At 41.2% G+C, this 72,089-nt stretch overlaps 2 protein-coding genes across 2 annotated transcripts in view; one reads left to right on the top strand and one right to left on the bottom strand.

Moving 5' to 3' along the window:
* The first annotated feature begins 3,470 nt into the window (after positions 1-3,470).
* Positions 3,471-35,426, top strand: pdzrn4 (PDZ domain containing ring finger 4). The gene is made up of 9 exons (XM_070853964.1): positions 3,471-3,539; positions 22,187-22,458; positions 23,187-23,289; positions 28,386-28,484; positions 30,094-30,156; positions 32,681-32,782; positions 32,981-33,097; positions 33,683-34,750; positions 34,854-35,426. The coding sequence occupies exons 1-9, from the start codon at positions 3,471-3,473 to the stop codon at positions 35,424-35,426; spliced, it is 2,466 nt and encodes an 821-aa protein (XP_070710065.1).
* Positions 35,427-64,721: 29,295 nt separating this feature from the next.
* LOC139221996 (glucoside xylosyltransferase 1-like) overlaps positions 64,722-72,089 on the bottom strand; it is a 7,705-nt gene continuing 337 nt past the window's right edge. Inside the window, exons 2-7 of the mRNA XM_070853963.1 lie at positions 70,764-70,980; positions 70,507-70,638; positions 69,914-70,165; positions 69,562-69,685; positions 69,240-69,412; positions 64,722-65,749 (exon numbers count right to left, since the gene is read on the bottom strand). Of these exons, the coding sequence (XP_070710064.1) occupies positions 65,588-65,749; positions 69,240-69,412; positions 69,562-69,685; positions 69,914-70,165; positions 70,507-70,638; positions 70,764-70,980 (1,060 nt within the window). The 3' untranslated portion in view covers positions 64,722-65,587. The remainder of the gene's footprint in view (positions 65,750-69,239; positions 69,413-69,561; positions 69,686-69,913; positions 70,166-70,506; positions 70,639-70,763; positions 70,981-72,089) is intronic.

A 72,089-nucleotide genomic window follows, 5' to 3' on the forward strand; every position in this document is an offset into this window, starting at 1 on the left:
CTTCCTCACTCTAAAGTTAACTATTTTTGCGAGAATCTATTGAACATGCAACCTTACAGGTATGACACCATGCTGCTGCGGCATTGCCAGTCCAGTTGGCAGACATCAAAGACGACGAAGCAGGCATTTTGTTTGTGCAATATTCCTCATGCAATTTCTGATCTGCAAATCCCACGTCTCTTAAAGTTATATGAGGCTCTTCAATTTTATATGAGAACATGAGCCAGACATCTGTCCAGCATGTACACAGACTCAATAGAACAGGATGATGAAATGGAGGAGAGAAAATGATGGAGTCTGGTTGATATGAACAATAAAAAGGATGGTGATAGGCCATAAGTGACCACAGCGTTAATGTCATCTTCAGTAGAAATTGCATGCACATCAGATTTATTTTTCTTTCCAATGGCATGTGGGGGAATAAGATGGAAAATTTCACTTTTTTTATTGTGGATACCGTATGTGAGTGTTGCTGTGTGTGTTTGTGTGTGTTCTGGACAAACGTTTAGCTCTCTGTATGTGTGTCCGTCAGCAACCCAGAGCTTATGGATGATCACAGTGGCACTTTAACCACAGTCTGGTAATGCTGCTAATCCCAGACTCAGACTGCAAACATCAGCACTGGAAAAGAGTGGGAGAAACAGACAAAGAGTGTCAGAAAAAGAACAAAAGAAAACAACGAAAGAGACAGAAGAACCCTAAAGTTCATCAGGTGGTGATGTCACCCCGGAGAAGTCATCTGCAGAGGTCAGCGGAGAAAGCGGTGACCTCATCAGAAGGGGACAAGAGTGGTCGGAGAGAAAGGGTTAAGTGTTATCTGGGGGGCTGTATCTGGATCTGCTCTGACGCCCTTGACTGCACCACTATGGTCCTTGTACCTGCATGACTGGTGATAAGAAGGATGACGCATTTGTGCTCTCTGCTCATAGTCTTAGCTGTGACAGCTATTCGTCATGCAGACAGAGTTTATCTGCCTCTTGGCTGGAAGTTCACAGTTTGCCTTAACAGATTTTACACTGTTAGTCATACATTGTCAAATAAATGATACAACAGAATGAACTGTGCTGACTTCATAAAAAAAAAAAAAGAATGACCTCAAGAAAGAATGAGCCAATATTATCTTGGAACAAAAACTCTTGAGTTTAGAAAACATACAGTACAATAAATTGTTAAACAGTGAGTGAGTTCTGTGTTTCCCTTTGTGATGTTGAAGGTTGTCCTTGCAAACTGTGGACTGAACTTGCCTCTGAACGATACATGATGTGTTTTGGTTCCTACTGCCAGTTTCACTTTAATATACACATTTAATTCTATTTGACTGGAGACAGAACAGAAACAAGATATTTCTTGGCACGTCCAGAGGGACCAAAGCAAAGGCCTCTATATACTTCATAAATATATTAATATTCAACCCTGCCTCCTGCAACTTACACGCGTACTAATTTGTTTTGGCAATTACATCTTCAGGGGGAATTGCTGCCTTGATTAAAATCAGACGTGTTTTGAAGAGAAGGCAGAGAAACTTTTGTGGACCGTAGGCAAGTTGGATGGTGGTGGATGACCAGGGTTCACAGCCTGTGTGGTTGGTTGTGTGAGGTTACCAAAGCACTTTGTTTAGAGTTTAGATCTGGGTTAAATTTGAAATTAAATTTAAAAAAATTTCTTAGAAACATGCATATTCTTGCTGTTTAGTTTGAATTGTGCACATGACTCAGCAGGTATTGAAATAACGTGAACCAAAATTATCATTTAGTTGGAGGTAGTGCTAACGTTGGCAAGTTAGGTCCACTTTACGAGCGAAATACAAACTTAACTGCCCGCTGAGCCGTCCTTAATGTTTTGTCTTAAATCACTCTCAGTGCTATGTGGGCTTGTTCAGAAAGGGATTCTACAGGGCAATGGAAATCAATGCAATTTTTTCAAATTTCAGTCAAACACTGCAATGGAACGGCTGATGTTTGTATGTTCAAAAACGGTTGTATCTTAAAAATTGCATTACACTCAGTAGCTGCCGTGTTATTTTAGATTTCTTTACACAAAAAGAAGATTCAAATGTCACTTTGACTTTAAATGTAAGTAGAGTAAGCTTGTTTTCAGATCTTCTTTCCCTAATCTCCTAACGAAGTGCTATGAGTGTGGAAAAATAACCATAAAAATGTTCATTGACAACTTGTCTCCATTAAGTTGATAAAGTAGAATCTGGGCAGCATTTAGTTTCTGTCAAAACATATTTACCATGGCAAATTAGCATAATTTCCAGTGTGACAGGTTTGTAATACCATCACCACTCTTTTAATGTATCTTAACAGCATCCCTGAGTCTTCCATCGTTCCCTCTCCTCTTTCCTTCACTCCCCCCTTTGTCCCCTCACCCCCATGGAGAGGGGCCAGTTGGGCTGGAAGCTAATTTGAAGCCAATCAATACTAGTCTGTGTTTCTTCCTGTGAGTGTCAGCCCAGTCCGATGCCCTTGTCTAACTGCCGGCAGCGAGAGAGAGAGGGAGCATATGTTTGGTGACTATGACTGTAAATCTATAGCAGCCACTACACACCACTCCTCCAACCACTGTACGGAGTGCAAAAGGCTATCTTACTGAATCTAAATGAGATTGATTTCTATGCCAAATCCAGTTGTCGAATGTGTGCACAGACAAATAGCCCTCTCTGTAACTTGATTAACTGTAGAGATGGCATTTTAACTCCTGTTTGAGCTTTTTGTATTGATTTTTTTTTTTTTTGCATTGAAATGTAGGGATTTGGGATTTTACCCAGATAACAGTGGAGCATACAAATACAGATGTAACCACTGCTACAATCACACACGCACCAACAAACATGTAGCCTGTCCTTCACTTCGCCTGCAAGCAACAACACTGATGTTCAGATACTGAATTTGCCCAAGATAAGACCAGTCCCCTCCCTCTTCTCCCAGCCCCCTTTTCTTACACAGCCAATGAGGATGCTGTCTATTCATGAGCCGGGGTAGGAGCAGGCATGTGTAGGCAGCCTGCCACAGGAGGAGGTGTGTCTCCATGAGCCAAAAGTGTGTGTGCATACGAGTGTGTGCTCACACTGAGAGGAGGAGGTGGTGGAGATGAGAGTGTAGAGAGTGTATGTAGGCATGCAAGTGAGAATCAGTGGAAGGAGTGACAGGCAAGAGGGAAAGAGAAGCCAGGTGCTTTTACTCATCTTACCACTCATACACTCCCCACAACCACACACACACACACTGAAGGAACTACATCCACTACCTCTACTACAGCAGTGAGCTGAGGCACACGTGTGTGTGTGTGTGTGTTTTCTACGCTTGGAGCGACAGAGGGGATCTCTGAGGATACACGGATGAGAAAGAGGTGTGGGGGAGCCAAGGAAGAGGAGCCCGAGTGTGTTTCGCCCCAGGGGGAGCTCACACACACCGCAGACAGCACACAAACTCCAGTGGGCACTCGGCACTGTTTCCCTGACAACTAGAATGGGCTGCAATTTGTGCACCTTGCAGAAACGGGAGGAACACTACAAACTGCTGTATGAGATTGCACAGGTAAGTGAGACTTTAATGGAAGGGAGGATAAACTTAATGACAGCAAAGGCAGTGATGGTAATGATGGTAGGATTAATGTGGTGTCTGGAAAGACGAGAAGGAACTGGGCAAAGTAGATTTTGAGAAGGAGGAGAAAGACAGCAGACAGGTTGAGTGTGGAGAAAATGGGAGAGGGACATGAGAGAAATGTACCAAAAAAAAGGAGTTACTTCCAAGCAGCCAGGCAGGGAGCCAGTGTGTGTATGCATGTGTGTGTGCCTTGGTATGTGTGTGTATTCCTCTCTCCATCAAAGTGAGTGGAGCTAGTTATTTCTCCTCAGCAGCAGGAGATGTGAGAACAAGTTCAGCTCTTTTTCCCGCGCTGGCTCCAGGGGAATTCATCACATCTCTTCTGCCTGTGACTGTCTGGAAGCAACACAGTTCAAAGAACAACCAGCAAATGTGTTCTGCTGTTCTCCTCTGTTGTTTGTCAGAACCTGACTTGGTTTTTTTCCTTCTTCTTCTAACCTGACATGACAGCTTTTACATGTCACAGGTCATGTAAAAATCCTGTTCAGGTTCTGCAATTTTGATACCTTTTTCATCCATATCTTTTCATTATGAGCTGAATTAGTTCACTGACCTTTGAGCCCTGTATACATAAATGCGACATAATAAATAAAATAGTGATTTTAGATCCTTCGACTTACAAAGCCATACACTCTTGTTATGTTATGTTATGCTATGACAAAAACAATCATATTGTCATTATGAGCAGTAAAACACTGTGAATGTATAACTTGCACTGGGCTTGGCTGGAATGTGTAGATTAGATAGGAAGTGTGTCCCAAGTGTTAAACACATAGGATTCAAAATACCACTCTTTAGGACATAGAAGAAAATCATGTTTGTTCTCTCGGGTTGCATCTGAAAACACTTGCAGTGGTATTTTAATGGGTTTCATCTGTTAATGTGAACTTTAAATTCACATACAGAGGAAGATAAACATGAGAAGTGTAGTTTTTTTTTTTACAGCAGTGATATGGTAACATGTGGGGAGCTGATTGTGGGCAAACACGTGCTTGGGGTTTTCTGAGTTGTTGAGTACGGGTGAATACCAGGCCAGCAGCAGCAAGCGTTCATTCATCATTTAGTGTCTTACACAGTTACAGACAGCAGGGAAACTGGATACAGCATAACGAGAATGAGCGGTTCTGCTGAATACATTGTTAGTTATGTACACTGTTATCAAATACTGCCATCCAAAGTGTGCAGTCTTGTCTGAAATGAGTTCATGTATGGCACTGATGAGAAATACACCCTTATTGTGTTCAATAATAATAACAGTAAGGCTGTTTTTGATGTTGATAATGACAATGGCTGCCTGTTTTCTTGTTTTGGGCTTTTTTAGAACGTAAGAAGCACATTTTCCCTGCCCAATCTCCCATCGCTGCTAGACGCTGTTTTCATGAACAGTACTCACAGTGCTGCAGTCTCAAGCTCATTACGCACTCTGACTAAATGCCCCCGCGCTTTAATGAGATGGTGGATGTCTGCGCTGTCTGCCTGGGTGGAGCACAAGAAAATTAGCCATGTCAGTTAAAGGAAACCCTAGGAGGTCACGGCTCCGTCTCTATTGTTGAGGTGAACTGAATATGCTGGCCATAACAAAGGGATAAGTACAGTATATTAACCTACTGAGCAATTTGCCATTGATTTGCTATTTAAAGCTGGGGCTCATTGAGTTCTACGAATAAATATTTATGGTTCAGGGTATAATCTGACATTTGGGCAAATACCTTTTCTTTCTTGGAGAGAGTTGGATCCACTACCGCTATGCACAGTAAAAACGTTGCTTGAGTCAGCTGCCAGTTAGCTTAGCTTAGCACAAAGACTGGAAATAGAGGGAAAGAGCTGGCATGGCTCTGTCCAGACGTTACATAAATGTTTGCTCATTTTCATCACTGTTCTGATAACTTGGGAGTACAGCCTATGACTTTTGTTTAGAATCCTTACATATTTACCATACAGACACGAGTGTGGTATCAATCTTCTCATCCAGCTCTCCGCAGTTAAGCAAACTATCGCGCAAGGCTATATAACAACTACAGCTCATGCAGTTTCCATTTGGCATTACATAACAGCAGATGTATGAATGCATAAACTAACATAAAAAGGAAGAATAAAGAGGAAACCCTTATGGTTTCCTCTTATTTTCGCATCACACTGTAGGTGTCCTGGCGCTGTGGCAGACGTCCAGTAATATTGTGTGTGTGGGAGTGGGTGTGTGAGCGAGCACACCCGCCTTCTGTTAAACGCTCTATGGTGTTTATGTGACAGTCAGTGAACACCTACGGTTAAAAGAGAGAAAGAGAGAAAGAAAGAAAGAAAGAAAAAGAGCTCACCAGGCAGTAAGTGTGTCAGTGTGACTTTGTCCCGAAACACGAGGCTGAGGGGATTCTGCAAATCCAGAGAGACTCCTCAACAGTCCCTCTGTCTCTTTTCTCTTTTTTCACTCCAGACTCATTTCTTCTCCTTCCTTTTTCATACTTTCTCCTTCTCTATAACCTTCATTAGTCTCTCCCCCTCTGTCTTTCTCCCCCTCAGCAATCTGTTTCTCATGTCTCTCATTTTACTTTGGCACACACACACTCTACAGATTCTGAAAGTGTTTTTTGTTCTGTTACACTTCCAACGGCGCTGCACAATAGGATATCACCTGCTCATTATACCAGTGCAAAACCAAAGGATGCTGATACTGTAGCTGAAGCTGGGATAGAACAGGTGCACAACGGCTTTGGAGTGGAGCTTTGGACCAACTGTCACTCTCTCATTTGTCCATAAATACTTAGTGTGTGTGTCTCACTCTCTTGTGTCTTAGTCAGTGAGCCCTCACCAATTAGATTTCTTCTTAGAGCACTGAGACAGTTTGATACTGTTGGGATTCTTTTCACACTGATGTGTAAATTACTTTCAGCAGCTAGTTTGCCAGCTTGGGAGGTTCACTGGCTAGCCCTGCCAGTATACACATCACCAAGCTCTAGAACCACAGACACAGGAATTGTTTTTGCTGTAACACAGTTTAGTTTGCATTTAAGGCTATTTTTCATTTGAAAATTGTTAAATGTCTTTTGTGGATGGACCCCAAAATGGATTATTCCAACCCCAAAATGGATATATTGTGTTTGGAACAGACCAGTTCAGCACCTTCCATTTTGAAAATGTAACAGAGCATTTCAGAGGCCATTTCCAGTATTCAGCCCCCAGGCCTGCCTCAGAGTCCTCCACACCATAGTGGCTATCTCAGCTCACACAGCTGCACTATTCTGACAGGTCCTCTGGCTGCCCGACCCCAGCTGCCCTGCAGCCAGTGACAGATTTACGACTCTTGTCAGACCATTTACATTCAACATTTCATTTGTGATTTTGTGAATGTGTGTTTGTGTGTGTGTGTGTGTGTGTGTGTGCATGCTCACACCGCAGGGCACCATTCTGGCTGTAACAATTGCCATTCCATGTATTTTGCTTGTGGCTCTGTTAAATTGTCCCACAGCCTCTGGCCCCCAGAGCCACACAGGACACGTGTTTTGTCCTTCTAGTCAGATTCAGTTTAAATTTAATTTAATTCTGCGTTATTGTATCACACAGCAATTTTATGCAGCCTGTATCAGTATACAACAGCCACTAGCTACCCTGTGTGTAATCCTCCCCGGCGTTCCTGCTACGTAGTAGAGCAGTGTTTGAAGAAGAATTCAGCATTAATTGAAATCAACAAAAGCTTGTCTCCCAGTTTAGTTGTGGTTCATTTCATAATGTGGCTTGTTAGTAAGTTCAGCTATTGGATGTTGGTTCAAATCCTTAGAGTATACATGATACAAAATCCCTTACTCGTAACTGTTTATGTCAGCATTTTTTCAGCAATATCAGTCAGTGCATTTGTGTTATTTAGTTGCCTGTGTAGTAGTTTTCATTGTTACTGTTTGAGTCCTTACCAGCAAATTTTGAACGGATGCATGAGGGATTCATAGTAAATGATGCATGCACATACTGGTCTTGTTGAGGAAGACAAAAGCCAATGCATGAAAGCATTTCACTTGTCAAGCAGGACTGACATCTTAAGGGTTTTTAGCTTAAAACAATAAATGTACTGACTGAACATATAAGCTGTTTTATCACCGAGAGGCTGGGAAGTATCAGCACATTATACCCACATATCATATACATATACATTTCATCCCCTTTGTGCATTTCTAGGTCTGTATGGTTGTGACCCAGGCCAATCCTTGGTGTGGGCCTGTCCTCCAGAGACAGATGCTGTGCCACATGTCCAGCCTGTTAGACAGCATGGAGGAGGCTTGACAGACACCCCCTCATCCCGCCACCACCTATGGTGTCCAGAGAGTGCCACACAGAGCAGGGGAAGCTGTGGTCAGACCCACACAGCCGTCACCTCCATATGGCCAACTCAGATCTGGACCGTGACTTTATCCAGATAGGGATGTGAAATATGTTGGTGCTATCAGTTCCACGGGCCTAAGAATTTGGGGTTTTTCTCACCCAGTGGAGAGACGTGCAAAGCAGAAAATTAAGTGGAAATCACCTAACTAAAGTTATCATGCAAGTACAGCAGAGTATACCTGCGACCCAAGAGTGAGCATGCATGACAGAGAGATCTGGGATTCAGGGAATAGCGATGATTTTAATCTTCTGTTCCCAGATATCACCTCTGAATGATGTGTTTGGACCATAAAATGTGCTACAGATGACCAATAGGGGATGAGGGGAAGTGGTATCACCTGATTAATCCGCTGTCCACATGAGAGGCACAGAACTGGTCCTGACCTCACTGTTTTCTTCTCTCTCTGTCTCTGTCTGTCTGTTGCGATTTTGAGCTTTTTCAGAAAGTATTGAATGAAGTGACCTTTTCTTTTTTTTCAGGCATTTTTGTTTTTATAGCCGAAGCAGTTCCCTTCCTGTCTGTGCAGGTCAGTGAGTTTGACCTTTTCACCTGTGAGAGTAATTCCACATGACAAGTCTCTCTCATACACAAACACGCACTTGTTGTGAAGGTACAGTTAAAAATGAGACATGGCTGTATAAGAAACATTAACGATCACTTTTCAAAGTTTAGAAGTGCTAAATAATAAACTTATGTCTTTTTTTTCCCCACTAAAATGTTAATTTGGCATTATGGAAATGAACTCTGATGTTGAACACAGATCATCTGGTGTCTTCCATCATGGTTATAGTTGCTCGTTGGAGCGCAGCATGGTGATAATACCACATGATTTAGAGGTGCATATGGCCTCGTCACCGACGCCATGGGTAGCACATCTTCTGGTTGCCAGCCAAAAAAAGGAAACAGGAAAAGGGCTCATTATTCAGTGTCAGGTTAATGCCAGGTTAATCCAGGAAACAGCACCCTGGCGTTATTGTTGTGTGTTTGCTCGACATTAGAATATGGAAACAATTGGAATAGATTTTTTTGGGTTCTACTAAATTAGTGTGTTTCCGTGCTGCATGTATTAAAGGGAAAGAGCGACAGGGAAAACTTGTCATTCTGTACACTGATGTCCATGCATAGCAGCGTCTCACTGTGTGTATTTTGCTGTATGCAATCATACATTGGAGGGGAGGGGGCACAAAGTAAGGGAAAGGCTGGTCCGACATGGCGGGGGTAACAGCAACCGTCGCTGTTTCACTTCACCGGCCAGCAATCTCCCCCTGCGTTGGCTCTGATAAGCGCAGGATAAAAGCCCTTTCTGTGGGCAGAGTAACACTCCTCACCCCACCTCCTTTGTCCCCTCTAGACAAGCCAAAGTGTGCACACATGATGCACGCACACACAAACACACGGCAATGTTAAAAGGCAGATAGGCCTCTTTGCTCATACTGTGTACATTCATGTAACACACAGACAGAAAATAACGCAAGGTCCATCCATTCATCAGCTTTACGGTGTGTTTTCCTTTTTTACGACTGTGTAAAAATGTCATTCAAGCTTTTAGCACCCGACAAGAGGACTTATCAGTTGTTATCAGCCCCTGGCTGATTACCATACTCACCAATTGGCCAAGTGGCCTGGCCAAGATGATAGGAGGGAGGGAGAGGGGGGAAATAGAAGGGTAGGGGTGAGGGAGGACTGCAAAGGTAAAGGAAGGTAGAGAAAGGAAGATAGTGCAGATGTAAAGCATGAGTGGAGAGAACCAGGGCGAGAAAAGACTTGACGTGTGCCATCAATAAGTCCTTTAAATCCCCCCATTCTTCTGATTTGATTCCCTTCTTAGCCTCGCCTTTTCCCAAACAGAAAGTCTCACCGTCCTCCTCCTCCTCCTCCTCCTCCTCCTCCTCCCATCACTTATCAGTCGCCAGACACTGTTTCAAGTCCGTTCCATTCCACTGCCCCTGTCTGTCTTTCCGCCTGTTTGTCACTGTCTGTCTATCCAACTCATTAATACAGTTTGGCATGACCCTGCCCTTTGAGGTGCCATGGATTTTCTCTGTGTGTTGCAACAACCCTGGAAAGAAAAATAAAGTGACAGAAGACAGGGAAACAGTCTGTCATTCATGTGTGAGGGAGAGAGACATTCATTTTGTCTCCTCTCAGTATGTGTGCCGTCAGTCAGTGACTGTTATATGGTTTGAAGGCAACCTTGTGCCAGAATAACCCAATAATACACCTTATGGCCACACACTGCAGGCTATGTTCTGTCAGGTTAGACAGATGTTACGACGAACCATCTGGAGCTATTATGGATATGTTGCAGGCATTTGCTGCTACATGCCACAACAAGAATGCATACATACACACAGTAAATCACCCTAGATATTTGGCCATTGCAGGGTGAAATGCTAAAACACAACTTCATAGGAAAAAAACCTCTAACATCCTTCTTATTAGCATAAAATGTCTCTCAGTCGGTTCTCTGGATGAGCTTTTTGGCAGTGAAGGTGCAATTCTCTTCTGAGACCAAATGTCAGTTATACTATAAAAAGAAACCTCCACTGTTTTTTCCTGTTCTTTTTTCTCTGTGCCAAGAATTCCTCCAACATATAATCATGTGAGGGAGGCGTGGGTATGTCTTACAAATACTTTCAGTGCTTCTGAGTTGTGAACATTTACAGCTTTTAATGCCAGCGAGGATGTTTTTATCTGACAGCCACTGTGACATCTGCTCTACAGCATGTTGTCAAAGCTAAACAATCCTGAATACAGCGTGCGCCTTGATAATGCTATTGGCTAAATGCTTAAAAATGCAAATGCACTGTTGTGCTGTCACTGCCAAGTGTGTTTTGACCCACAGGGTGGATCCTGGGTCCAGGTGGTCTAAGGGGAGATTGGGTTACAGCAGGGCGCTCGTGTCGAATTCCCACTTAACCAACTTGGGTTTAGGAGTCATTAAGCCCACTCAGAGTCTGGCATCGAGTCCAGTTACAGATAGAATAACACTAAACCATCTGCATAGTAGGGGGGGTGATTACATTTAGTGTGCGAGCTGTAACCATAAGCCTTGTGTTGATGTGGGAAATGCCCTCAGGATGCAGAGTGGCCGAAGCACTGTGGGTTGCTCTTTGTTGGTTAGTTGTAGGAAATATATTACATTGTCTCTTCTGTGGTGCAGTTTCATTAAATCATGCTATGTTTGTAAATGCCGAGATCATAGCAGGTGCAGGCAATGCAAACTCATGACACAGTCTTTCTCCAAACAAGAGCAAAAATGGCAAATTAGTGTCTAGAGAAGATGATTAATGTGAGTTATGTGATTTCATTATTTTTTTTTTTTTCAAGAGCTGAGAGGCGTGTAAGACAAATGAAAGAATTACATGCTTCTCTGTTGGCTGAGAACATTTCACAAACGCTGGTCACAGTATTTTCATCCTCATCCTCTTGTATTCCAGCTCCAGTCTGAGGGTGGCTGGGGTGTTTTCCATGAAGTGCAAAGCAACATGGTTGTTTACTGTGTAGAACTGTTCAAGCAGAAATCCCTCCAGAGATACGTATTTTGGTAAAAAGAAATTTTGCCCAACTGATGTGAAAAGAGAAATACATGCTACATTTGTAAAGCTACTTAAAACCAAAATTTTAGGTAAAAAGTTCTTAAAAAATACTAAAGCTTGTAAGATTTAGACACATATTACTTGGTTAAGTTTAGGGAAAAAAATTGTTTGTTATTGTTGTATTTATTGTCATGCTGTAGATGTTTTTTCATTTACACTGAGCACATTTACTTTTCATCCATGTTGGCTTAAAAGATAGGCTTGCAGTTCAATCTTGACATGGCTTTCTGGAACAAGAGTGTAAGTGGACCTTGAATAGGCTTGAGCTGCTGTTTCCAAAGTCAGGATGAGCTGTCGTACTTGACTTAAATTGAGGAAAGATTGTAAGTTTGTTTAAAAAAAAAAAAAACACTGGCTGTATGTAGGAAACATTAATCTCTCGTGTCGAAGTCACACACTTTGCTGACACAACTATCCACCCCTATTTCACCCCTAAGAGGCTTTGCTGTGCTAAAACATTAGTAAACATAGATCTTCTCTATCCCATTATGTGTGTGTGTGTCTATTTATTAACTATAGCCATAACCTTAACCTTTCCCAAACTCTAACCAGCCATTCACAGACAGTTTAGAAGCAAGAATCCAGGAACTGTCCAGTATTGACATTCTTGTCCGGCTCCAGAGTCTAATAGATCAGATGTGGGGCACAAGAAGTTAAAAATCATTCCAATCTTCCTGAATGCACCTTCTTTACTCATCATCATCATCATTACAACATGCTTCACAACCTTGTTATCTGGAAGCTCACATAAATTAGGCCCGTAACCCATTTTGAGAAACGATGGTTTGATTTAAAGAGTCAATCAATGATACAGTCTAAAACCACCCAAACACAGTCACTAATCATCATCCCACTGATACACATTGGTGGCGGATGTGATTAGTCATTCACTCAGTCATTTCGAGAATCACACTCAGCTTCCTGAAACTGTGAATACAGTGGAAGTCTTGATTGAGGCGAGTCGAATGAGGGGTAAATTGCCCCACCGTGTGTCTCTCACTTAACTAACCAACCATGCTTTTGGATGAAGGCATTTTTCATCGCAGGAAGAGCTCTTCTGGCCCGCTCACACGAAGTGGAGTGTAAAGTCGTTTTTCTTCTCCACCAAAGGGCGGACTGAGGAAGCCTCATGTTATGAATAATGCTAATGGGTTAGGTGCTTCCAGTGAGCATAAACATGCATCACTTTAAAATGAAAAAGGCAAAGGTTTGGTGGGAGGAGGGAAAACTGGTAAGTTCACACTCCAGGCTTCTTAAAAACTTAATTTTATGCAAAAAGCAGCACATAAATCTTTTATTTTCCTGCTTCTCAGTAAAATGATTTCATTTTCCAAGCTTTAGCACGTTTTGCTAATTATGCCCTTGCATCCGGAGCTGGCTCTTTTTGCCTTCAACCATGCTCATGTGAATAACAACAATTCATAGCAAGACGGCATTCAATGAGGATGGCCCCTTTTCTGAATTTTCACCGCTCTAAATTTCATCCCACCGATGATGGCGAAACTACTGTAGATTGATTCATTCCTGTGTCTTTACCCAAAGATTTAAAAAAAAATTATGAACTTCGTTTTTCTGATAAATAGTTTTGAGTGTAAAGCTTGAAGCAATGAGAAGCTAGGCTAATTTCCTACTCTCACATTCAGTCTGCAATCATTCACTCTCAGTCAACCTTCCCTCTCTGCCTGTCTTTTCACTGGTGTTTTGTTTATGTGTCACTTTCATGACACTGTTAAACCCCCGCTAGTGGGGCGGTATGGTTTACCCTCAACGTTATGGTTGCTTAGACCCAGAACAATGAAAACAAGGGCAGCAGAAACTGAATGGGATCATAAAAGAGAATTTAACGTCATGCCTGTTGGTTTCTGCTGAATTAAATCTTTAAAAATGGGTCACAGATATAAAGTTTCACTTCTCTAAATAGTCCTAATAATTTTGTAATACAGCTAGACACTGTAGTTTTTGCCTATTTGTTGCTATTTGTTTGGGAACTCTTTCAGCGGCAGATTAATACACATTTGGTGCACTGGTGAGCATTAATGGCAGCAGCATGTTGTTTGTGGGATTCACTCCAAATAAACTACAGCGCCCAGATTCATGGTATTGGAAGAATGTGTCATCAAATTGCTGTGTTTTCAACACTTCTTTTTGGCCAACAACGGAGGTCTATAGCACAGAGGAATAAGCTATATCAGGCCTACTACTCTTGTTAGGAGGATTAATGCATTGTTGGGGTTTCTTTAATGGGATTTGTTGACAATAAGAATCATTCATACATAAATACAGCACAAAAATAGATGGAGAATGTATGATGTTCAGCTTTCCCATATAGAGGAGAAACACATAACCTCTTTGTGAACTCAGCCGTCTGGATGAATTATGTGGGTCTAATCGGTGACCCCCGAGAGCCTAATTCAAACTCATTGCCAGTATGTGTTGAGGGGCTGGAGGAAGGGAAACTGTATTGTTCTGCCGAGCTCACTGGCTGTTGTTTTAATGGCAGATGAGAGATTAATGGTGATCTAATGACTGTGGGGAGGACACAGTGCAACAATAGAGTCCTGGTACAGCGCAGCCCTAGTACATTAGTCAGTCAAGACAACTATGTGAGTGGATGCACACATACACACAAACACATACAGAAGCATGCAAGCAAAATGTACACACAAAAACATCCAGTTAATCCCCAGATACACAAATACATTCTTGTGCACAGATGCATACGCAGTGAAAATGACCTCTATTGATTTGTCACTAAAGAAGTTCTGCAGTCATCTGCCATCAGTGCACTCTGCCTCATCACGAGCAAAACAAATGGAGTTAATTCTCACCCCGTCAACCCCCCATTGTGACAAAAGAAGGCTAATTTATGCATTGGCGACATGGTGTGCAAGGAATAAGAGCGTGGCAGCGGGGCTGGATGCTCACTCGTGGATTGCGGTAATTGTGATTTGGTTGCTAGGATGTTGAGGGTAATGAATGTCTTGTTGATGCAGTTTGTCATAACCCATGCCATCCGTGGCTGCTTGAGAACACAGAGCCTATTAGTTAAACACAGACACATTGGTCCCGCCATGATGTATGAGCCCACCAGGCAGAAGGTATTCGTCATGTTATGAGCGAGAATGAAGAAAACTACCAGGCTACAGCCGATGTTGAAGATTGTGGATTAAACTGGACAGTGTGATGCAAACCTCTTGACTTTTGCCATTGAATAAATCAAATGAAGATTTTTTTAATTGGAGTTCCTGTCCTTTTGATTGCCTCTGGGATTATAAAATAAGAGGTTGTTTTTCCCTTGAAAGTATCACTAGCACATGTGCTGTGGTTGTTCTATGAATAAAAGAAAATATTGATATTATTCCAAAAAGTAGAATACAAGACAAATCATGTTTCACTCCAAGGTTTTAGTGGGAAGTATCTGTATTCATGAATCCTAATTGAAAGGAAGCCCGTCTTGCATATGAAGTGCTACAAAGAGCAGGAAATGAGATGGTTCTTAATGCGTTCACTGACAGATGATAACCTTTGATTTCCCCCCACTTACATCAGAAATGGCTGCTTGGAATGACAGTCACAAGTCAACAGTCTCTGATGTCTGCGTTCGTGCCTCTACTGCTGGTGCCGTTACGCTGGGGTGGGGAAAGATGAAGAGCGAGAGAGGAGAAAACCCTTGAGATGCACACCAAAAAACACATAGGTAGAAACAGAAAGCCTTTTCTGTTTTTAGAGTTCTTTGGCAATGTAGAGCCTTTTTACCCACTGAATCTAAATGACATGGGCTGACTTACAGTGGCAATGACAGACAAAAAGGGAAAGAAACACCAAGACGGCAAGACAAAGAAAAAAAACACTCCACAGAAATGGAGAGAGGAAGAGAAATAAAAGTACTGATATGATAAGATAAAAACATACATGAGTCGTTTTAAAGAATATGCACATACACATGCTGCCATAAAAAAATAAATACATTACTATGCTATTGTTATTTAGATTGTCTGAAGTGATTTGGGGAAATGTAGGAAATAATCTTGTTTTAGCCATCCGTGGAGAGGTAAGATAAGATAAGATAAGAGATAAGAGGGACTTTATTTATCCCACACTGGGGAAATTCAGTTGTTTCAGCAGCAGAGAGTCAAGAGACAGACACAATGTGTCAGTAACCGTAACAATGTATGATCAGCTGTAGAGCTACTAAGTTGATCTTGTTGAAGGACACTTCAGCAGTGCAGATGTGCACTGGCTCTGCTGCTGCTGCTGCAAGACTATGAAAAAGCATTTGAAGAACTCCACTCTTTTGCTTAAAGTTCATACATTTTTAACTTTTAACACTCCCTCTGAAGCCAAGATCTAATGAAGAGCAGTTCACAGTTTAATCTACCGCACACAGATACTGTGCGATGTAGGGGGGGATTAACCTGAGCAGGGTACTTAACATCTGTCCCAACAGCAGCTATTTAATCCACGTTTCATGTTTTCATGCGGTCTTCCTCATGCAGAACTAATTGGTTGTTTTTGACTGTTGTGCAGGAGCCCATGTCTGTGAAAAACTGTGAAGGACACTCATAACAACTTGTACTCGCGCTCACAGGGGTGGACATAGATGCAATCACGAGCACATAAACACGGGCAGGAAGAGCTGAACTCTGTTCGGTAAATAAGGGTCCTAACAAGAGCACTGAGCGAAATCTCCTTGAACTCGTTGTCATAGCTTATCAACACACATGTTAACACACACATACGCACACCCCAAGCTGCTACCACTACTACCAAACACACATCTCTCGCCCCCTCTTCTGCACTCTCTCTCCATCTGATTTGCATTTTGGTTAACACTCTAATTGCCTCTCATTAAATACCTTGTCACTTTGATTAATTGGTGTGATACAGAAATGTAAAACAGCAGAGCATTACAATGCGTAGTGAGCAGTCGCTGATTGGGAAACACTAACAGGCCTGGCTAAAAATGCAAAACACAGGTGAAATCTCACTAACTCCTCGTGCACTTTTAAAGTTGAGTCAGGGTTTTTCTATTATATTCTCTCTATAAAGTGAATCTTTTGAAAATGGCACAGTTAGGAGGGTTACTTGAGGTACTGATGAGCTCTCCTTGCACCTCACACAGAGATTCAGCCATAAAGGCAAGGTAGTTGGCATCAAATTGATGTGACGACAGGGATTTATTCCCTTTCTCTCATGTTTATCTTTTTGAAGTGCAGCAACTATAGCCAGTGCCTGTATTACTGAAACATTTCCTGTTTTAATCCTTGAGTGAAACAATGCATGCTTCCCAGGTGTCCACAAGCAAGAAAAGGTGCCCTTGAGCTCATCCCCAGCTGCTGGTCAGTGGCCAACACTGAGACGGTGGAAAGGATAGATAGGACTCACATGCTCAGCAAATCTCCCCTGGCTGAATGTGGGCTACAAAGAATCAGATCACAGCATAACAGCAGTCATTTACTGCACAGAGTTATCATACTCAGCTTGAAATTGGCTGTAATTGTAGTAAATTATATATTTTAGCCACTTAAGCACATTTTACTTTAAGCTATGGGATTAAAATGACAGGTGCTGTAACTGTACAGCAAAGTGAGAGGGAGAGTCTCTTTTTAACCTTTGACTTCAAAGCGCCAGGAAACACAAAAAGTAAGCGCACAAATTAGCATCCCTGGATTAACGACTGACTGTAGCTAGCTGTATGGGGAACTACTTATGCTAACGCTTACAATACCTGCAAACCAAATTTACTGCTTCCATTAATTTCCCTCTAAATCCTTAATTGAGCTGTTATATAGTGTTAAACTCATACTTGTAGTACAGTAGAATGATTTGGAAAGACTGTTTAAAAAAAAAAGGCATATTTCAATCCCTTCCATTCTTTTTTGTTATCTTCCTGCATGCATTGATAGTATGATGGTATTCTCATCCCACGCCTGGCAGGGGTCAATGTGATTCAGTTGACCGAGCATGGCCCACCAGTTGCACAGCCTGCCACTCAAATTTATAAAACCATCATCTTCTTTGCCACCGCTGCACTAGATGTTATTGCGTGTCAGAGACTTTTATTATTGAAATGAGACATTCATGACAGTGAGGCTCGCCACATGAGAGCATCCTCCTGATTCATTTCAATACAGCTAAAGGAGGAGGAGAAATGAGATCTGGCAGATTATTGAAAGCACGCCACCTGCGCTTCCTCACTCATAACAATATGCCAATTTCAATGAAGGTAAAAACAATCTTACTTGTATTAAGCTCGGGTTCACCAAAATCATGATCTGGGGGATTTACAGAGGAAAGCTAGCCGGTGGTATGGAGTGCTGTTTCCTCAGGGGCAGACAAGGTCGGTGGTGAATAGGCAAAGGGTCTCTCCTCGGCAGCTTATTGTTTCGTGGTCCATTGTCACCCTATTCAGTCTGAGATACAGGCATTATTCAGTCAAACATGGTTAATGCAAACAACCGGATTGTAGAGCTGTTTTAAGTCTGCAGGGAGCTGATGTAATGTTTAAACTGTCTTTGTGTGTGTGTGTGTGTGTGTGTGTGTGTGTGGCATGTGTGTGTGTGCTTCCATTCGCTCACGATGACATGGTATCTGTCAGATTTAGCTGTGAGGTTGAGTGGTTTCCATCACATTCTTATCTCTGTGCAGCAAACACACCCATTCACATCTACACACACACACACACACACACACACACACACACACACACACACACACAAACAAACTCTTATCTCTTGGCTTTCCTTATCGCTCCTGTTGATATTCAAAACAACATTTAGCCATCTTAGTGGACAAGTGATTGCACTCTATTTGACACATTTTCGCCCTCTCGAGCATGTTGGAAGCCATCAGGCCTTGCAATGATTGGCTTTCATTGTGCCAATTTCAACCCTGTCTCAACACATGTAAGCCATTTCCACACCATGATCCTCTAGTAGCCCCTCATAGTCAACGATGTGTGTAATTGGTGCACCATAGGCAGCAAAATGTTACATTAATAGTTGGTAGCTGAGGCTTATTCAAATAATCCACCAGACCTTTCATGAAAGACTTGTCATACCATGGACAGCAACGGTGTAAATGTTAAGAGTAACAATGGCTCCATTCCATTAAGTATCCTTTGTAATTCATGCAAATGTGTGATCTTGCACCACCGGAGCCCTGGAAATGCCTAACCTAAACAGAAAGAAGCCATTATTAATGTTATCAGTTCTACCCGTGCTTTTCCTGCTTTGACAGGTCAAAATCTCTGCAGTAAAAACAGCATTAGAGAGAGGAGACAGTGCTGTGAGTTATATCATTCTTTCCCTCAATGTCAAAATGCCCCTATTTGGTCAAAACTGGGGCCAGAATCTGATACGATAACATTATGATGAGAACATAGCACGTAGTAAAGCAAAACAAAGCTAAACAACAAGCAAAATGCACTCAAAAGAAGCAGTTACAGCATGAAGCTGCCATTGAAGTTAAACCTAGCCTAATTTGTGCCACAGATACATTTACTTCTTCCTGTTTCCTCTAAGTCATTTTTGATGCTTTGTAGCTCTGCTTGATGGTCCGTGGTTTGGCCTGATAACAACGGTGCACTGTTGGACGCATCAACCTCAATCTGTTATTTTTATCAACTTCATTGCTGAAACACATTTTACCATTTTTTGTCAGAAATACACTCATAGAATTCAAATATTGCTGACTATCGCTGCCATAACACAGGGAATAAACAAAACACCTCTGTGTTAATTAATTTGAATGTTTTTTAACACACATTTTTCAAATTAATTACAAAATTGATTTTGACAGCACTAATTTAAATGTTTGTTATTCAACTAGTTCAGTTGTACTAGCTTCCTATTCCTGTTTTCCCATCTTTAGTGCCTTGCTAGTATAGAAAGAAAAGACAAAAAGCATACAATAAATTGGCCTATTTCAAGGAGTGATAGCAACCATCCAAAGTGGCCAATAACAAGCAAATGACATTTTCAGTAAAGGCTGTAGATCGATGATTTGCTCCCTGAACACACAAAGTAGAAACACACACACACATACGCTACAGTGTATTCTGTACTTCACTTTGAACCTTGACCTTTAGGACGAGCGTTTGGATGGACAAGAAGCTTTGGTTTCGGGCTACAGGGAACCATTTTTTATTGGCATTGGTAACCTTTAACTTGAAAGGTATATGAAGGCTGCGCTAGATTGTTCGTTCATTACAGCCGCCCCTACGGACGACCATGAACTCAGGCTAGTTTTAGTGTTCTGGTGGAGCTTCCATGGGTGATCTCAGATGATGTAATGAGTTGATATTGTCTCTCTGTCAGTTTGGTCACAGGAGCGCAGCTGAGTAATGAGAAAGGGAACTTCAAATCAAAATGGAATTACTGTTTGATATTGATGGAATCCGCACACCCACACATCTTAGTACATCGCATCTCCACATATAGTAAGGCTCCCATGCATTTCTTACCCACTCAAACAAACACAGATGGGAAAAGGAAAATCCCACGCTATATCTGAATTAAACTACAATCCCTATGGGGAAGCAGTCTTTGCAAGAGTAAACAATGGGACAAAACCGCAAAGAAAAAAGACTATACACAAGAAATAATGAAATACATGGAAATGTTTGATTCTGGATTGTTACGTCACTGAAAGTTTATTGCAGATTGCAATAAAAAAATAGTGACTAATACAACTAGCAAATGTGCTGTCATTTATATAATCATTTAAAGCAATTGTGGAAATAAAGTAAAGAAATATATGACTGAGCTGAAGCGTCTCCAACCTGTCTGCTCCTCTTTATCACCCCCTTTGTGGTTTAATTATCCTTAATGCTTTATAAATTCATTGTATACGATGTATAAGATGTGTGATGCACACAAACAGGAACACATAAAACCTACGCGTTCTGAGCCATTATCCCCGGTCTTTGTCACATCTGCTACCTATTAATCAGCCCCCAGTTAGCTCATCAACAGGCAGATTGAATAGAGGAACAACAGCAGGTAAACTCACTGGCAGGTGTAGCCGCACAATCACTTCCTGCCTTCCAGACCATTCCCTCTGATTGTAGATTAATGTGTCCATCTGGATCTCATTACAACTTAAAGATATTGTGGAGCTTTATGTGTTGTTTCTCTGAGATGCTCATAGGTTCAAACAGGATGATAAAATTAAGTTCATGTGTATGAAGCAGAACTTTTGTGTGGCAAAAACATGTCGTTACAAGAGGGGTCACAGGGTCGATGCAGCCATAAAGATGCTATAATAGCCGCTGATAGCAGTAGAGTTTGGACTGATGGGCAGCTGCAGCACTTTTCTAATTTATTGCATTTAAAAAACTTCAAGAAAGTTGTCATGTGTGCTCCCACCATAGTGGTGCATTTGTTACCCTATGCGAGGTCTGGAAGGCTTATCACAAAAAGAAACCATACTGCCACCAACATGATGTCCAATTTGCTGCTATAAGCCATTCCACCAGGCTAAAAGGTGTAAGAGATATTTCAGCATGTAGCTCTTTATTTTACTAATGAATATGTCCTCTCAATAATGATCATGACATTAGGCATATGCTTCGACATTTTAAGCTGTTGACAAACTCTCGGACATCCGAAATCAATGCAAACAATCAATTTCAGGATGTGAAAGGCTGAGAATTAACTTACAGAGGTACATACAGAGGTTAAACTGATCGGGTAAACTTAGTGTCAATGCAAACTGCGGGTGTGTGTTTTCACATTGGGAGCTGTCAGTGTGACATCTGTCCACCGATTCCCTTGTGGCACTACCTTTTCTGATCTTGCAAATTAAATAGGTGCTGCTTGCTAAAACTGACATTCCCAATGGAGCAAAGTCTGCAGCCACTGCTCGTCCCCACTTTGCTGCTCATTTGCTTAAATCAGTATTATTATCATTCTACATCTAATGGATTTAACGGTAGGAATGCAATGCAAATAATGCATTTGAGTTAGATTGATTTGAAGTAGAATATTGGTGCAAAAGAGAATGAAATCAAATTACCTCATTAAAAAGTTTTCCTTCAGTAAATGCTGCATTCTAGCAAATTATACAATCTCTGTAAATATTGCAGAAGCCTTAATGTAAGAAAATTAGATATCTGTTAATAGCTGGTCAGCAGTTAAAATGTCAGAACCTGCTGGGAAAAAAAAAAAAGAGAGACTATGTAATGTGCTCTCTCCATGAAGAATTACTGCCAAAGTGCCCTCTATAAAAACGCTTAACCTGGAAGATATTCTGCGCCTAACTGTGAAAACATGTAAAGGCTCAGTGAGGCTCCCGGCTGTGAATGTGAAACAGGTTGTTGAAAAGAGCACGCATGTCCACCAGACTGTCCTTGGCTAAATGAGGGTTAAAGAGAAGACACTGCAATGCCTACGTGTGCAAGGTCTCCTTCGCTTTTCTACTGACTACACTCCTCTTTTCAGAGACAGTATATAAGTACTGTACAGTATAGGGCAGTATAAAATATTGTTATTGTATACATATTGTAAATACTGTTATTGTCAAAGACTTGGGAATTCAGATGCTGGAACAGAATATGGTTTCCATCTTTTCACATCAACATAAAGTGATTTGCTCTCCTCATCCTTCAGGTGAACGCACGCGACTTCTCCAAGGTCGACCATGACGAGGCAGTGGTGGAGGCCATCAGGCGAGACCCCATCGTTGTCCAGGTTCTCCGGAGAACCCCCACCAGAGCCACGCCTGCTGTTGCACAAAACCACAATGGCACTCCACAGGATGTCTGTGTGGTGGATGTTTGCACGCAAACGGACATCACCTTCGAGCACATCATGGCACTGGCAAAGCTACGGCCTGCTACCCCTCCCGTCCCTGACATCTGTCCCTTCCTTTTGTCTGACAGGTGAGAGCAAACACTTACTGTACAGTTGTAGCCAGTGCGAGAAGTTTGGCCTTTCATCTCCTGGAAGGTGGCTGAATGTTAATAGTACACACGGAGACGAAAATTACTATCCTGTGTTTAGTTGTCTGGAATCAGGAAATATTTTTTTCAATTCCAAATGAACTTGAAGCTTCCCTGAGGCTTCTCTGTTGTTCGCTTTCATTTCATGGTAGTTATTAAGCCGTTGTATCAAAGTCTGGAAGCCCCCGGTCTAGCTAAGTACTTTGCCCCTGTGATATCATTATGCGGAGCCAAACTCATCCCTCTACATCCTTCTTCTATAATGAGAACTTTTACTGGGTGGTTAAAAGCTACTGGGCTGATGTAGCAGGCATTTTGGTGCTAAGTCCAGTCTGTGGTTATATGGGCTGTGGCTTTGCTGGGCAGCAGGTGAAATCACTTTGTCCAATAAAACTACACATCTGCCAGTCTTAGTTATGATTATGGAGTGGAAGTTATCATGGGGACAAGTTACAGAGGTCATTACTTTTATGGGGCAAAGGATTGATGTGATAACTATTAATAAATTGTTACTAAGAAACTTCTAACACATAACATGTGGTGTGCTGTATTGGATGACAAAGATAAAACAAAAGTGTGTTTATGTGTTTTTACTGTGGAGACACATGCATATGGGACCATGCATAACCACCTTTTAAAGAATTGTTTCTTCTTTTTTTTCTCTCCAGTTGTCATTCTATCCACACCATGGAACATGAGTTTTATGAATGTCCAGAGTACCTGTCCAATACCCCAGCAGAGGTGGAGAGGACTGAGGAGTATGAGTATGAGGTACGGTTTTACATTCTCCTCCTGTATGAGCATACTGTAAAGTACTCATACTGTATGTGGTACAGTGCAACATCTTCTTGCAACAACTTTTGTCCAGAGCAAGATACAGCAGGGTTGGTATGAATCCAGGGGCGGCACAGTGGTGTGGTGTCTGTCAGTGTCAGTGTGTCAGTCCAGTGATTCATTGGAAACCAGTCTTGGATGTACCTTTGATGAATTTTGGTCCTAATCTCTCTTTTCCTTTCATCTCATTACTGTTGGCTATCTAAGAGACAAGAAATGCCCAAAAGATAATTGAGAAAAAATTAGAATGATAAGCTCATTTCAACTGGATCTATTAATCACATTTATGCTCCCCAGAGGATGAACCCTTTCCATTTTGAACAATACGTTCGTTTTTAGCCTTCCTCTGGTGATTTTACCATCTTCTAAGTTCTAATGGGTGCTGGAAAAGATGTCTTCAACAAACTTGTAGCTTGATTGTGATATGCAAAGTATCCTGTTCTAATGCTGTATGAAACTATATGAAACTCCAGGGTTTGCACAGCGCTACACTTTGGCTACACAGGCCCATCTGTGAAGCTACTTATTGCTTCAGATTGAATAGGTTTATTTCTTTTCCATTGATACAGTTGGACATAAAGCCGCTGTTGTGTCAGTAATACACAGTCCCAAGAGATAATCCAAGGTTAGCCCTGATGCATGATGCTCACAAGTCCCAAACAATAACAGACAAAATGTCTTCTACAATAAAGAAAAAATTGGCTGCCCCTTGAGAAAGCAGCATCCACTCCTCAGATTGTTCTGTGTAGTATAGCAAAGTCCCTGGGTTTAGGACAGACGGCCTTTCTTCATATAATCATACCAAAAGAATTACCAGAGTGTTTTGTTCAAAGGCCATTTGCTCCCTTTCTTTATGCACTGTCCTTCAGGTATATTTCTGTCCCTTTTCACACAGCCACTTCAAGCTGAACAGAAATTACATGCATGCCATGTGATAAAGCACAAGCACTTACTGGTATCAGAATGGATTTCAGTCCACAGCCAACAAAATTGCCGCTAAAAAGTACGAGACCGTGTCAAAATGTACTTTCTAGGTTTCGGTGAGGAAACTCACAGAATGTTACAACCTTGCACTTAATATTCATTTAGGTTATATTTAGTACTAACGAGAGGCTTTTTGCTGTCCTCTGTGACAGAATTTACAACTGAATGTTACGTAGTCCACTCAAACAAGGAGAAAACATGCATTTATGCATTATATAATGCATAATGGTGCTTAATGTGTTTATAATGCAATGCATACAATAATCTTATTTAACATTTCTTACTACATTTCTTGTAAACAATAAAGTCCCAGTGTTGTTTCTGAAGGTATACTTCTAAAATCCGTGATGAGAAGGGGGGATTCTGTGCGGTGTGAGTTAATGGTCCGTACCCACAAGTGTCCCCTCACAGATGCATCATGCCACTCAGACAGTGGACCTCGAGGTCACACTAGGTGACAGTGATGAGTGACATTTGCTCCTGTCAGTGGTCCCCCTATGGTTTAATAGGCACTTCCTGGTTCAGTGAACTGCATTGTGGGTAATTAGGATTCCTCTGCTGCCAGCTGTGGCCTTACCTTATAGTGCTATGTGGATGAAAGAGTCTCCAGTATGTGTCAGGGGTGGAGGACTTGTGTGTGGTAATAGCAGTAGTATTAGAACAAGGTCAGCTTTACAACACACACACACACACACGTCTGCCAGACGTGTACACACAAAATCAGCCATCCTCACTTACCTCTGTCCATCCATGTGTATCTAACTGAAACATGAATGGCTTTCCTCTTGGATGAAACAGAAGAGGTCTGCCATTCCCAGGAACATTACTTCTGACAGGTTTAGCTTCACTTCCACCTGATTGTTCACATGGGTACTCCTGCTGTCATAATACCTCTGCTACACCTGCCAAACCTACCAAACTACAATATTGCCAAGTAGTAGACAGTATATGTAGAAAATGAGTTTCAGAGCTAACAGTTTTATATATATGCTTTAATCATTAGTGTAAAAAATGAAGTTCACAGTAGAATAGCGAGCTATTACAATTTCAATTACAGCTCCTAAAGTTGCTAAAATACTGCTGTGAAAATCTCAGTTAATCATGTTCTCAACAGTTGCAGCCCCTGTTGGATATTTATATCTACATCCAAAGGCAAAGTAATGTTGAATAATGGTGGGTTTTAATGAATGGTCTGTTTGGTCACCTGGTTACACTGTGAAGTTAATGAAGTGGCAGCAGTCTGCCAGAAAGCAGCCAGTTAGCTGTTTGCCATTTCAGTCAAAATAAACAATTATGAATCGTCAGCGGGTTCCAAGCTTCAAAGGCTGGATTTTTGTAATCCTTAAGAACAAAATGGTATCCAAGGGGTGGTACCAGAATAAAGATTAAAAAGTAAAGTAAGCTTTGTCGGTGCAAGTAGAAAATACGATCAAATAAAACAGTGTGACCATTTTTTATATATATTGCAGTGACAAACTCAAAAGTAAGAGACCTTCCCTCCCTAATAAGTGTCTATATCTTTGTAAATTTGCAGCCTCACTTCATAACACAGTTTTCCTGTTAAAAATCTAAAGTCTTTCATCCAAAAATAACCCTGATGATTTCCCAATCTTTAAAAGGTAACCACCTCCGCCAGCACCATCGTGGTGAGATTGGTCGTGCTCCCAAAAAGCACTACCAGACTGGAATAAACTAAAATCTGAAATAACTGAAAAAGCAGCACAGTATCAATGGGAAACATGAAATCTAATAAAAATTCATTTGTATGCTTTTCCTGACTGACTGAGTGATCATCATTACGATTTAAAGACTGTCGCTGTAAGATGGTGACAGCTGAAAGGATGTCATCATCTGCAATGTGGAAACAATGAGCCAGTGAAGATTAGGCATGGCAGTAATTTCTTTTGAATGAAACATGGAACAACTGTTATGTGCCTATCGGACTGAAATGTAACTAACAGATGTTTAATGTGGTTCTAAAAGACAGGGCACCACCTATTGTCATATGTCCTCTCATATATGTTAGTAGCGTTTGGCAAATTGGATCTCTCCCATTCAAAATTGGAAACCACATAATGTAAATTAAGAAGATATATTCCATCTGTTGTCTCAAAGTATTTTAAGCCATGTGAAATTAGTTTTGACGTCACAGCTGTGCCATAATTTAAACCTCACAGTCGTACAGATTAGGATCCAATCAGCTTTAATCAAGGCTCTCTACATTGTCGGCACCCACGGCTCCACACGTCTGGAGGCCATTCACTTGCGGGGTTCATACCATTATAACTGACTACAGGAAAACCCAGCATAGCAGCCAGTGCACATGGGCCTAAAGACGTCTGATCTCAATGTATGTACTGTATGTTTTCACTGCCAGGGTTTGTACAAATCAGGCAAAACACTAAACCCGTAAGAAGTGCGGGTAGCCGAGACCAGCATGGGGTGTTACTGTATTATAAACTCTTAACACACCTCAACCTTTGAAGGTCAGGGCTGTCTGCACAGGGGGTTAAATGCCACAGAAATTAATTACCTCCCCTGTCAATCTCTGCTATCGTGGTTTCCCATGACAAAAAAAAAAAAGGGGGGGGGGGGGTTAATTCTCGCCCCCTCACCCTCCCCCACCCTTACTTCCCCTTTTTACCCCGACTCCCCTCCTTTCACAGCTTCACCCTACTGAAATGAATTTGGCAGCATGGGGTTAATAAAGATTACCCCCGGAGTTATCTTTATGTGATTACCTTTATACACAGCAGAGATCAAAAGGGAGCCAGTAGCGAGTGGGGCTAAATTTAGAGACATTTCCTGTGGGAGGAGACCAGCCAATGAAATACCCTCCCTATGGCCATCAAAGACGTGCCCTGTATGTTGCCACATGCTGGAATAAGTTTGATACTAACAGGCTTTTATTTCCTTGATGTGCAGAACACATGCTGTGGCCATGTTAATATGTGCATTTCTACACTTTATTACATTGCATCATTGTACTTTCTTTTGATATTGTGCTTACAAATTGTGCTAATATAGTGTTGTGCTCTATTGTGTGTGTGTGTGTGCATCGTGCTGGGTTGGGGTTGGGTAATCTGGATGAAGTCGGAGCCTGTGAGTCTTTGTAGGCGAGCAAGTAGACCAAGAATCCCACGGACTAATCCAGTTTTATAACTGAAAAATGATCAAATGTTCAAATGTTATGCTGAATACCAACAGGCAAGCTCAATTCCTCACAAGTACCATACACACATGGTAACTTTGTCCTGCTCCTGCTTTGTCCAGTTATGGAAGATTACCTAAGATAGCTGCTTTGAAATTCAAAGCTCTGACCACAGTGGAGATTTCCCTCCAGAGTTGGTGGAGAGCAAAGAAAAGCTAAAAGGAGACCACTGAACTCTTGTACTGACTCCAAATGAATGCTGTGTCTGCTGTTTGTTCGCCATTTCAACGTATGAAATGCTAGTATGTCAGTATTGTGTTGCCCCCATGTGCCCCAAAAACCTATTGATGAAACTAAGAAGAGTTGTGTCAAATAAATGAAAGAGAAAATGAGACAATAAGGAACATGTCATTTTAAATCCATAATCAACTAATTTGTGATAGCAAATATGTTTTGCGAGCAACATATTGCAGCTCTAATTGTGCTAATCAACGTAAAGAGGGGACATCTAATTCGAATGTATCTGCAAAAGATTCACTTCAAAGTACATAATTACTTTTTTTCCTCTGTTATCCAGCTAGCAAATATGTTTTTATCAATGTTCTTATTGGTTATGTTGGCGGTTATGCGTGTAGTTGTTGCTGCAGTCATGGTAGAGTCAGTCAGCATCAGTAGAAAATTAACACAGATCCTTTTTGCCTCTTTGCCCTTCAAGTTAGACCTCATCTCCCATGGGCGAGATCATTTCAGCTGCTCAGATGAATAAACTCTGTTTGAAATTACATGGTTTTGGAATCCATCAAATGCAGCATAACAGGTGCACCGTGGGAAAACGTGTGTGGTTTAAAACATCAATTGTTTGATTGTTTGTGTGTGTGTGTGTGTGTGTGTGTAACAGGAAGTGGAGCTGTGCAGGCAGAACAGCCAGGAGAAGCTTGGCTTAACGCTGTGCTACAGGACAGACGATGAGGAGGACACCGCAATTTATGTCAGCCAGGTAGGGACACATATTCCCATTAATTAGTTCTCCCACATTGACGCTCTTAGGTGAAAAATGGTGCTCCACCTTGTTAGAAAACTTGACTGTTTTCTTTTTAGGATTTCATGGTAATTGCTTCTTCCTGTCACACAATTAGCTACTACATAACAGATATTTACTCATGATCAGGGTCCCGTGAACAGTTTCCTATGAAGCAGGAAGTTATTAAAGATGGCATGAAATCCCATTTGAATTTGGGAGGAAGGAGAGAAGAATGTTTGCAAGTCAAATATCAGCTCTGAATGAGCCACGCATGGCATAAGAGGAAGTCAGGTTTGAAATGTGATTCCTGTCCAGCCATTCTCATTCCTCCTCCTTTAACGTGTTTTAATTGAAGGTTTTAATTAGCTCTAAGCGACACCCCCCCCCCACACACACACACACACACACGCACACACACATACACACACACACACACATTATGTTCAATGACACAGTCACCCATTTGCTGTATCCCCTCTGAATACCAAACACATGCAACAAAGAGGGAACGTATTACACAGATTCTTTTTAAAATTCAAATGATTCACAGCTCAGAAAATAGTTCCTTGTGCAAAATTGATAAGACCAAATGAAAACAAATTATTGCATTATGTGGAATTATGAGAGCTCAAGCACTACAGATTTAATAAGAAAAATGTTTAGCTTGGCTGCAGGTGCACTTTCAATCGCATTATGAACAAAACAGGCAAAGGTGTGCTAACTAAGAGCTGCTATGACGAATAGGAGGCTGCCATCAGGGTATGAATGGCAAAAGGAAAGTCTTTATGAAATTACTTGTATAAAAACCATGAACCCTAGCATCTATTTCTTTGTGGTTTTTGCTCTCATATTCTTTGTCTGTTTCAAATGAACAGATGAAAAAACAAACTACACCGGCACCTGCTGAACGCCAGATTGTGAAAACAATGTTTCACTACATCTACTGTATTTTTGTATGTCTGATAAAAGGATGAAAATGCTAATTTCTCTCATTAAAATGTATGTATGGATCGTATCAATGTGATTTTTTTTTTTCCTTCACTTTTCCACAAAGGTTGTTTTTTTCCCCCCACATGTAGCTGTCTCTCTCTTGATTTTCAACTCAAGAACAACAAAGTTTATGAAATGGTTATTGAGATCTTGTAGTGTAGTTGCATATCCACTGGGATGCATTTTAAAAATATTTCAGTTAAAATAGAATCATGTCTGTGCCACAAACACTTGTGACATTTATTGTTTTTTTTCACTACAGTCTTCTATGCTTTTACACTCAGACTTCATTTATAACATCCTGGGCTTTTGTATCATGTCAAGGGCTTACATGTTACCTCAGTCAGTGTCAGTCACCACCTTCGAAGCTGAATGTGATACCTGTCAGCACCACGAACCTGTGAGAACCCCCCGTATCATGTGAAAAATACAAGGGTGTCAGTGAGAAAATAAGCATCTTCGCTTTATGAAAGACTTTTTCCCTGACAGTAGAGATGTGAAAGCAATGGTTAGTGAGTGGTGTGGGTTTTTTTTTCTTCAATACAGAGATACACAATGACCGGTCAGTTTTTCTTTTTCACTTTCTTTTGTGCAGGTAGAGCCAAACAGTATAGCAGCAAGAGATGGACGCATCAAGGAAGGCGATCGTATTTTACAGGTGTGTATTTTCGTCTCAGTGACCAAAGTACATTCACACAACCTTATACTATGAACTCACAAACCCTTACTATTCTACACACCACTAGCAGGATTTTATCTCTGTTATCAGCCTCCCATAGACAAAAGAAATTCCACATTTCCTGTTTTTTCTATGTTGAACAAACCCTTCAAAGGTGGATACTCCAAGCTGCTTGCAAGGAAGGTTTTTGAAAGAATATCCAAGCTGCTGGTGTGTCCAGTCGAGGCAAACATATGTATATTTAATCACCTCGTTTTACCAGGGAAATTAAAGTCCTTAGTTGCAGTCACACCAGGGAATACATCATCTCTAGCACTCCTCTCTGTCTCAGTCTTACTCTCAGTCTCATTATGCGAAAACACCCATGTGGTCAGAGATTGTGGATGGTTCTCTCCAAGCACATATAACTAAAACGTTGCAACCTTATATACACTCTCTGACTGCAGATACGATCCAAAGCAGAAAAACATCCTTGTATATTTCAGTCCAGTACACATACAAAATCATTGGCCATTGTTTTCCCCACTGGAATGCAGGATTGACAAAGGTTAAAGTTTTGACACCATGCTCATTAATGTGTGGACCAGGTGTGTGTAGCCGTGGTGAACAGTCCCTCATCAACACTTAACGAGAAGTTGTCTGTGTCTTGTTTTTTGAAACTTCTGCTCAGAGTGTGAATGTGAATGCAACTCTGACCCTTATGATCCTCTCTGTTTTTTCCTCATATAATATGTAGTTTGTCCTTATTTGGTTCTGTCTTAATAATTATAAATTTTTATGTTATTTCCTAAAATTTGAGCCATTTCCATGACATATTTGAGCCCACATGTTTTTTGTATATTTGTGAATATTCATGTTTGTATATGCACAAGTGCATACGATACATACTTATACATGGGTACAGTCTGTGTATGTGGAAGGACTGTTTACATTTATTTAGGGCTCCTGTAGAGCTGAGTCACCCAGCTAGTTAATGATTTAATTGAAGACACCTTCTCTCTGACTGACATCCAGCTGATTGGTTGTTGCTTTTATCCTGAAAGCCTATTTAAGCCTCTAGAGCCACACACTTTGTAAGTTGTGCAGATGGCTTGCAGACATGTTCTCACTGAAGAGTCTCTCTGTTCTTTCTTAGTATGCAGGCATGATATGGTCATTGTAATACAGAGCTGTGTGGTCTTGTTTTTAGGGAGGGGAGCTTTGATGTAGAAATACCTTCTGAAAATGAGCCTGTATGTTGCTTTAAGGCACTCAATTTCAACAAACATGACAGAAATCTATTATTTAATATGAATTGTGGGTATGATGTAGCATCCTCAATATATCTGCAGAGAAATCAAGGTACTTCACATGGCCTACACACTTCTAACAGATTTACCATTTTTGACCATTTGTCAAGTTACAAGACAACACACAATGCCAGGTTTTAATGCAAAATTATTTTTTGCCATTTCATTTAAAATTATTAATTATGCATTCATCCCAAATGTGTGTTGTCCCTAAAAAAATAAATAATAATGTAAAAAAATAAGTAACACTGACTGTGTGTAAAACAATACTGATGTAAACAGCACAAACCAAGACAAAGTGAATTGAATGAAATTGTCAAGTTATGCAGTAAAGTATGCAGTTAGTAATACTAATAATAATCAGCTTTCCAGAAGTGCCTGATACTTATTGTCCAGCATTAACAATATGGGTCTTGTACCACCAAGTACAGCAATGTAGTGTAGCTTTGAGTGATGACATTCAAAAAGGAATCATTTCTAAATCAGATTTCCTGAGATACTGATTGATTATTGAAATGTAGGCATGATGGCTAAAAAAACGTAATGCTATAATACAGCTTGATGTACGCTCATTGTAAGTCCTCCAGTTCTGAACAGTGTACTAACATGACTTCTCCTTCTTATTTATTGTATATACTGCAGCACTCTGCGAGTCTCTGTGTCCCGGTGTTGTGAATGATTGTGGAGAGCAGGGCCTGCTGTACTCCTGGCCCTATTATCTTCTTCTGACAGCCCCATTACTCTAGTGAGGAAAAGATGAACGCCACCTGTCAAAGAACAGTTAATTGTGTGTCTGGATGTGTGGCCGGACTACACACTCGCAATTGACTCCCTTTACTGAGCGTGCAGCCTGCCTATACCTTTCCTAGGGATTGCAAGTAGTTGCAGGTTGTGATGGAGGAAAGACAGATGGTAAAGGAGACAGGTGAAGAGATCTAAGACAGAAAAGTGGGAAAATTAGGCTAATGGAAGGAAAGAAACAGGCAGAAAGAGTGTGAGAGAGAGAATAGGGTGCTGGCGTTTGATTAGTCAAGGTGTGTCTTGCAAAAATGGGAACAATGGTTAGTTGTATAACGCTCATCTTTTCATTCATGTCAGTTAAATGGATGATGATGATACAGGTACAGACTGTCCTTTCTTGGGTATGTGGTTCGCCCTTTCTACAAGTTCTTGTCTTCTTAGCATGACCATCTGTACTTGTCTTTGATGTACAGATAAATGGCTGTGAAGTGCAAGACAGAGAAAAGGCCGTTGCCTTGCTGTCAAGTGAAGAAGCAAGGAGCATCATACTACTGGTGACAAGACCAGACATTCAGGTAAACACTCACACACCTACACAGGGTCCCTGCCCTATCTTGACAACCTATGCCATGTCAAATAACAACTGCCTGTGCCTTTTCATTTCCTTCAAACTGTCGCTGTGATTGTCTGGGGTATCTACACACGCGCTTGCACACAAACACATACATAGCCTCAGAGAAAGACCGATTTCTGACAAGATGTTGTGATTTCAGCTGGAGGATGAAGTATGGCTGGATGATGAGCAACAGGAGCTTGTGGAGGAACTTAAGATGGAGATCCTGGAGGAGCGGAGGAAGCAGAGGGAACATAACTTTGACAGGCAAGATGAGGTGAGAGCGACAAAAAAGCAAAAATGCCCAAATAAAGAGGCAGAAAGGTGTCAGGGAATGCCTCAGTTAAGGTGACATGATAGGAAGGAAGGAGTTTGAGTATAGAATTTGATTTATGTAACCTTATCATCATTGCAACCTTTTTGCCAGACAAAAATGTTCATATTGTACAATTCTCCATACCCCTGGATAACATTTGATGACAACATTTTCAAAATTCTTGCTCACTACAATATCTGCGCAACTTTGGTATGATTATGGTTAGGGCAAGAACATGGCAATGGCAAATAAATTATGGTTATGTTATGGTAAATAAAAAGGCAACATTAACCACAAGTCTATGACTGGACATAACCTATACATAGGCTACAGGCCCATCAACCCTGACCTAAACACTTTGCCTTTACATATAGGGCATACTATTTCCTGAATTGGTGTAAAACATTGCCACCCAGTATGGATGCGATTCCAAGCAAATGGCTTGGCTGATCATTTTTCCTTCAAAATGCAGTGTTCAACAAAATCATGAACTCGAACATACATGAAAAGCTCTAGCAAGTGACTGAAATCTTTTTCTTAATATAGTATCAAGCTGAGGAAGAGATGACAACAGACACAGCTACCTGCTCCTCCAACAATCAAGACAAAGACAGTGGGTTTGGGCGCAGTACAGACAGTCCAGAGCATCAGCCCCTATTGGCTAGACTCCGCAGGAGGACCCCAGCCCATTGCCTTAGGGACCGATGGCGGGCAGAGCATCCACATACAAGGAGAGGGACTGTGCCACAGGACACCCAGGGTCCGAGGACATTATCCAAAGGACAAGGTCATGAAGGGGTAGTCAGTATTTGCAATGGAGGAGGTGGGAGCCTAGGTTTAGAGAATCGTTTCCAGCAACTCCTGGAGCTTAAGTGTCAAATCCGGAATGGAGGCGAGTGTGGGGTGTACTCCATTCGACACAGTATAGAGTGTAGTCTTACTGAGCAAGGAGGAGGGGATGGAGATAGCATAGACAGTGTTGGAGGAGGTAATGGAGTGGAGCAGGAGTTGAGGATGCTAAATGAGGAACTGCGCAGCATTGAGCTGGAGTGCCAGAGCATCATGCAGGCACATCAGCTCCGCCAGACCCACCAGCTGGACCCTTCACAACCCGCCCCCTGCTCACCAGGACGTAGCCTCAAAGATGGACACAAGCGGCACGGCAGGTTGGCCGACATCCATGAGTATCCAGAGAGGTCAGATAGTGATAAGATCCGAGAGAAGGACAGCTCCAGTGCCTACAATACAGCGGAGAGTGCGCGATCAACACCGTTGGGTATGGAGAAATCTCCTGATCACTCACTGCAGAGACACATCAGCATCACCAACCAGAAAAACCTCAGACTGGCTTCTTCAACACCCTCAAGCCCCATCCCCATCCCCAAGCCCCAGGGTACACCTATTCGTAGCAGACCAGCAGACCCAGGTCCTGTCATCTCCAGCAGCCCAGACCAGAGCAACCCTTCGCGGTCTGAGTCCGACCCTGCACTGCCTGCAGACGATGAGAGGTGTGAGAAGAAAGGGAGGGCTAGAGATTCAAGGAGGGGGCTTCCATATGGTTCCTCGTATCAGACAACCCCCTATCAAGGCCAGGGAGGATCCAGGCAACTTCAGGTAGCTATAATCAAGAGAGACATGCCAACCTAATGCCAATATGTCTTTAAGTTGAGGCACCTCTGAAGACAATAATGCGCTAACAATGTTCTCTTCATTGCAGAGCTACATGCAGCTGCTACAACAGCACTCGACCCTGGAGTATTCCCAGAGCCAGCTGAGTCTGCTCAGCGTCTGTCGAGATCCTGTGCACCGGAGCGGACGCCCTGGGGAACCCCGTCTAGAATGGAAGGTCAAAGTTCGTGCTGATGGCACACGCTATGTGGCCCGGAGGCCCGCTCGAGACCGCATCCTGAGGGAGAGGGCGCTGCGGATCCGAGAAGAAAGGAGCGGGGGCATGACAACAGATGACGATGCTATGAGTGAGATGAAGATGGGCCGCTACTGGAGCAAAGAGGAGAGGAAGCAGCACTTGGCGCGGGCAAGGGAGCAAAGAAAGAGGAGGGAGTTCATGCAAAAGAGCCGCCTTGAATGTCTAAAGGAGGGCCCAGCAAGTGGAGCTGAGGGCAGGAAGGAGATCAATATCTTGGAGCTCAGTCACAAAAAGATGATGAAGAAACGAAACAAAAAGATCCTGGACAACTGGATGACAATCCAGGAGCTCATGAGCCATGGGGCCAGAGTCCCAGAGGGCTCCAAAGTACATAACGCCTTCCTATCTGTCACAACTGTCTAGCAGACACGTACAGTACTGCACATTTTTAACTGCTGAACACTTTAATGTAAGGTAGCCTGCATTTAAGGAACTACTACTGTATGTAAAAAGGTGTCAGTTTGTGAAATTAAATGCTGAGGAATTTCTGTAGCATCCATAAGGCAACTTTGTAACTTATCACTTTAAGAATGTCTGAATAGCTCTTTAATTCTATCATTAAAACACCATAGCCATTCAAAGCAAGACTTTTCACTGTTTTTACACTGGCTTTTTGGTAATGCACTGGCTTCTGATAGCAACTGATTTTGGTAGCATATTGGTTCTAACAGATTCACACAAGAAGGTGAAGAACCAACACATTCATTTCATGTATACTATGTGTTGTGTCTCCATATTCTCCAGTCTCTGTTTCATTGCATATGAAGCGACTTCACTTGCCTCGTTCAAGGTGGCATTTTTTTATAATGGGGGAAATTACAATATTTTTCACACTTTGTAGACTCTGCAACTTTTTGTAAGGAATTTTTTACACTGAATGTCAATGTACTGTAAACATTTTATTGTAATTTCTTATTTAAGTTTGTGTCATCGAACCATCAAGGTCAGAGCTTACACTCTTTTGATTGTATTGTAGTCCGCATTGTATAGTGGACAAACAAAGAAAACTGAGAAACTTTGTGAAATCCCTGAAGGACAACATCTTAAAACACCCCATTCACTGTGTTGATAATGTCACTGGAGTGAAAATTTAGACCACTCAATTTAAAATACTGGGATTATCATTACAGCTACAGCTCATATTGTTCATGAGCTGAGAGGGCTTTTTGAGACAAATGTACTTAATACTTCAAATCAGACTGATCTATGAAGTGGTTGAATATCTTGTTAATTTAAAAACTGACTTAAGTAATCCTTGAGTCAATGCCAAACCCTCATTATATAGCATTAATGTGTGAATTATGTTTAAAATGTTAAATAGATTCATATTTATATTGTTTACTGTTATTTCTATTTATTGTAAATTAATTTCTATGGTCTGTCAGATAAATGTTTCACATTAAGTGGCTACCTTTGAAATACACGGCACTGTCAAGAAAATGTACCATATTGCAGCCTTTCAACTCAGCCCTGCTGCTTTTCACTGTAAAGTTAATTGAAGAGGCCTTGAGTTCAGTATTTGTTGGTGATATTTGTAATAAAAGAAAATTAATAAAAAAGATAAGAAGGATTTCTCATTTGGTCAGTAATTACCTTCTGAACATTTTGCCTTTTGTCATTAGTTACTGGAGTTTACCGTCAAGTCAAAGAAACTTTTACATTGAAACGTTTTGTATCAGTAGTAGGCTCTAGAGATGGGACCTTTTGTTCCACCACTTTGGTCCTGGACTAAAATATCTCAACCACTATGGATTACCAGGAAATTTAGTATGTACGTTCATATTCCCCTCAGGATAAATTGTAGTCATTTTGGTGATTCCCTGACTTCTCATACCGGTGTACAAGACATCCTTCTGTGTCAATATAGGTTTCTCGAACCAGCTATTCTGGCCGTCCCTTTATTCTCATTCCCAGTTCATCAAATACTGACACCCCTGACAACCCTGTGAGCAAACTAGACCTTTATCATCAAGTTAACAACAAAAAGCATTTTGGGGTTAGTTTCAGGCACTAAAACTACTTGGTTAGGTTTAGGACAAGATGATGGTTTGGGTTAAAATAAGAAAGTTACACAGGTAACTCAAGTTTCACACAGGACACAAATTCAGTCTATTGCCCTTTAACACCACATACAGATACACTAAGCATCTCATACAGATGCTAAAGAGTGCCTTGTGTGCTGGTATTTAATGGCCTGAGAATGTGAACAGATAGAAATTAATGACATTGCCATCAGCTTTAGCTGTACCTTTGTGTTATGTGCTAATAAGCAAATGTCACCATGCTAAACTAAGATGCTGGTAAAAATTATACCTCCTTAACATCAGCTGGTTAGCATTGTCACTAACTGATGTTAAAATTTTGCACTAAGCACCACTCTGCCAAAGTATAGAGTAACACAACCCCTAAAATCTTGGCCCATATCATGTTTCTGCTCCTTTCTGAGATCTCAGAGCTCCAAAGTTCTTAGTGAATTAGTTTGAATGTGGCTCAGTCAGCAATGAGAGATGACTCCATCATACCCAGCATGCATTATGCATGCCGAGGCCAGCAGTCTACATTTTTGGCTTTGAGAGGCATAACGGCAACACTTGCATTTTCCTGCTCTAAACTAAAAATGTACTCTTGGTTAAAGGACTTTATTGTTGCCTACAGAGAACAGCAGTGAGTGTGTGTGGTGCCGAGCAAGGAATACATAAGGGGAGACAGTAAGAGTCAGGTTGTTTATCTGAGCTACATAATGCAGGAAAATCATTGTAAGTGCTGCCACTGATCAATACTCTGCAATCAGCTAAAACACAGAGTCTATTTGTGAGCTATTCTAAGAAAAAATATTGTTAATTGAGCACATGGGAGAATGAAATGGGAACTGCAATGATTGCTGCACCTGGATAAGTACCACACCTGCCTCCAGGCTGTACCAAACCAAGACTCCTGATCTCCATATTCACACTCACAGGAAGTCATAAAGGATTTTGATGTTTTGTGGCTTTATAGCACACACAGTAATTTACCCATGTCGCTATAGTTTACAGTATTCATGTATTCACACTGGGATGACTGACTGGCAGTGTGTGTGGGGGGTGGGATACGGGTGCAGAGAGGCTGTGTGCATGTAGGGGGGTGCATGTCCATTTAGTGATAGGAGGCATCAAAGCTAAACTATACTCCCATTTCAAAGCATTAAGGAGATGCCGGTGAAGTCTCCTCATCCCCTGTCAATCTGCTGTGTCTGTCCACAGCCCACTGAACTGAAGAATTAATGAGAGACATCAGACTGGCATCCCCATCGCCACGGCCTTTATGCATAATATTAAATCAGGTAAGCACTGCACCCACGTTTCTCACAGTTACCCCATCTCCCTGTATAATATCCAACCAGTTATATCTGTTGACAGAAGTGGGGACTGAGGAATAATTAGTTGCAGTCAACCTAGTATTATAAATGATTAATCCCAATGTGCATAGCAAAGATAATTGAATGTATTTGAATATTGATTTGTTACAGTTGTACCATGTAGCAGCTTATATAAAAATAGGCTTGGATTTCCAAACATGTAGGCTGTGAAGCACAATGGCATGAACAAAATATATTGCTTAATGCTAAGGCATCAAGATGTGATAAAGAAAACACCACGATAACTAAAGAATATGAAGTTAACGAAGACACAGTATTATCTGTCAAAGAAAAGAGTCTATATTTTAGATGCGATGAGACATGGCGTTACAAACTAAATGTTGCATTGATCATTGCTGTTATTGCCTGATATCTGAGTACAGACGAATGTCTGTGCAAAAGCACATCACAAGCACATGAGGATCAGAGGGGCGGTTAGACATTGTGGAAAATCTGCTGTTTTGGCATGAAAAGATCGATGCCTTTCTCATAATAGTGCTTGAAGCTGCAGCCAGCAACACTATAGGCTCTAAGTGATTGGTGTGATCCATACAGAATCTATATGAATTTGTAAAAGTTATCAGTCTTTATGCTAAGCCAAGCTAACATGCTGCTGATGTAGCTTTGTATTTAATGGTAAGATATGGCAAGAGAGCAATGTGTATTTCCCAAAATGTCAAACTATGCCTTTAATGGATGTGACATTCATAGACTTTTTTGAAGAAAAAAGTACAATATACCAGTGCCTTTACACAAGAACAAAGTAAAAGCAACCACTTTAGTGAAAAATAGAAAAAAGTAGTATGAAAATGTACAAAAGGGTTCAATCGAGGTAACATTGTTTTTCCTTATTAAAAATGAAAGTACACAGTGCAAAGGTGCTGAAACACAATGAGATGGGAATCTGAGGGATTTTGTTCATTGAGTAATTAGTGTTTGTGGAGTTAGGTCGGTGTTTGTTACAAACTTTACAGCTGTTTACACTCTCTAGAGCTATCCTCACAGTAGGATGTTGCTCCAAAACACGCATATGTGACATCCATATATTCTGACTCCTCCTCAGCCATTCTTCTCATCTAACTAGATCTGTCTCATTCAAATTCCAGCAGCTGAGCGGCCTGGCGCAGCACTGTGGCGCAGATGAAAAAAAGTGTCCTGGCTCTCTTTAATCTAACGATGCCTTTGAAGTGGCTGCGAATGAGTGGGACTAGAACAAAGTCAGGTGTTCTTTACAGAGATGCCGGTTTAGACGTTGTGACGGGGAGTGGGTGACATTTTGTGTGTGTGTTTGGATGTTGACTCTGTGCGTGTGTCCTTAAGTCTGATTATATGGTGTGTCGTTATAAAAAATAAAAACTTGGAAAATCCTCATCTGATGCATTATAAGAAGAAAAATGAGGAAATTAGCATGTCTGTGGCTTATTTGATGTCCACAAATAGTTTCTGACTCGCTTCAATATCTACCCTGATTATTTATAGTGTTTTGATCAAAAATGAGACATTAATCTGAAAATGAATTGAGACTTGTACCATAACTTGCCATTTGCTGTAAGCCATGGTTCCATTTGTTACTGTTACTACGCCAAGCTAGGTAGTTTACAACAATACCATGGTAGATTTACCACTTGAATTTCGTGTTCATTTTTGAAACAGTGCCTCATGGATTTAAAGTTTAACAAAAGTAGGCTTCTCATCACTAGCCAATGTTGGTTTTGCTGCTTGTAATGACAGCACGTCAGTACGGCTGCTCTGAGTGTCTAAGAGGGGAGCCCTGTGTGTTGCTATGGGGATATGACAAATCAATCAGTCTTTATTTATATAGCACCAATTCATGCCAAATGTTATTTCAAGACACTTCCCATACAAGAGCAGGTCTAGACCCAAACTCTCTCATTAAGAGACCCAACGATTCAATAATTCAAAATCAAGGATTCAAGAATCCCCACATGAGCAGCATCAGGCGACAATAACAAGGAAAAAGTCCTCTTTAACGGGGAGAAACAAACACCCTAGGATGAGAAAGCATTGGATATTAACACACAGACACCTGCAGTGACTGAAATCACACAGTACCACCTTTGGTGAATAATCAGAACAACAAGGTGTTGAAAATGGCATGATTATATTGATGAATGTAATAAATTAAAGTGTTATGCTTAGTTTGCCTGCATATATAACAGGCACCAGGAGTTTATCCACCATGGTTTTCTCTCAGCCTGCAGATTTTTTTTTTGCTTTATTTTTCATTCTTACAAGTGGAGGTATTAAGCTAGTTAGTCGGGAATGCTAACATTAGCAGCTTACGTTGGAGGACTCTATGGAGATACACTATCTTTTAATTTTGCTTTAGTTGACCTGAGATAAGACTTAAATATGGGTGGAATAATGTATTTATATACACAAACTTATCAGGGTGACTGTAGCCCACAGGTTGGTTAGAAAAGATATGCCTCTGTGTGGAAATTGCTAATTTGAATCTCTACACCTTTGGGAAACAAATGGTCCCTCCTACCTCATGAGCTACCACTGAGGGGCCCTTGAGCATGGCGATTAGCCCTGAATTGCTCCAATAAAGTTGCTAAATAGTAAACATTGTAAGGCTGTGGCTGTCACTATATTACTGTGATGAGCGGCAATACAGAAAAAATGAACATGCTCAGAAAAATACGGGGGGAAGAACTATTAGTGATGCAAACTCCATCACTCATGCATATTGTTGAATGAACAACCTGCAGATGTAGATTTGATCAATCAGTGTTGTTTGTCGTGCCAACAGCAGCCAAGTCTGTCATATATTATAACATGCAGTACAATCAAGAGTTGTGTTGTATTAGGGAATGAATGACTGATTAAGGTGGGGTAATGACTGATCATTTTCCATTCATTAAACCTCTATTCACGGACCAATTATAGACTAATGGCTCATTCAGACTTCTAATTAGCAAAAAGGATATTTTTCACTGTCTTTTCCTCATGAAGGACATCTCACTCTACTCCTGTGGAAGTTCCGTCAATTTCAAACAGAAATCTCATCATTATCTTTTTTGTCTTACCTGAACTACTCTTCCTCCTGTATTCATTTATTGTCATGTTACTTTCAAAGCTCACAGACAGGCACACAAAACCAGTACTTTTTGAATATCAAGATTGTATAACACAAATTAACCTCAGCTGCTCTTACTCATCCAGATTTACTACAAGTGAGGCAGAAGATGTTCTATGCCTTCCTCAAAGGCAGTGATATGGTTCTAAGTGAAACTGAGGGAATCATCTGGGATCAAATTTGTGACCCAGGTGTGAAAAGAAAAGTCTCTTCTGCCACAAGACTAGCCTATTTCCATTGATTGTTGGTTTAACAGAGAGACCATTGTGCAGTTTAAACGAATGAGCTACTGCTGCTTAATGATGCTGCCACCACCACCGACAGCTAAGAGCTGCTGTTTTAGAAAGAAAACTCAGCCGGAGCTGTTGCAGCAACAGTAAAGGTGGCTAAACTTGTGCTTAACGAATATGAAATATTCAGAGGCCCAATGCAGATTTGACACTTGAGATAATTGGGACAGAGTGCACAGAAGAGGTGACGTGTTCATTTATGGGATATTAGAGGGAGATGTTCTATGAATGACACAAGTCAATGGCTTTCTAGAGCCCCTTTTTATACTGCCTTTTCAAGGCAAGAATCAACGTCTATGTAAAAAGGGACAGGAAGCCTGACTCTCGTGTGTTACACATCATGCCGCTTTTGATTCCAGAAAGCCAACATGCTCTCTAAAATGTCTCCAAGTGAGACTTGAAATTGCTGTCGTTGTTTGATTCAGTGTAAAAAAGCAAAGCTGGCTCAATGGTGACGCTCCTTTACAGCGATATTATGCAATCTTTGTGTAGAAAAGGGCTAAGGATTCTCTGAGTGATCCACAGTAGGTGAGTGTTTTGTAGAATACTGCACAACTCATGATACATGATTATTTTCCTGTTGACTGAAGGACAGCATGTTCCTCTTTGTCCGGCCATTGGACCTTTCAAACTCTGAAGGAAACACTAAGATGGATTAACTGAAAAATGTGTCATACACTCAAAACAAGCAGCTTTTTCTTATATCCTGAAAACTAGTTTGTGTGCCTGCCTGTGAGCCTTGAGAGCAACATGACAACAGATTAATGGTATTATGAAATAACATCTTGCAGGCTTTTAGCACAATTGTTCTTAATATTTTAATTTTGTTCCAAGATGGAAGAAAAATAAAAGACTGTTCTTTTCTTTTTTTTCTCTCTCAGCAGTGTCAATACATTGGTTGCAAGTGGTTTCATAATCCAGCCGACATTACACCTGGTTTATCCTGAGAGACAAACATATTCTGTCTCAGTCTCTCCTGTTGGGTGAAGGCTTTGATTAGCGAGTGATGTGCTCAACTATTGATCTGGCTGACTGCTTTTATCTTGCTCAGTTATTACTGGTTACTGTAGGTGTCCTGGTGGGCCCAGTGGTTCGAAGTGTTCTAGTTGATATGGAAAGCCAATATTTATAAAGTATATAATGATTTCAAGAATCTGAAATAATACCACGCATTTATGCTCATTTAAACCTGAGAGTAAACAATGTATTTTCTAATCTTTTCTACTGCTTTTGTTTCGCCTCCTCATCACCACCAAAGGAACTCGGTGTGAATTAATGGTAAAGGTAAACATTGTTCCATTAAACAAGATAATCTGTGTGACATGAAGTCATGTAGAGGCATAACTACAAAAGACTTTGTTTAACACAATGCATTACATTAGCGGAGACGGTAATATATCTTTAACTGTTTTTAATGGATTTTTTTATAGCAAAGGAAGTCTTTGTCTTCCAGGACATTAATGGCTTTAGACTGTGGAAAACACAGCAATAGTCTTAATCATAGCCATAAGTGACAGGGAAAAAAACGAAATTACCCTGCTTTTCTGCATGAAAATACATTATTCTGTAATGCACGCACCGTGATGGACATTATGATTGTAATGTCAGAATTTCTTCACCCGACTACAACTGAAAAAACGGCAACAAAATATCCTGGTTCACTTTGCAATAAAGGCTCAGAAAACTGAATATCCACATCTTAGAATACAGTGACAGAATTAAAGAGTTTTATGTCCTAAAATGATGGCATTATTTAATATATATTATGTTTTTGTATTCATTACTTGTTAATTTGTTGCATAACACAGATAAATGGTACCTGCCATCCTAAAGGCATGAGCATGTGAAACTATTTCAGGTAACTTTTACATTAAAGATGCAACAAGATTTGACATTTGTACAGATGCATCCAGAAAAACAATAAATTCATGAAAAAGGAGATTTTGAATTAAAATTTAGTCATGGTATTGGCAGTGTGATGATGCCTAAAAATGTTGCCTGTGTGTGTGTCTTTGTCATGTGGATGTTGTACTGTTAACTGTGTGTTGTGTCAAGTGCCTTCAGGCTTTCTAATTCCACAGTTTAGTTGCTACTCTAATGTATTTCCCCAGGCTAGCTGGCATTGTCTTGCTTGGCTTGCTCACTAGCCAGCTAAAGTTATGTACCATGTGCTCATATTTCTGCGACTAATGTGCACCAACACCATCAACATAACTCACCACATGTTGATATGCCAACATGCCTACCAAGATCATTCAGATAATACTCAGCATTTAGTTAATTCAACAACTCACAAAGTTCACTTTTTTGAGTGCAGCTTTGGATTAATGCCAGATGCCACAAACAATGGTGGCCATTACGGTCTACAAAACCACCCTGAAATAGTTTTCCAGCCAAGAGAAGTAATTGCCATCGTGTCTGGATCCAGACACCTGCAACATCCTGAGGTGGAATGGCTTAAAAAAGATCACACCTACATTAATTTTGAACTCCTGGATCAAAGCCTGTATGCTCCCATTAAGGGCAGAAACAACCAGGGTCTGCCAATGACAGAGCTGCATCTAATTACATATCAGCTGCTCACAGCTCTATCCCACCTTAAGTCCACTGGAATTGCACATGTGGACCTCAAACCTGACAATATAATGCTTGTGGAGCTCCAGCATCAGCCACTGAAAGTGAAAATGATTTACTTTGGTCTCACTTGTCATGTGTCTGCTGTTCAGGCAGTGTGGTGCGCAGACCACCTTGTAGAGAGCATCAGAAGCCATGCTAAGCATTCCCTTTAATGAGGCCATCAATAGGTGGTCTCTGGGCCTGCTAGCTGCAGAGCTGGCTGCTGAGTGGCTGCTCTGTCCCTGCTGGACCATGGAAATGAAACAGACTATCACTTCCACAAACAGCAGACTAGTCAGCAGCGCTGGAGCTTTTATACCCCTGAGGAGTTCTCTTATGAGACAGAGTTTTATGCTCAGGATACGAGTCTCAGAGAGCAGCAAGCTTGGCTGTAAACTCTCATTCTTGTTCATATGATGCACAGAGCAGTTCTGATCAATGCTTAATTTTTGTGTTCCATGTATTAGCAGTCTTACAAACATTTTATCAGTGCAGTTGGTTGAATTGAACAGTTCTTGCTGAAACCAGCTAGTGAAAACAGCTACTTGTCACGACTGGTTTATAGAGAGTACACAAATGCATTTAGGGGATAAAATTAATCATGTACAAGTCAAATAAATGACTAAAACCACAGACATACATGTTAAATAAAAGGTATAGACTTTTTACGCATTAAAAGAAGAGATACAACTGGGGTTTGCAGTTCTTTTGATCTTTTCAACAAAGTCTATTGACCATATGGATTGACAAATACTGAAGTGTTTTCACCAAGTTACTTCTCCATGAATAGCTCCCTGAATGGCCTCCTTGGAAATGGGAGCCCTAACCAAGTGTCATTAGGCCTGATGAAAGCAAATTGATTTTAGTGGCAAGAGGATTTCCAGGAGAACAAGTGCCTCCATGAGATTATCTTAAACACAGAAAAGACATGTTTTCTTTTTCTCTGTGTGTTTGGGCCAGGGTACACAGATGGTGCTCCCTTCTTCTAAAGTCCCTGTGAAGCTGTGAAAAATGAGGACAGGAAATGAGATAGAAATCAGGTCCCACTTGGAGTAATTGATCTGGCTTTATGAGAAGATGCACGGTGATGTTGTAGTGAAGTCACTGGGGTCCGTGGACCAATCATGCAGAGAAAAAATAATGGAAAGGTTGCGTCAAGCCATTCAATTCTCATAGTAATGAACCTGCAGAGAATTATCACCTGAATCTGGGGCTCCCTTATGCTTTACAGAGTTTATTAAGGGTTTCAGGCCATTCTTTGGTTTTCTGGCCTGCAACTTTACTGTTTTGGTTCAGTGGAAAAAGACCTACGATATGTTCTGCTCTGCACTAAACAGCAGACAGGCCAAGTTAGAGACTAGTTGGTGAACTTAGTGGTGCATTTAGCTGCTAAAGTTTCAGCTATTTCCCCTTGCCGTTGGTAGATGCCAACAACAGACTTAGAAGAATAGAGTGAATTTTGGAAACAATATTTTATGTGAATGATAGTGTTGCTCTGTAACTACTGGATGTGTATATAAAGCCACCATATCAACTTAAAAAGTGATGATGTGTTTTGTTCATACATTGTTTCCACCGCCCCCAAGTGGCCAAAAAAATCAGATAATACAGCTTTCAGAAAAGTCAAAGTGAAAGAAAGAATCTGGGTGCCCCACAGTGCAAAGTTCTTTCTAGTTTGAAGCAGACAAAAAGAAATCCTTTCTTTGTTTTTTTTCTTTTCATTATTTATTCATTGAGTCATCAATTTATAAAGTTACCCTAGAAGAAACTGGCTTGAGGCAATCTGAAACCTACATGAAAGACTTAAAGAATATGTACTGGAGATCCTCTAAATAAGATGTGATGTATACTGACAATATGGCTGCATGTTGCTGACTCTTGTCTATATCGTCTTAGGGTACATCACTTATTTAGTCCTAAAGATTGAAAACAAACTTTCCAAAAGTACACTGAAAGACTTGCAGAAAAGGAAAGACAGTGTTTGGAAGGTTGAGATCAATAAATGATTTGTCTGAGTGTGGAAAGTAAGTAAAAAAAAAAGAAAAAACACATGAAACGTTGAGGATTATCAATAAAAACAGCTTTAGACCAAAGCGTCTCATTTGACAGCATGACAGAGAAGTGTATGCTTTGGGATCGATTACGCTAATGAACTGTTTCACACAGCAGAGCTCTGTAAATATCAGCTGAACAACCAGTCAATAAAGACAAAGTTGGTACAGTCTATGAGTTTCATTTGTCTCCCTCACTGACTAAACTTAAATTTGCTCCATGCAGTGATGGATTGAGTCGCTTTTATGAGAGAATTTGTCACGTAAGTCATAACCACTCTACTGTATTGACAAATTTCAGGTATTGGTGGAGCAGGTCCGCTCATGATCTGATGGAGTAACACTCCTAAAAGTAATTGCTATTTTCACAAAGTGAGGCTGAATGGGGAAAAGGAATCAATTTTGGGGCATCATTTACTTCAGCTGTATGTGTGCTGTGACGTAAAACAGGGAGTATATTCACATTGATTGTCATACTAACAATTAATCAAATGACGTGTGTTCGTGAGAGTCAATTTTGGTGACAAACCAGCAGGGAATTATCACCAGATTCTGCAGTTCTTTTCAGCTCCACAGAGCATTTTAGAGTCTTTCAGCTCATTGTTTTGGATTAACGACCTATAACTTTAATCCTTCGATTCTCTCCTTCCGGTCTCATCAGTTTCATTTCCAGATACAGCGGGAAGCTGTTTTCAGCAAAAAAGCTTTAAGCTTGAGGAGCATTTACTAGATAAAGAGCCACACATTTTCCATAAGAGATGGTGGAGACCAAAACCAAGCTAAAAGAAGAGTAACTTTTTGGCTTAAATTGAACTATATGGTTCTACAGTACAGTGAGAGTAAATGACCACAAAAGGTTGTTTTTCATCAGCGCACATTCAAGGTGTTTTCCTCCTATCTCTGCTTCTCTGCTTACAGTATTTTCATGTTTTTCCTCTCCCTAATCTGATTGCCTTTACTAACATGCAAGTCCCCTGCAGGGCTCTTCGTAATCATGTAATCCATCCATTTACTAGATGGACCCTCCTTGAATCCCCCTTATGTTTACTTCCATGTTCTCCTCAGGGTGGTGAGGCCAACTAATAAGCAAAAAGCTACAGTGGAGCTAATGCTATGAATCCTCCAATCCTTCATCACTGATAGGGGATAGACCTGAGGAAAGCCGTGGGGGAAAGAGATAGACTTGGCTATTAACACTGGACCACCTCAACCCTGTGCACATACAAAACATCCACATGCGCGCACACACACACACACACACAAACTTAGGGCCCCTATAGACAACCCCTATCTCTCGGGCCCCTTCATGTCTGCCTCTGCTTCTCTATGCCTATGTCTGAATCACTGGGCCATATGTCTATATTGTGTGTCAACACACAATTTAAATGCAAATGGTTAATCGGCTCTTCTGTAGCCCACGGCCTCCCAGGAATCAACACGCATCCCCAGCAGACATTCATGCCATTATTAGGTTTGTGGGGAAGCGATCACAGGTACGATCAAATAATTAAACCTGCATTTTTAAAACCCTCTAGCCCTGTGCCTTGCCTCCAAATGTCCAAGGGACACCACTGCTTGTGGTGCAAGTAGCATTATTTTTAAAAGCCTACTACATAATGGTGTCTAAGGGTATTTCATGTTGTATATCGTGATCATTTTGTACTTTTCTTTCTCTATAACATCTGTATTGTTATAAAGAAGTGGATGACTGTTTAGATATGTATATGTAATGAATGCAAATGTTGTTTTTGTACATAATATCATATACTTGTTTGTGTTTCTTCTTTCATTCCATGCTGGAAGAAAAGCTTAATTACATTTTAATGCCGGTGTGGGTATTTAACCTTTCCTGACACCAATACATTAGCTACTCTCCTTGCTCAATATAAACACCAGGGAATAAATCCTCAGAGCCAGACCAATTATTGGTGGGTAGTTTAAGTCTCACTCCCACATTGTGGGAAGAGGAGAGGGAGGAGAGCATGTCCACATACTGGAGCCACTGGTGATTAGAAGCTGTTTTGAGTGGGTTTAATATCAAGTTATATCTGATATTTGTAACCCCAAACAACCTCTACTTGATGCTCATTAGAAGTATTTTCCATTGCACGAGATTGAACCGGAGCAGGATGAAACCAACACTTATAAATGTCTTATTTCCTCAGTATTTTGCTAGATGTGTCTGGACAATGAAAAATCATGAATAATTCTGTGCATTTCCTCTCACTGAAATCTTTTCAGTGAAGATCTGTGAGTATAACAGCTATTTTTTTCCCCAGCGTCTGACTTAAAGTTTCTTGTTAACACATAGCGCATCACTCTGATGATAACCTACATTTCTTCCAGACACTTTTTGGCTAGTTGAGGGGCTGTGAAGTATTCTTTTGGAGGAGGTTTAGAGTGCAATTTTGCATAAAAAAAAATTAAAAAAAGATATCTGTCGGGGCAATCCCTTGTGAGCACTGAACTCAAACTAAAGGCTATGATATTCAACTTGTGGCTTGCAGCCTTTTCTTTCTGAATAATTCCGCACTTCCTGAATTAATTATTGCCTTTATACAACAAACATACAAGCCAAGGGTGTTCTAACATAATGCTACTGAGTCTAAGATAAACCACAATGTATTGATTTCAGTGCTTAAAGCATTTGATTACTGGTGATGGGAAATGTTTTCGAAGCTGTATCAAAAAGGCAGGGAGGCCACCCCCTCCTGCGATAGTGTTTTCCTGCATTTTGGCATCAGTCCCCAAAGACTGTGTGAAAAGTGCTGGCTTAGTTAAGCAGCTACCAGAGGGCGAGGGAGAGGTACTGTAGAGAGAGAGAGAGAGAGGCAGTTTAATGTACTTTGAAACACAAGGAAAACAAACCAGATTGCTTCTGTAAAATTGCTGAGACGCTTCGCCATTAAGCTCCCCGCTTCTTTCTTTAAACAACTCAACGCATCACAAAGATGACTAATTTACCCCCAGGCGTCGAAAGCATCTCCTAGCTGAGGCCCCGCCCTTTTCAGTGTATGGTATACGTTGACATGCCGAGCATCTGTCAAAATACATATTCTCCCTGAAGCATTCTCAGACACCTCCATCCAAGGACAAATCAATTAGTAGTGAAAGACAGGCAGATGGTTTTGAAGGACGTCTGTGCTTGTGCCTCAGGTGAGAGGCATCGGATGGCAGCAAGCAACTGTCAAGTAGGATACTCGTCTGAGTGATTCCCAGATGTCATCTGCACACACACACACTTACACACGCACACTCACACACACATCTCCCCGAGAGCCTCTGCCAATAGCAGACACGCTGCTACAAAGACGCAGCTCGCAGCTTACTGTAAGATGCGAAAATCTACGCTGAGAGATGGAGAGAAGAGTGAATATTTCATATACATATTATCAAACTGAATCCTAGATTAGCATTCCTTCAAAATCACCCCAGGTGATGCTAAAGAGGCTCTGTGGAAACTGGATTTTTGTGCACCTAAAGAGCAAAAGTGGCAGATCAGAATGTGAATAATTCCAAAAAAGATTAGAGAAACGGTGGAAAAATCAAAAGCATATTCGTAATCCTGCATTTCAGGAGCGGAGGAAGCAAACTAATCTTTCTACCGATCGTATACTTACAAAGGGACAATACATCAAAGTAGCTAATTAGGCGATTTCCCAGCGTCTTTCATGTTAAGTCCCAGCTGATGAGATAACAAGCTAACCGAATTAGCCTAACTGCTTATCTGCAGGTAACCAGGGTGACTGTTTGGTTTGTTAATAATGGAGGTGTGGAGGGAGCAGGTACAAAGACAGCCATTTTGAGAGAACCTGTGGTGAGAGATGATAGAAAACCGGGAAGCTCAGTGAAAGGCCTATCAGTTAAAAGAGCCATTGTCTCCCATTCAGTCATAATTAAGGCACACAAAGGCAAGAGGAAGCAGGACACATGGTTAGCATGCAGAGACAAAGCGTGAAAAACAAAGCAGCAAAGACAGGAAATCATTAATTATAAGAAAAAAACAACAGCAGAGTAAAAGTACACAAAATGAAAAAATCTACTGATTTCTGCATAACATAGAATCTCACTATGTGTTAGCAACATGTTAGCAACCAATGCTAAACATTTTGGCTCATGTTTTCTCCAGCTGCTTTTTAAAAAAATATTTCCATCTATGCAGTGAATTAACTCTGGCTGACAAGTAGGCAGGGTCCAATCATTGAAATGGACTCAGCATAACTGCCAAAAGATCCTAATGCCTGCTAATTGAGATTCATGGCTTCAAATACCAATCAGATAAAGTGATTAAGTCTTAGCTTGTCCAGATCTTTAAATCATAGCTTCCCCTCCCAGTGCATCATCGTCTGATAGTCCATGTCTCATCATTCCATTTTTAATCTTTCTTTGTTTTGGAGCACTGTTGCTCCCTTGAGAGCTCAGACTTGACGCAATTAGAAGATGTAATTATTCCTCTGCAGAGCTGTAAATCTAAACAATCTATGAACTGTCCTCTGTCTTCAGAAGGCCTGACTTGTTTGTCTCACTTCCATACTGTCCACCATTTTCCAGCACGTATAAGATCACAATGAAAAAAATGCCGGCATGCAAATTTACTCAATTCTGAATGTGGCGTTTGACTATTGTCACACAGTGCTTTGTGAAATGGCAATAAAGGCACCATTCACAGCTGTTAAAAGGGAATAAACACTTCAATAAAGGGGAAACAACGTGTGAAGTCCTTGAAAATAAACATTTTGTAGCTATTTATGGAGATAACTGTATGCCTTTAACTCCCTCTTAATCCAATCCAATTTAATTCATTTTATTCACGGTCAGTCTTTTGTCAACATTTACCAATAGTCTGTGCAATGGTAATAAGCTGTATTTAATGGGGATGAGACAAAATGACAGAAAGCTGATGTGTTGAGGAGTGGTAGGTGTTTTATATTGGGAACAAAGGTTTTCCAAAGCATGACCTGGTCTAAATACATCAAACCTGCATGTAGCGCCATCCATTGCCACACTACTAATGTTCATTTGACACAATAATAATAATAATAATAATAATAATAATAATAATAATAATAATAGTGGATAGAAACATGCACAAATTCACATCTTCTTTTGCTGATCTCCTGAAAATTTAGTTAAGATCTGTGCCACATTTGGATGGAAACTTGGCTACTGCCATCCCTACAGCCATGGCCCTAGCGTGACTGAAAACATATACTCTTAATTATGTGAAATAATGAGGCAAATCCAGATAAAAGCCAGTGTTTGTTAGAGATTTTTTATTTTATTTTGTCATTTCAGCTTTTCTCCACATTTCATCTCTCTGGGAGCACAGATGTGAACAAAAGTTGGACACACTGCACAGAGATGGTGTTCAGCAAAGGTCCTGCTCCACATTTGGACTCAGAACCTCACATGGCACAAACGCCGGACCACTGATCCTGCAGGACACCACACTCCTCCCATCAAATCTGTGCCACAAACAAAGCAAATGCAGACATGGAAGATGACTCAAACATATTTCACATTTTGTATATTCAGTGAATTTCATATTTTAATTAATAAATTGGCTCATGTTTGTTTCATATTTGCCAGTGTAATAGCTATTAGATACTGAAAATACGAAATATGGAGGCAGCCTGTATCATTACCAGGAAGCGGAAATGACCTTGCCCTACAGTGACAGCTTAATCACTAGTGACTATTATTGAGAGCCTGAATCACCAATGATCAAAATTTAAAGCTTTAATCAGCATTGGCCAATATAACGCAGACAGTAAGCCTGTAGCCGGTGTGACAACTGAAATAGTGTTCACTTCCACAAAGAGAGTATCCTTTTATGATGGCACTGAATCAAAAAGGAATTAACCACTTTGCAAACACAACACCACTGTGATGAGCTCGGGATAAATTACGATTAGGAATCGTCCTCATACTGCATACATGCATCATTTTAGTTACCATCTGGTTTTATTGCTCCCAAGTGAAAAAAAGAGTGGAGTTTCTTTTCTTCTTCTTTTTTTTTTTTTTTAAACAGCACACACGGTAAGTCCTCCACCAGCTGTCGAGTTCATATATTTGGCTGAGTCAAATGATATAATAATCACAAAGTCAAAATCTCTGCTTTTTTATTTTCAGTTCACTCTATCTATAAATATATCCAGGACAAGCTGTGCTATTGAAGACACGAGTGTCTTTTTGGCTCCAAAATGTTAATTAAACCATAAATTGAATCTGTAAGTGAAAAGAGCAACAGCCCATATCTATGATCAGTATAGGAGAAATGGAGTTCGCTGAAGAAGTGGGGGGGGGGTCCATTCATCTTGACTCAGAGGAACATTAGGCCAATGGCTCAGCACCGTCCATCCCTCTCACACACACTTGCAGGGAATGTTCCACTGGACGTTAAAATTAATTTCACATTTCGAGTCATTAACCTCTTAATGAATGAGTCCTTAGTAAGTGGGATCATTCCATAGGACAGCTAGAGTATTCAGAGCGTCCATTTCACTTCTATTTCACCATCAGAGCAGCAGCACGTAAAGACTGGGAAGTCATCACGCTGTGCTCGACCTTGACTGCGGCGTGACTGTTGTGTTAAATTTGAAGCGCTCTCCACCATTCCTTTTCAATTGAGACGTTCCATGCTCAAGCCCCCCATGTGTCAGTGTCTTTTTATTTTTGCTTTGTTGCCCCCGTCTTTCTCCCAGTTTGTCTCTACGTCTGTGCTCTTGAAAGCGCGAGCCGTTTCTCTCCCCAAAGTGGCGGTGATCTGAGTGACAGGCCGGGATCTGCTGTTTACACAAAGTGTCGGCACTGAGGTCTCCACGTATTCCCAGATCAAAGTGAGGCCTGTCAGAGCCGCTGAAGTGTCCTTAATATGTTATGCTCAGCAGGAGGATCCACAGGCTGGTTCTGCCTGTCTCACTGCTGCTGGTTCGGGACTCAGAAAGAGAGAGGTTTTTTTTTTTTTTCATGAGGGACAGCTTAAAGACTTTGAAGTACTTCCACTACTGCTTTATTTAGTAAAAAGGTGTATCAAGATCTTATCTGCATTTGTAAAAGCAAAAGGAGAGCTCCATACTTTGAAAGATACCTGCCCCTTCCTGTCAATATTTATATGTAGTCAAGACTAATAATATAGTTCAGTGCTCCCACCAATAATTCACATGGTCCCTAAGGGCAGAACGTAGACATAAAAAGGTGAGATGTGGATGTGGGATGCATCAGCAATATAGTATTGGTACGGTAAGGTCGAAATAAGATTCACCAGACTTCAATCACTGGTGTAGCCTTGCTGGTTGCTGCTCTACATGGGGCCAATGCTCAGCTGGGCTCAGGCTGGCCCACAGGGAGCTGGGCCTCTGTGGGACTCCATGGGGAGTGTTGGTACCCTTAAAAAGGGGTCATGCTTACGTGTTCAGAGTCCATATGAGCGGCACCCTCTTGTGGTATTTTCGACTTCGGAAGTAGAGTTTGTGAGTTGTAATATGTTCCATGACGCTATGGAAGTTAATCATGTTCTGGATGATAAGTTAATAAATTGTAATTTTAGTCGTAGAGAGCTTTTATTGTAAGTGTATGTCTGAGGAAAATACTGATATTCCCAAAGACCTCAGATTTCCTGTATGGCTGTTACGTTATCCGCTCGTTAGCTAGCTGGATTGTTGGCCTCGGAGGCTTCTAGATGCCAACAGTAACAGCTTTTGGTTTTACTTTTTATGACCGGGAAGTTTTAAAGCTGCGTTTTACAGTAAGGAGTCTTGTGACGTCCATATTGCTGTGTTGTCCAGCAACAGTAACCACTTGAACACCAAGCATACAGGACTTGTCATAACCACGGGCTCAGGAGATCTATGTGAGGGCAGCATATGTACATGACAGCTTGCACGCTCTGTAGCAAGATTACTACCATGCAAGGTAAAAATTCAAGGGATCACTAAACTCATAGGACTTCTATCTTACAACAGAATGCAGGTAGAGCTTCAGTGGCCTCACAAGGATTCATTAACCGGAGACGTAACTGTTGATAAACAAACTGTTGTCTTTCTAAAACACTTCAGTGTTGCAATGTTTTGACCTTTTATTTCAGTTCTTTACTCACCCCCCCTCCCTCCACAAGTCTCCCCAGATAGTATGAATCCATCTTTGAGGTAGATAATCACGAGTTTTCCCAATTACATCCTTTTCTCCGTGTTGCTTCGTTAGGAGCCCTCGTTAGTCCCGTGTGATACGATCAGTGATTGATCACAACAATCAGCCCCATATCCTGTCTCACATCCTCTGCCCGGAACATCAAGAGCGCTAAGCCTGATAAACATCACTGATAAACTCTGAATGCATTTGATTACGGTGACTTGGAGCCCTGCCAAGATGCCAAACCATTAGTCGCTACGCATTTTACTCAGTCAAATAATTAAAGAGCCACAAAGTAGTCAGTGATAGAAGGTATGTGACTGCAAATTGTCTTTCTGCTTCACTGTTTTTACCTGGGGAAACAGTAGAGCTGTAAACAGATTTGAGAGACAACAGAGCATTTAGAGTCTAACACTTAAGTCGCATCACTAAATCATGGTATTTGTGTTTATGTGTGCATTGTTTACGTTGTGCGCATGTCAACTCTAATGGCATACTTTAACCTGTCCATCACATAACATAAGTGGGAAGTAAACTGCTTTAATTAATGGACTGGATCCTTATCGCCATGGTAACCGATGCAATAGGGTGTTACTGACGTGGTTTGCCACCTGGAGAGGTTTGAGAATTACACGGTGTGAAACACTGCATGCAGACACTCGTGCACACACGTTATGCAGCCATCAATTTGTAACAGACATTTTGCCTCGTCTTAACAGAGCTTTAGAGCCTCACATGTAGGTCCAAGCAGATCAATAGGTGCTCACAATAAGAAGGACCCAGGCGTAAATTAACACACCAGGGAGCTGCCAGAACAAGACACGAGGACAGGATTCACCAGGGTGTTATTTAGACAAATACACCTCAGCTGCCTGAGTGAACAACACTTTGAAGTGCAATATGGCTCCACTATTTTCATATTTAAGACAGATAGAGAGCTTTTTTACGGGCTGGTTTGTTAGACATTTTGCTGTTGCAGGTTTGTTATTTAGGCGTAGAGCAGTTATCTTCGATCAGGGGTCACCAACCTTTTTGAAACTGAGAGCTACTTCATGGGTACTGAGTCATACGAAGGGCTACCAGTTTGTCACACTCCTCTGAAATAACAAATTTGCTCAGTTTGCCTTTAGTTATATATTATTATTAATGATTAATGATACTCATCTATATGAAGACACTGATCACGTTAGTGATTTCTCACAATAATTATCAACAATGACTTAACAAGGTGGGAAACAGATAATATCAATATTCATTTAATTTCTATTAATCTCAGCAATTGTTTAAATTTTCAGATGATCACTTCTACAACATTTCATAGAAAAAATTTCCCATTTTCACTGCCCACTGACAAAGAGCCTTTTAACAAATCATCAACTATGTTGCACCATGTTTGAAAAAGTTATCAATCATGTAATGTTTAAGAAAAATCAACTTTCATATTTTTAAATGAATCTTATCACATTTTAAACTAATGAACAAACTAAACGAATATAAAGGAGGCTTCGGTTGCTTTTAAGGATTTTTTTCGCCGGCCTTGTGAAAAAAAAGACTGCTACTTACCCAAAGCTGCCTTTAGCTCACGGGCTTCTTCTTCTTCTGTAGCGCGCTTCCCGGTGGGCAGCTAGCATGCTAGTTAGCATGGTAGTTAGCATGCTAGCTTTTGTGACACGTAGTGAAGTGTCTCTCCACATTTGTCGTCGCCACAGTCGCCCCGCAAATGAGACACACGCAGTTTTCTTTCACAGTAGTAGAAAAGAACTCTTCCTCCCATTCACTGTGAAAATGATGAGTTTTCTTTCTTTTTTTCTGCCATGTTTTTTGGGTTAGAAACCGCATTCAGCTCCCCATCTTCGCTGCACCCGCTAGCTTACGCTCCACAAGCGCCAACGTTTTGTCATGCGCACAAGACTGACCTTTGAACTAGAAGAGGTCAGAGGTCACCTAAAACTATCTAAACTAATTCTTTTATTTTTAAGACATTGTCATTTTCAAATCTATATAAATGCAAGTGTGATTTAAAAAAAAAATAGCAACAGAAAAAAATTAAATTTTAGACGCAGCTCACTGGTGAGTTGTGCTATTTTTTAGAACAGGCCTTGGGGGCGACCTGCGTTGGTGACCCCTGTCTGAGATAAATGGTTTTTAATGGAAATAATCTGGTGTCTATACCGCTTACAGGATACACCCTGGACTGGTCGCCATGATGATAAAATCATGATAGAAAGTTATCATTATCATTATCTACTAGATTCAACCTCACAAGTGAGAACAGCTACAGGAAGAAACAAACTCAAAAATGTTTCCTCTTTCCAGGCGCACTTTTCATGTATCTATTATACATGAAAACATGATTATTATAGGCTGTAAAAACATTTTAATACGTAATATATTTTCCAGGGTGCTGATCGTTGCACTATGCTATTGGCTAAACGTAATTATAGTGATCTAATGTGCCATCATCCACATTTTACTTCCACTTGTTAGAAACTGCTTCACATAACATGTTCAAAATCTATTCCTTGTCTCCTTGCCCGTTCACAAAACCTCAAAGTACATGGATCTAAACTGTGTTCAGAATAAACTCAGCACAGTGAAAGTGAAACGTTTCACACCAGTTTGCTGCATCACCATGAAAAACACGTCACGTGACACTTTACAAGCTCTCACTTCTGGATCAATGCAAAGGAAACCTGCATGATTTGACACAGCAGTCAACAACCAGCCTGTGAATTGTTTTTTGCCGGCGAAACCAGCTAACATCTCGTCGTCTTCTTCCTTGCAGGCGCTGGAAAACATTAAAAGATACCCACCTGACTCGATACATATACCTAGCATTTGACAGTTGATGGGGGAAGCACACCTGGAAAAAGTTTTATATTCAAATATTCAAAAAATTATTTTGCATATGCTGTAAACTAGCTAGTTTTAGTAAGGCAAGGGAAGTTTATTTGTATAGCACATTTCCGCAACAAGGCAACTCAAAGTGCTTTACATATTAGCAAAACGAGAACATAAAAGCAAATTTAAACATACATTATTTAAAAACAAACAAGAACATTAAAACAGATATAAAAAGAAGTAAAATAGAAGGGAGATAAAACAGATTAAAAAGATATAAAATAATAAAATAATGTTACAGTACAGTTGATAAAAGGCATCAGCAAACAAAAAGGTCTTCAGTGTTGATTTAAAGGCACTGAGGGTTCTGGCAGACCTGCAGGTTTCTGGGAGTTTGTTCCAGATAGTGGGTGCATAGAAACTAAATGCTGCCTCACCCTGTTCACCTCTGACTCTAGGTACAGTTAGAAGACCAGTACCAGATGATCTGAGAGTTCAGGACGGCTCGTAGTTGAGTAGGAGGTCAGAGATGTATTTCGGCCCTAAACCATTTAATGCTTTATAAACCATCAGCAGGATTTTGAAATCTATTCTGTGAGAAACTGGAAGCCAGTGCAAAGATCTGAGGACTGGGGTGATGTGGTCCACTTTCTTGGTGTTAGTGAGGACTCGAGCAGCAGCGTTTTGAATCAGCTGCAGCTGTCTGATGGACTTTTTAGTGACACCTGTAAAGACACCGTTACAATAGTCAAGCCTACTAAAGATAAATGCATGGACTAGTTTTTCCAAGTCCTGCTGGGACATAAGTCCTTTTATCCTTAGTAAACCATGATCACTATTTATTGACTGTGGTATATTGTTTGCTATGATTTTATTCAGTGTTATGATTGGGCATGAAGTTGATTGAGCCTCCTTTGTCAATCTCTCTGCGACCTTTAACATTTTTGTTGAACACAGCCCGTGTGGCCTGATATGTAAGCGAACTGGAGTGGCAGCTATCTATGGCCCTTCTCAAAGCACTCAAAAACTGCAGTTTCCTCTTTGCCACTCTCCATTCACTCCCTGCACAGACTGAGAGAAAACCCACTCCGGCTCGCTCCATAGTTGGGATTACGATGTTAACAAAATGTTTAACAACATGGTGAACGTGCCGCTCATAGGAGGCAGCAGTATCTGAACTGCTCCACGCTCCAGGCAAAATCACGCTGCTCTGCCCCGACCGCACGTCACTCACATACCCTGAATGCAACACTGGCATATGACACAAGGCTTGGTAAACATCCGTTCATATGAATATAGACTTGACTGAATCTCCTTGATTACCTCTATTACTGTCACTGAAAATGATTAATTAATTTTCCTCCTGCATGCAGTCAGCTATGACACACAATAGACTCTTTAGCACCAAAATGAGTGTGCACACGAACACACCCACTTAGATGCATATACAGTACACACACAGTCACTATTTCACATGCACACACACTCACACAAAATGCACACAGACAATAGCCTCCAACTCCCCTCCAGCCTGGCAGGTAATTGCTGTCTATGGGGGGACAGGTGCTTCTACAATAGAGCGCCAGTGTCCAGGCAGGCTCTATTCAGCACCACTGTAATTACCTAATTGAAAAGCTTGCAGGGGAAGGAGAGTGAGAGTGTGTGTGTGAGCGACAGAGAGTGTGGAGAGTGGGTTAAAAAAAAAGGGGGAAGAGAAAGGAAAAGATAAGCTCTGGGCTTTTGGAGTACAATAAAGCTATACACTTCACACAACACACATATGACTGTCCACACACACACAAATATTCACACACTCAGACTCTGCGCCTCCATAGCATCTTTTTTGCGTATGCGTTGCTCATGTGTATGACCATACACATGAGCGGGGACTGAGGTCTTGTCAAGCTGTGATTGAGGGATGGAGTGAAAGAGGGAGCAGTAATGGGAAATCTATTGTTGTGCGATGGGGATGCGGCAGGGAGAAGAGGAGGAGGGTCAGGGTACGTTGGGATATAAAAGCAGCACGGTCACTCTCATTTCTGATGTCGGCCCTTCCATCTCAGCACCCCTTCTGCTTTGGATTTAAGTTTTACATGGGATCTATAGAGCAGATGGGGTCGGTGTGTGTGTGTGTGTGTGTGTGTGTGTGTGTGTGCGCACTTTCTGTGCATATAAATGTGCAGCTTTGAGTTCCCATACCGTGAACGTTCTCTGCAGAATATGTATTAGACCATTCTGCCTTTCTGTTAGATCACATCAGTGCAGTGAGTCACACACACACATTCAAAGAAACAATCTTAAAAAGGTACAGTGTGTAGGATTTAGGATCTATTGGCACAAATGGAATGTAATATTCATAATTAGGTTTTTAAGTAGTATAATCACATAAAACTACTCTCGACCAAAATGCTGTCTGTTCACTCCAATAAGGAGTGCGCGCCTGGTGCATATGACAGAAAAGTCTCCAGCCTGAATATGTGCAGTTGGACTGCAGTGACCCACTATCCAGTTCTTAATATATAATACAATCATGGTCTTCTTCTGTGGAGTCTGCCATGTTGCATCACCATGTTTCTACAGTAGCCCAGGATGGTAAAACAGGACTTTTTGCATTTTTATGTTAAAAGGCAGCTTGAATTTGGGGGCACTAATGCATTGGTTGAAAGACGAAGAAGACTTGTTGTTGGCGTCCTTTTTCTGGCTGCTCCCTTCCGGGGAAGCCACAGCGGATGCTCCGCTTGTAGATTTTGGCATTAGGTTTTTACACCGGATGCCCTTCCTGACGCAACCCTCGCCCATTTTGGTAGCCAGGACTGGGAGGGAGTCGAACCCAGGTTCCCCAGGCCAATGGCATGCGCAATTATCCACTGCGCTACCGGCCAGTATGGAAGACAAAGAAGACTACACACCTTTAAAGCAATAGTTTGGGGAAACACGCTTATTGGCTTTCTTGGGTAGAAGATCAATGTGATGACTGAACCATGAATGTGTAGCTGGAGGCAGCAGCTGCTTAGTTTAGCTTAGCTTAGCATAAAGACTATAAGCAGGGGGCAAACAGCAATCCTGGCTCTCTCCAAAAATAAAACAATTCTCCTGACTGCATCTCTGAAGATCACTAATTATCTCTAATTAATCCATTTGTTTTATCTGTACAACAACTAAACTTTAGAGATAAAAGTTAAGTTGGCCAGATGCTGGTGGTGGGTTAGCTTCAGATTTACCATGCAGAGTGGAGTGGTGTTGAACCTTGAGCTTGCAAAGACAGACTTTACCTTTAAAACACAAGTGAGTCATACTCTGAAGAGAATCATGGAGCTGTGTGCTTTTGACACTGTTGCTAGCTTTTATATTTAGCAAATCCAGGTGCTCAAATCACTTCAAAACCCCATTGAGTCACTCATTTTGTAGCAAGTACAAACTCAACAACCCGACATGCTTGAAAAGACAATAATGTCTCGTTATTGTCCTTGGCTACGTATGTTTATTGGTAGCAGCCTTGTTTTGGCTCTTATGTGTGCCTGCAGTCTGGTACAAAGCGAAGGAGCTCATATCCCCAAGGCTACCATTTCTAAGTAGGCGCAGACTCACACTGGCGTTTTTGAAATGTTTGGAGGTGAGAACTTCGGCAACACAATCCGTCTTTGAAACCATTCTGTTGCCATTTCTCGAATAGCATAAAAAAAATATGAGCATGTTTGATGAGCGCATTGGGTATTTTTGTATTCGCACTGTGGTTTGTCTTTGGAAGTTTGCGTGCCCTCTGATGGGTGCAGGAAAAAAGAAATCAAGCATGAGAAACTGGGTCAGACACTGAAGTGGATTTCAAAGGTGGATTCTTGTAGAAATAATGTGAAAAGATAAGGATTTAGGAACGCAAGAGGAATGTGAAGACAGAGGATGGCAGGGTAAAACAAAAGGACGAATAGGAGGTAAGAATGGGAACGAGGGAAGGACAATGCATATAAAGCAATGAGGGCAAAATGAAGGACGAGGACCACATTTGGCAGGAGGCCTGATGATGGTGGGGGATTTCTGAGTGCTGGCTCCCCTGGAAAGCAGCGAGAGTTCACAGGGAGCTGGACGGACATCCCTTGGCTTGGCTTTGTGGCGTTTGCCGTTTCGAATCTGACAAACACACACAGTAAATAAGCTGTGAAGTAAATAAACCTGAAATACTCATCACTCCCCCTCTCCACCTCTCCCTTTCTCTTTATGTGACATACCCAGTGAATCACTGAAGCAGATTCAGTGTCAGTGTGAGCAAATATGTCATATTCCATCTCACTGGGCATCAAACGTACCCTGGAGTTGCACACATGTAAATAAGAAGTGCAGAACATGATGTTGTGTTTGTGGGGAACATTCAGGCCTGTATGCCTCTCCCTCTCTCTCTCTCTTTCTCATCTCCTACAGCAGTGATATGTAGACCCTATTACAACATGTAAATGACCCCCTAGTGTGCAACCGAGGAGTAGGATATGACATACATGTTCAAATGTGCAGAGTAGAAGTCCCATATAGTATAAGAGCCAGTGTGTGTGTGTGGTGACACCTTTCAACCTAATACCTCTGCTTGCTGTGGCTGTGTGTGTGTGTGTGTGCATTATGCATCCTTATACTATTTGTGTTAGATTCAAGCTGTCATGATTAGACAGATGCTGTCTTGTCTTTCTATATGACAAGTCACATGAATAAGAGGAACCTTTGCTTTAGATCAAAGTGTACACTCTATAAATGACACATGCATACGAGCGCAGCCAAAGCTGCCAGAGCCCACATTGAAATAGTTGGTACTTTATAACTTCATTAGTGTTTAATGCATAATTCATTGCTTTATAGATGAGCAATAAGTCATTAATAAGAAGCACATATGGGCGGTGAATTTAGGCTCCAATGGACAGTTTGACAACTTGCAGAGGATCTGGAGCAAAGTCTGTTTTTTAAAAGCTGCACTAATCTATATTTTTATACAAACGACTGCTCACAGTAACATGTAACGTGAAAGGTGCCGATCCCATTGATAAACCCACACCGCTCACCCCTGTGGATGCTTTTACCATCCTTCAGCTTATTGTTTTGGCTTTATGATCCACAACTTTACTGTTTCGATTCACTCTCTGAAGGCTCCCAACAGTGTAATTTACAGCCAAAAAAGCTCAAATTAACCCACTCTGTGCTGCCCGCTCAGCACCACATAGCAGACTGACAAAGCTATATGGGGAGGAGACCAAAACAGAGCCAAAAGGAAAGTGGCTATTGGACTTCAAATCATCTGGTGGCTACAAACTGAAGTTCAACAACTTGTATGTTAATTTTGCTTATTGTTTGCTGGATATCTAAATAAGCAAATGTTTGCCAAAGCATTCACCACATAAGGTCATAATGATATATGAATGTTGTGTTTAAAGATTGTCGCTCTGCCCCCAGTTTTTGCCGGTTAAAGGGAACCTCCTTTGTTTTAAAAAAGTTTCATTATAATTTAACATCATCTTCCTCCTCATCTCTGCTTGAGGCTCAACGTTAAATTAACCACTACTGGCATATAACATCTAAATTCCTGACTAATCATGTTGCATTGTGGGTAATGTCGATGCAAGGTTTTGTCAAGTAAAAAGAATCCCTGATCTCAATTTTCAGTCAATCTTAAATCCATCAATGTATCCTCATGTAAAGGAGAATCAGTTTCTCCATTTTGCATGTAGAGTAATTTGTAGCTCAGTGGGTTTTTTGTGGCATTTATGCATTTCAGATTTTTCTTTATATTAGTGGATGTTTACCCTATTTGCTCAATGAATACAGTTCATATTTAGCGCACTATGCCTTCGCTGCCACACTGCACTTCCACCAAATGGTGCACATAGCTGGAATATGTTTGTTTCCCTTGAAATCTCTCTGTTTTCTTTTGATGACACCATTTTGAGGTCCAACTCTGTTTTCAGGAACAGATAAGAGCTCTGAAGCAACAAAGTGCCCTAATTGCTATATTGGCTATGACAGCCTTGTTCTTTTCTTTCATCCCTAACACTCCATCAGCCGTTTCTCTGTCCTCCCACCACACACTCATCTCTCCTCTTCAACGTTTTGTCCTGACAATAGGGAAAAATGGCCAACCTTAGCCGGATTTCTATTACTCCATCACACAAACACACACACACACACGCACACACACACACACACACACACACAGTTAATTATTCTGTGATGTCCCCATTTTCCCTCATCTTTCACTGACCCCCCCCCCCCCCCCCCCCCCCCCCATCTAACACTGGAGGTCACATATTTATTTTAAATAGTTCCTCTTCCAGCCGTGATGGCACAAAAGAAATGAAATCAGAGTTATTTATTACGATATAAAACATGTAGTTTCAGGAAAATGAAACCTTGCAGGACGGATATTGAATGTTTCAACACGGTGCTCGATTCAAGCCATTGTCTCCCTCTCCCTAGGGACGTGGCCAGTTACATGTTGCATTTAAGCACATGGGTCAATAAAGGTAATTGATTGGCTCTCATACAGATATATAGTGATGAATGAAGGATATTTTTGGTGCCATTAATCAAATTTCCTCTGGAGTCATAAATGGATGGTTGCATCCCCCACCTAATGGGAATAAGCATAAACTCATTCTCCATAGTCAATCCCATACAGTATCTCAGACAGGCACCTATTGGTCCATCACTTACACTTTATGAGCGCCTCAGAGCTGAAGCAGGAACAGTGCAGCAACATTGGTGGACTGGTCATAGATTATTGGCAAGTCCATTGATTTGCTGAAGGAGGCTGTAGAAACATAGCATCAATCTTCTTCAAGATAAATCCTTACAGAATAAACTAACAAAGATGCCTTCTTTTGGTAAAAAAAAACAGAAAAATCTCACAAGCTCTTTGCATTTGTCTGTTAGTTGATTTTCTCTCGTACTTATTCCTTTTCCATAAATATAACTATGCATTTTTCTCCTTCAAAAAAAGGTTATTTCAAAATTAGCTAAACAATATTTTTCATCTCCTACACACTAATGGTCATATCAAAAACGCTGCCCTCTGGTGGTTAAGTAAGACACACTGCAACTCCATAAAACTGAAATGATCTTTAATGTAAAACAGACAAACAAAACAAAAAAAAAATTTTTTAACACAATGACATATAAATGAGTAAACACGTAACACAGGATATCTTTATATTACAATCATACCAACAAAAAGCACTGATAATAACATTTTGATTTCAACCCTTACTGTAGAAAATACATTCAACGGTGCATAACCCATAATTATGGTAATAAAAAGAAATACTTTGGCATCAGGAGACGAACTTGTAGCTTATTCACATTTTCAATAGTAATGAGTGTGTCTACGTGTCTAGACTGACATAAACTATCCAGAAATGTTCAAAGCAGCGTGTGCTGGTTCACTTAAAAGAAACATAAGCAAACTTTTATGTAGAGTCACGTCATAAAAATGTAGAAATGTAGACAATAATTCAGAAAGGTTTATTTTTCCATGCCTGTTCTCTGAAATGACTTCTCTTCCATCCCGTAGGTAATGAAGTGGTTTCTGAGGGTTGAAAAAGTGGTCCAGTGCATGCATCTCTAAAAACAGGCCCTGCTGAAAGCCTCTGTCCAGTTCTGATATGATTTTTTTTGTCTCTTTCAATAAGACTGTTTCACAATAAATTCTCCAATATGGAAAGTCAAGAGCTTCTCTTCCAAACTTTTACAGATAGTTTTGCGCAACGAGAAATATTCACCATTAGTCAGTAACCAAAGGCACTGAAAGTTAGTTACATGGAAGAGATTAGATGCTTGTTAGTTTAAAAAAACATAATCCAAAGTTATCAGTAAAATATAAATGATGTAAACATCTATAGTAAATAATTTCTCGGCTAAGTTCAGTTCTTTGCTACGTGGCCTTTGTTCAGCACATTTCAGGCATTTACATCACGCTCTTATCCGGAGTAGCTTAGAAGAGGTGAAGAGTTGGTCTCCGCCTGAGACAATCCCAACTGTCTTATTGAGCATAAAGCAGCTGTTTGCCAAATTAAAAGGCGCAGTCTCTCTCCTTCTGGCCTCCGTCCCACCATTGTGGTTCGTTTTTGTCACCGCCCGCGTGGAGCCTTCCTGTGGATGTTCTCCAGGCTGTGTGCCAGTCTCTTGGTGAAGAGTGGGTGGGATTTTCCACAATAAGTGTGTGTCGTCTTCAACAGTTCCTCTTCTAGAGGATCCAACAAAGACGTCACTGGATCTGCACCAAAGGAAAACTGAAACGGCAAAACAATACTTTGGTTAGATTTGATAGGAAGGATTGTTTAGGAATTTGCTTCAATGCTGAAAGAAGAAGTTGTACTGAATATTAAAAGGCAGACACGAATGGTATGAAGGAGACTTGTGTATCCATCTGGTCTCACGTTTCACTCCTACCTATCCTTGTTTGTTCAGAGAGCTGAAATACGTGTGTGGTGGTTGTCTAAAGGCTGGAGGGGTGGACGAGGAAGCTTAAAATGAGCAGCTGAAATCCCAAACTACTGTCAAACCTCCCCTGAGGAGGCCTCTCAACCCCCTACTGTTCCAGTGTAATTGATCAGGTTCCCTCAGTAAAGTAAGCAAAGTGGTGCTTTGGGCAGCATTTGTACTTGGAAGATATCTTTCCCTGGATAAATTAAAAACTAAATCCGCAAGGCATGCTGGACTCAGATGGGACTCCAAATCTAATCTGATCGGTCAGCCGGGCAAAACATAAAGTGGCCCACGATGCTGGAGTCAGTTTTATGCTATAGGCTTACCATCCAGTGATAAGCGGGGATTACAGAAGAAATTTCATGTCTTCCCAATAATGAAGGAGCCTTTACAACGCTCCGAGGAAATCAAAGGGGAATTACCATTTTTTATGCCAGCTCATTTGCTTGCGGTTGGGTCCCTGATATTGGGTCACAAAGAGAATGGCGTTTTTATGAGCACACACACACACACACACACACACGCTGGTCATAAAGTTGCATTTACAGTTGGTGTATTGATTTTGTGCAGCTGATGGGGCACTGTTGGTGTGCAGACTCCAACTCTAAACGTACCGTCGGCCGTAAAAATTTAACTGCTTCTTCCTGGGCTCGGCTCTTCGCTGCCGAGGGAGGGAGGAGATGCTTTATGGCGGACAGACCGCTGTGGTCTGCTTGAGACACAGACAGGCGGACAGACAGGGAGGAGCACTGCTGTTTGTAGTCCCAATCCTTTGTGTGAGGATCCACGGCATGGACTGACTTATATACATTTGTCTCCACACTGTTAATCAGCCAAAACATGTAATTTGAGGATGTCACAGATGTCTCGCAGACATTTAGATCACTTTTTTAAAACTATGAGTACATTTTCTAGATCCAAAGATTAAGCTGGAAGGACTGACAAAAAAAAGAAAAAATAATCAGTAGTTGGAGCCCAAAATAATGACACGTCTTAGACTTTGTCTTGCTGCAGACATGACTGGCTAGAGAAGTGGCTTTGATCGCTGTCTGCTTCTTTAATGTCTGTGCATGCTGACTCCATGCCCTTGCTCTGTCAGACATCACTTAAGGATGATTCCACCTAAAAGAGGAAACGGTGGAATATTTCATGCCTCAATGCTTAATTTGGCATATTGAGGAACTCCTGCACAGACTAGGGGTGTTTTTGCACTCTGATCTGCAGAGGGGGAACTCCTAACGACCGTTTTCTCCTTTTGAGGGTCAAAAGAGAGCCATTTTAAAAATGACCCTACAATAAATAGTTCAACACACACATCTGGTGATAGACACACACACGCTTCAGTAGGAAAAGCACAGGTGTAAAAGATCTAATCGAGACCTTGTAATTCCTCAGCTGTCTTCTAGCTGTCCTCACTGTTTTTCCCGCCTCTGCGTCACCTGACCAGTCACCTGATCACACACCTGCTCCACATTAGTAATCAGCCCCAGTATAAGAGTGCTGTCTCTCTGTTGCCTCAGTTTTCCCAAAGCTTCTCATTTCAACCCCCCAGTATGATCCCTCTCAGATGTGTTTCTGCTTGTCCGACTGCCCTGTGAAAGTTTATGCTGTGCTTAGTTGGGAATAGTCTTTGCTACAGCGCCTGTCCTCAATCACATATGTGTAGGAATTGTTTGCAAGAGTAAACTAATTCACATGTGACTCTAAACTAACCGCTATATTTAGAAATGAAGTAAAAGTGAGTCTGCATTTCCTGTGCCGGCTCTCTGAACCCTCACACTTTTGTTGGGTTGACAGTGTTGTAGCGCTGCCCTGTTTGTTAGTCACCCCATAATGCTGCACAGACAGTCTGAGGTTCTGCTGCAGATGAATAAGCGAGAAACGGATGAAATGATTTGTCCAGTGAGATTAAACACAGAAGATAAATCAAACCAGACTTAATCACATATCTATGAATGTATCAATAAATACATAGACTATTGGAAAAACAATGCCTGGCTGTGCATGCTCTGGGCCCCTGTGGGGGTTTATGTGCACTTGCAGCAGCGTATACAACACAGCTACATGTGTGTCTACTGCTGTAATTGATCCTGTCCTATAAAGCTGTGGTTTTGACTGCAGGCCATGGATAAGGTATGGATCAGCCATCGCTCTGATCTATGTTCAATGCTTTGTTAATAGGAAAGCAATGAGCAGCCACCGTTGATGGCTTCATTAAGTAAATGCCACTTGCGTCGTCAATATCATTACACTGCTAGTAAACAACCCATAAACATCCTCATGGGGGAAATGAGCTTTCACTCCGACCTTCTGAAAACGGCGAAGATTTGTGTTTCTGCATGGCAGACAATCTGGTGTCACTAACCCTTCTAGGTGTTTTAGGGTCAGCACCAATTCAAGACCTCATCCAGGAGGAGAGCAGGTGTGTCACTGGGTTAGAAAAGGGCTCCTTTCATCAGATGATGCACAAAATTACACCTACAACACTTTGAAAAGGCTCACTGGGCTATTTTTTTTTTTTTTAATGGACCCTTGAGACTTTTAACAGTGTGCTTGTTTTCAGTCACTGTTGTGGTAGACACTTTGTTTCCCATAATGCCTTTTTGCCTTACTTTCAGTGATCAGGAATGTGTAGCTGGAAATAAAAACTGAAATGCAATAAAACCTGTGATTACTGACTGGAAATGCTTTCATATCATAGTGAGCTACATCCTCAACTCAGGATGGACTTCAATATCAGGCTCCTCTTCTACATCAATATGTGCCTGTATAATGTCTGTGAGTTGTTTAAAACAGTCCAGGACAAAGTCTTTGATGCCTCAGGAGCTGAAAACTGTTAATATTTTAGATTATTGACATTTCTTTTGGTTGTTAAATTTAACTGTAGACAACCTGCACACACCTTGATATGTATACTAGGTCTTCAATAATTAAAGTGAAATAGATCACAGAAATGGGAGGACGTCTTCCAAAGGTTTTTTCACAAGTTTTCAACAAGTCTGCAAAGACGATGGCTTAAAGGAATAATACAAAGCTATTAAAAGATTAATCTGGGTGCAATTAATTTTAGGCACTCAGGGCAATATTAGATGACATTAACAAAGAACTCTTATAGACAGTTCTGTATTTTTTTTTGCTGGTCTTTCTGGAAATATCCCGTCGTGTCAGATCCATATTTGGACGAACATAAGAGGGTCATGTTGAATACTCTAACTGAACTCACAAAGCCTAAACATGGACTGGCGTTTTCAAGCATCTCGCATACGCTAACACGACAAACTAAGGCACGCCCACCTTTTGTATGGCCTCGTAAACAGCCCTGAAGGCCGGCTGCTTGTGGTCGTGGTAAACCCCTCTGTTTCCATGCAGTATGTAGATGCCATCTTCTTCAGCCGACGCACAGTTACTGCCATAGATGCAATGATCTGGACGATAATTCCACTGGCATGGAAACTCCAGCAAGCACTCTGGGAAAGGACGTGCACAAACACAGGAACAGTTGGGTCAACAAATCTGGGAAAATTTAAGCCCTCTTCAGTTTGTTTTTTGGAGCCTAAGAAGTTGTGCAGATGGATGCATGCATGCTGTATATTGACATTAGTGTGTGCAGCCTTACCAGGGTTGTGGTGGAAAATGATATTGAGAAGGTCCTGGTCTCCCCAGGTTATGTTGAGTTTGTATTTCTGAAGCAGAGGCATCAGCAGCTCTTCCCAACGCAGCCCCACAGACGTCATGTCGTTCTGTCAACACAGACGTGTAAGCAACAGTCAAAAAGATGCCTTTACTGTATGTGAAAGTGTTGCAGGGAGAGAATGGAATCCCTCCACAGACCTTAGTGCACAACATCTGCAGTAGAAGGAGGACATCTTGTGGCCAAGAGAAGTAGTACACTTATAACAGTCAACAAAAATGACCCAAAAACAAAACAAATCTCTCCTGGCAAATGTGCCTTTAGGATTCAGTTCTACCTTAAAGAACGTGTTTCTCATCCTTGTCAAGTTCATGAGCATGACCCCCGAGTTGATGCCCGTCCTGCCGTAGAAAGGGTGGCGGGCGAAGCGGCTGTACCAGGCGATTCGGGGCTCCTCGTGCTCTGGGGCCATGGCAGCCAGCTGGGAGGAATTAAACTGGGACAGGATCGCCCACAGGCGGTCCACAGGCTGCAGGAAGAGGATGTCTGAGTCAACGTACACGATCGAGTCGATGTCCTTCAGGATCAGCTGCACAGATTGGAAAAAGACACACAAAGACAGATGTCACTAAGAACATTAATAATGTGGGTGCTTGACTGTTTTCTATGCTGCACACTGCCTGTATGTTCTGCAGGAGCCTTAAAAGGGGGTTTTCTTCAGGGTGTAACTACTAATCCCAGTTTCCCAGTAGGATTTTGAACATATTTTCCAATTCAGAGCTCCAAGTTATGCAGGCCTTAATTTCCTAACATAGGTTAGGTTTTATTTTTTAAAAAGAAATCTTAAAAACAAATGATTGAGACTGTCATGACGTCAGTATATGTTTCCACAGTGGACCTCATGACGCGTCTTCCTTCTAAGAAACTCACAGGTAAGAAGAGCCTCTGAGAAGCACAGGGTTTGAACAGTTTCTTCCACTCGGCTGCGTTCTCACTGGGAAAGCTGATGGAGTAGACGGTGTAGTTGAACCTGGAGCGAATAAAGCCAGGCCACGACTCCAACTGGAACACAGATAACATATTTACTTGCAAGTGGGGATATATAATAAAGGATGTGATCCATGCACAAAGTCAGGGTCATTCACAGTCAGCAATTTGCAGGTCAGTTCCAAATACTTCCTACTCACAGCCTCCATGAAGCTGGCGTGTAGCTGATCTTCAGCGAAGATGTGCAGGTACAGTTGCTTGACGCTGAAAAGCACAGCAGACTTGATCATGGTGAGAGTCTCCTCCAGCCTCTCACCACAGGCCACCACTGCCAGGTGCATGGGAGGTTCAGGTCTGATCTTGGCACCACCTACACCACCACCCGCCTCCACCTGACCTCGCTGACGCATGATGTACCTGAGTGAGAGGATGGAGAGTTGGACAGATGCTATGATAAGCGAAGTTACAGAGTGGCAGAGTTCTTTGCTGCAGATGGCGTGTAAAAAAAAAAAAAAAAAAAATACAGAATCACCTCAATGTCGAGCCCCCAGAGGATGATTTTTCAGAATTTTGCCATTTTTAGCAAATCCTCCAGAGTACGCCAGCCCACATTTCTCCACTCATAAGGAGAAATATGTGTATGTGATATTAAATCCTTGAATCGGTGAAGCCTTTTTTTTTATTACACGTTTACTTACAAGGACATTTTCTTTTTTCTTAAATGACTTTACTCAGATTGGAGTCCAGCTGTGTGACTGACTACCACCAACTACGTATTTGTCCTGGTATAAACTAGAGCTGAAATCAGGACCATTTGTAAGCACAAAAAAAATACCCATCATTCTCTGTTTCCAGCTTGTCAAATGTGAGAAACTTTATCTAAAATCATAATAAATAAATATAATAATCATAATTGTGTTTCAGATTTTTAGAGATACCACTACAGATTTTAGGGAGTCTGTCTTTTCTGACAGTTTCATAGACCAAACAAGGACTGATCACACATTTGCTATGTAGTAGTAAACACTGTGAATTACACCTCGACTCACTGGACCCAGCTTTGCCTGCAGTGACCCCTGTGAGGGACTGGAAAGCTGAAGAAAAACAGTTGAGCTTTCTTAGCTTCTCTGCCATCTGTCCTTCTCTTCAACACTAACATGGCAGACACAATAAACAGTCAGGTGTGAAAACAAAGCTGGATTTGCAACTGAGGCTGATTACAGCTGAGTGATCGCTTCACCTAATGAAATGTGTATTTTTAGTACATTGTACTTACCTTTTTCTTTTCTTTTTTTAATCTATCAGACTTTTATAAAGAAAATGTGCCATGATGTAAGACTAGTTTGGGCTGAGGGAGACACAATACTGCTGTAGGATATTCTTTGGATGACAAATACTTGCAACTTTTAATTATCTACAAATGACTCCACACATGAAGCCACACACCTGTTCAAGTCCCTGCTGTCTTCACCCACAGAGATGTAGCTACATGAAGTGTGCTGCTACTTTGTCTGCACACACACCGT

The sequence above is a fragment of the Pempheris klunzingeri genome, chromosome 22, assembly GCF_042242105.1.
Source record: "Pempheris klunzingeri isolate RE-2024b chromosome 22, fPemKlu1.hap1, whole genome shotgun sequence".
Taxonomy (NCBI): Eukaryota; Metazoa; Chordata; class Actinopteri; order Acropomatiformes; family Pempheridae; genus Pempheris; species Pempheris klunzingeri.

Coding starts and splice junctions, on each gene's coding strand:
- pdzrn4 (XM_070853964.1), top strand. CDS start 3,471: ATGGGCTGCAATTTGTGCACCTTGCAGAAACGGGAGGAACACTACAAA. Junction 33,098..33,682: donor ACTTTGACAGGCAAGATGAG/GTGAGAGCGACA, acceptor TTCTTAATATAG/TATCAAGCTGAGGAAGAGAT. Junction 34,751..34,853: donor GAGGATCCAGGCAACTTCAG/GTAGCTATAATC, acceptor TCTTCATTGCAG/AGCTACATGCAGCTGCTACA.